Genomic DNA, 70,651 nt, shown 5'->3' on the forward strand with positions numbered 1-70,651 from the left:
CATTCGTCTTTTTGTGCAATTGTGATTTGACTCCTAACCAAACATGGCCAGTAAATTAGTTTAGAAAATTAGTTCTACGCACTTATTATTACAATTGCAGTACTATTAGAGACGTGTTTATAAATTAATTATGATTTAGAATAGAATTTGGCATATGCAATATAGAATTTGAGTGTCATCACGTAGTTATGAATACTTATACGTTGTAGTTGAATTTCATACTTAGTTTTTACGGATTATTGAATAAGTTAGTGAAGTAAAGAGTATAACTCGATAAGTATTATGTGATATACAGATATGTCGAGCAAGATGCAGTTTCAAGTATTTTATGGTGAATACAATGTTATGTATGTGCCAAATGGAGTAGATCTTTCTGCCTTTAAGCGCACATCTAGCGGCATAGATAAACCTCTGGAAATGAGTTTTGGTTCTATTTGTAAGTGGCTACAGCGTGGGTTCCATGTTGATCCGTTGATACATGTGATCACTGTCCAGTCTCTTGTTAATTGGGAGGTAGAAAGTGAATTATGGGAATTGATGATGATACACAGCACTGATGACTGGCAGAAGTACATGCAAGCAGCTCTAGAGCGTGGGTGGCCTCTGGCCATTCTTGTTCAAATCCGGGAGAAGACAGAAAATGAAATCCAACATTGTGCAGATCAAGGAACTCCGAGTATTCGAAGAGAGACCAATTATGTTGAGCAAGATGAGTCAGAAGAGTCAGAGAACCAAAACATGGGACCACAGGGCCTTGCTGATGAGGGAGAGAGGATACATAGCATTGTGGACGAGATGGAGGCAGAAGATCAAACCGCAATAGAGATGGAAGAATATGAGGGCTCATCTGATGACGAGCAGTACTCATTGCCAAAAGAGTGGAAGGAGCATGGTTTTGGCAGTCATGTCGCAGAAGATGTACGAAATCAGGAGTGGGAGTACAGAGGGAATGAGGTAGTGCAAGGTGCAACATATCCAAACATTGAAGCCGTAAAAGATGCTGTGAGACTATGGGCAATATCATTGAAACGAGAATTCAGAGTCGTAAAGTCTGGCAGTAAAGAATATGAGATGAAGTGTGTGAATGATGGATGTCCATGGCGAGTACATGCATTCAAGGAAAAATGGAAGTCCAACTGGAAATGTTCCATTGTCACAGAGCACACTTGTTTGCTGTCAGAAGTTCTTCCCTCGCATCGCAATATATCATGCGACTTTGTTGCAAAGCAAATGTATGGGTTTATTATGGACAACCTTAATTATGAGCCAAAAATGATTGTTCGACACATTGAGCAGACTTACCAGTACACCATCAGTTATTTGAAGGCATGGAGGGCTAAACAAAGGGTGTTGGAGATGTGGTTCAGCACATACGAGGCTTCATATGATAACCTACCTCGTATGTTATCCTAGATTGCTGCTAGAAATCCTGGAAGCTTTTATGACACATACCTCATACCAGCCGTGACTAGGGGACAAAGAATTATGCAACGAGCCTTCTTTTGCATAGGTGCTTGTGTTAGAGCATTTCAGTTTTGTCTTCCGGTGATCTGCATTGATGGCACATTTTTGACTGGAAGGTATAAAGGTCAGATACTCACCGCAATCGGTGTAGATTGCAACAACCAAATAGTTCCGCTCGCATTTGCATTTGTTGAGAATGAGAACATAGACAGTTGGTATTGGTTCCTTGAACGAGTGAAGATTCATGTTGTTGCTGCACGCCCAGATGTGTGCCTTATTAGTGATAGGCATGCAGGTATCCTGTAATCAATACTAAAATTTGCATTTGTTGAGAATGAGAACATAGACAGTATGTAATGAAATATTATTGTTTATCACTTATGTATTCGTCGGTATTCCTTTGTTTCGACAATTTTGTTTATTTTCAGGTTACGTGAGGCCGGTCTACTGACTCTGAGCCGTCTTGTCGAGGTTGGGCCTATTCAGTTCGACCGATCCCTTCTGACGGCGCTCGTTGACAGATGGAGGCCGGAGACACACACGTTCCACCTCCCGTGTGGGGAGATGACTCCTACGCTGCAGGACGTGGCCTACATCCTCGGCCTCCCTATCGTCGGGGAGGCTGTAGGTCCGCGTGTGGTGGCGGCCTCGTGGAAGGATGAGCTGGAGGCCCGTTTTGCCCTGGTTGACCGCGTGGAGGAAGCAGGTCCGATTAACCCGCACCCGCGAGCAGCAGGTCCTTCGAAGACCTGGTTCCTACAGTTTACAGTACGTATTCATTCCATATATAAATTTAATTGTTACAATTCAAATGTTCCATTGACAGTTGAAACCATTAATCTTAATTGTTTATGCAGCCTGCCTTGTTGGCTGCGGATGCAGACGAGTACAGTGTGACCAGATCGCTGGAGGCGTACTTACTTTGGTTGTTTGGTTACATCATGTTTAACAACACTCATGGCAACTCGGTCGATAGGATTCTCCTTCCGTATGCACGGGAGATTGCGGATGGGGACGAGGACGTACCGCCCTACAGCTGGGGTGAGGCGGTACTTGCAGCCACTTACCGTGGACTCTGCGACGGCTGCATGAAGACACATGGGAACGCTATCTTGGCAGGGTGCCCACTACTGCTACAGCTTTGGTCGTACGAGAGGCTAGCCGTTGGTCGGCCCCTGGTCAGCCACGAGCCTTACCACGGGGGCATGTACGGCGAAGAGGAGGACGAGAGGCCCACTATGGGAACTATCTGGATCTGGCGTCAGGTGCGTTCTTATACATCTAATTTTGTTATTCATTGTTACATGATGCATTAGCGCACTTTTAATGTTACTTATTCCGAATGCAGAGGTCCTGGGTGCATGCGCAGGTTAGACGCGCATATCCTGAGTTTGTTTCAGAGCTCGACATGCTGACGCCCGAGGACGTTGTCTGGGAGCCTTACAGCCCAGAGGCTGTGGCTACCCGTGCACCAGCAGGCCTGTCTTCGCACTGCTCCGCGAATGCGAGCCTGTGGCTTACTTCCGCCGTCCTGGTTTATGACATCGCGGTTGAGGCATATTGCCCCTGGAGAGTCAGGAGACAGTTTGGGCAGCGCCAGGAGTTTCCGGTGCCCACCGCGTTGGAGCGTGTCAGTCGCCAGGACCACAGGTAATTATGAATGAACTTGGCTCATACATTCGTGTCGAATCTAACGATTCTTCGTGGTCCACTTTGTAGGTTGTCAAGGAGTGGCTTGCCGTGCTCTGATGATTAGATCACCAAGATCCAGCCGTGGGTGGACCAATGGGAACAGGCAGACGAGCACTTGGTCCATCCAACAGGACCACACACAGACAGCTCCTTTAGGGCTTACCTCACCTGGTACTTACCCCGGACTCGGGCTCGTCTGGTTTTTGTTGACACTCACCCGCAGCCACACCAGGCGAGGCCTCAGGATGGCTATGGCCGGCACCACGTGGAGGCACTAGCTGGCGCGGTGAGTCTCTTGATCATATTTGCATATATATATATATATATATATATATATATATATATATATATATATATATATATAAAAGATAATTCATGTGTTTGTAACTGTACCTTTACTGAATTGATGCAGCTTCGCCTTTGCAACATGATGGAGACGGACTGCTCGACTTACTTGACGAGGGTACGTGCCGGATCCCCAATGACCCAGTTTGAGCAGACAGAGGCATGGTCGAGGCAGCGTGATCAGTTGCTTCAGGTAGTGCACAACTTCGGAAGCCGTGTGCAGTACGAAGACAGCCACGGGTCGTCTCAGGCCTCGTCGTCGTTCCCGTGTCCGTCGACCATGCACGGGCCGACGTCGCAGTTCTTCCCAAGTGCAGGTTACGTACATATCTCTTTAAAATTACATCTAGTGTTCCTACATATTTACTAATATCACATACAGGATACGATCCAGCTACTGCGTTCGGCCATACTGGAATGTTTAGAGGGACAGCACCAGTTGGCGGACCGTATCCAGGGATGGTACCGGGGCCACAGATACCGGCCTACACAGGTTAGTTTATGTTTCGTATTTCGGTTTCTACATGTCATGACAAAATATACGAGCGTACGCTAACATCCATATTTTTTTTGCGTAGGATTCTACCCCCATGCGGGCACCGGACCTTCTTCTTCCTCCTTTCGACCAGATAACGAGACCTTCACCTTAGACGACTTCGACAGCTTGAGTCCAGAAGAGCCTGCCGCGCAAGGTGACCCCGATGTCTTGGGGTATTCACAGCTAGGAGGAGCATCACTTGGGATCTCTCAGCAGCAGACACCGCAGCCCCTTGCGCGTCCTGAGCGACAGGTGAGGTCTCCGGATGTTCTCACCTACTCCGAGGGCCATGTCCGTGCCCAGCAGAGGACTAAGAGGGTCCGATGCCCTAGGGGTGGTTAGATGTATCTGATGTTTGTATCTCTAATGTTTATTTGTAATGAGATAGCTGTGGACCGCTTATTTGTATTCGATGTTTATGATTGTGGTAGTTTACTTGTCATTTGTTCCTATAGATACTATTGATGTGAACTTATTATGTTTGTGGGTTTCATAATGCTCGTGAAATAAGGGAAGTTCTTGCGATTTTTTCCCGTGATTTAATGAAGGAAAAGTTAGGTGCGGTAGGAGTTAGCGGCCGAGATCCTGCCGGCGATGATGACGACTACACGCTCGAATAGCTCAAAATAGGAACCATAGTCTATCTAGCTGCGAGTACGAGATCGCAGGTTGCCACTGCTCAGCACGGCGATCACGGGTTTCCCAAATGTGGCATTCTTTGCCCAGACATACGTGACCCAATAGCAATGCCCTTCCACCATTTCAAAAAGTACGCAATTCGGCAGAACTTCGCCGTTTTTCTTCTTCTCACCCCTCTGTTTTTTCCTGAATTTTTATGCTCAAATGATAAAGGGAATGGCGGAAAATGGCAGGCTCAAATGACATAGAGGCCCCTGTCGCCCCCCAACGGGCGACAGGACCCTGTCGCCCGAGGGGTGGGCGACAGGGCCTTTTTTTTTCCAGGGACCTCATTGCGAATTTGAAAAAAAAAATTACACTTAAGTCCTGTCGCCCTATGGGGGCGACCGGGGATATTTTTGAAATATTTCAAAACAGACATATATTTTTGAAATTTTTATTTTTAAAAAATATAAAAAAGAAAAAACCGCCGTAAAGAGTGAGCACCGGCCCGCGTAGACGCCGGAGATCGCGCGTGGGCCTGACCGCCTGAGGCAGATCCAGCATCTCCCTCGAAGCATATGCGATCCTCCTCCGTAGGGGGTTGAGGCAGATCGTCGTGTCCGGGCAGCGCGCTCAAATGTTTTAACCTGTTTGCAGTTTTGCACCAGCTTTGATCCGTATAAATTCTACCAAATGTGTTTTTCATAGTCTAGAGTGTACGCATGACATTTTGAAACGCAAGTGACGGTGACACTGTTGAATTTTTTGAACGAACAGAGAAACGAGATTCATTTGTTAAATTGTTGATACAGTGATTCCTTCGAAACTCTGCTTGATTTTTTAAAAAAGACTTGAACTGCGATGGGGAAGATCACCTCCACGGCATTGTATGTATTAAGAAGGTTTTCTCACATACAAGAAAACTCCTAAACCCCATATGAAAGACTACCCCTCAACTATGCTTTGGACACGGGACAAATGAGGTGACTTTTTTTTTTGCGCAGGTCGGGAGTCGAACTACCGAGCTGGCAGTTTCCATCCGGACTTCCACCAACTGGGCTAAAGCCCACTTGCTTTTGCTTGAACAAGATATGGCATGTGGAGTGTTTGAAACTCATTTGTTTTGACTGAACAAGATATGGCCTGTGGAGCAGTGGCAGAGCCAAAATTGAGTCTAGGAGGGGCTCTCCTCCTCTTCTTCCTCCTCCAACTTCTCCTTCCCTCATTCTTCTTCCTCAAATTTGTAGAAGAGGCTTAGAGGGGGCTTCATGGGTTTTCTAGCGATAGGAGGGGCTCGAGCCCCTCCAGACCCACCGCTGGATCCGCCCCTGCTGTGGAGTGTCTTTATCAGTTCCACGTTCAATATCCCGCAATTGATATGTAGAACACACTTTTTTTTACTACATTTCCAATCAAAGCCCGCAATTGATATGTAGAACACACTTTTTTTTACTACATTTCCAATCAAAGCTTGAAAGAGGAAAGGTCCCGTTGTGGTTAGGAGAGTGAGTATTGGCAACTTCTTTGATTGGAAATTCATTTCTATTAGCATTAACCGCAACAAGAGTGACATGGATATCCTGTGAATTTTGTACAGGTATTGAGAAATGTAGGTTAATCAACCTGAAAACTAGACAGCTCCAAAATTCCCAATTAAAAGAAGAGATCACAACTAGACTTTTTGGTCTGTTTGGTTCAAGCATGCTTATTATAAGCCCCTCCAAATAAGTCTTTTGGCCTCCAAACACCAGGGCTTATTGGAGGGGCTAACCCCATAAGTCCATAAGCACCTCCAGGGTATGCTTATTGTGCTTATTTGTTGATGGGGTGCACCAGATACTCACACTCACCTTTTTTTTTCTGATGTGCTTATTTGTTTATTGTTCAAACAGACCCGAGGCTTATTATAAGCCCATCATGACAAGATGCTTATTAGCTTAAATTAAGCTCCCCCTTTCCAAACAGTCCGTAAAATATTGGAGAAAATTCACAGTAACAACAATAAATAATAGGGTCTATTATTGGAGTCATCGGATCGACCCTCGTCATTTTGACATGCTAAATTTGATACACACCAAATCGTGCCTGCAGCTATTTTGATACACAACCAAACGGTGGCCGAAGATAAGACAACGATGCACCGCTGAAATGTGATGTGACCAAAATGAGAAGCCTCGGCATTTGCTAACAGCACGTGTCATGCTACGGTACTCGTATCCGCTGTGGAAACGTAAAGGATCGAACACAAGGCAAGGTTTGTTATTCTGCGAAAATAAGAAGAGAACATTGATTCTGTAGTAACTTTTATAGGAATACAATTGATGAATCAACCGACTATAGCAGGTCCATGGGGGGTACAAGGAAATTTCCTCAAAGCAGAGAGCACAAGCGCCCGAGGATCTTACATCTACAGACGTCCTCCAACATTGAAAACACGAAACACAGATTACTAGCAGCACCGTCCAACTTTTATGCCTGACCGAATAGAAAATCGTGGCGTCTCCTGCAAAAACAAACTATAATAAAGAATGGTCAACCAGTTCCTCTTCCTTCCTCGAATCCAACTCCTGCAGGCTGCAGCTCTCTCCGGGGACTTAAGCGACGGCGGGCATGTCCTTGAGCCAGGCGTCGAGCGGCTTGCCGATGGAGTAGACGATGAAGCCGATCTCCCTCAGCTTCTCGGGGTCGATGATGTTGCGCCCGTCGAACACGAAGGCCGGCTTCTGCATGTTGTCGAAGATCTTCTGGTAGTCCAGGGTCTTGAACTCGTCCCACTCGGTCAGGATGCACAGACCGTGGGCGCCCTTGGTGGCCTCGTACGCGTCCCAGACGCAGCTCACCTGCTTCACGGCCGTGGGGCTCGTCGGCTGCAGGTGCATCGGGTGGTCCCAGTCGAACTTGTTCATGGCCAGGTCCCGCTGGATCTGGTCCTCCGTCACCTGGGGGTCGTAGATGCTGATCTGGGCCTTGTCACCCAGCAGGCCCTTGCAGACATCGATGGCGGGGGTCTCCCTGGTGTCACCGGTGTCCTTCTTGAAGGCAAAGCCGAGGACTGCGATCTTCTTGCCTGCGACGGTGTTGAACATGGACGACACCACGCGGTTCACGAACCGGCTCTTCTGGTAGTCGTTGATCTTGATCACCTGCTTCCAGTAGTTCGCCACCTCGGGCAGGCCATTGCACTCGCAGATGTACACCAAGTTCAGGATGTCCTTCTGGAAGCAGGATCCACCGAACCCAACACTGGCATTCAAGAACTTGGGGCCGATCCTGGTGTCCTTGCCCACGGCATACGCCACCTCGGACACATTGGCACCAGTGGCCTCGCAGAGCGCGGAGATGGCATTCACAGAGGAGATCCTCTGCGCCAAGAATGCATTGGCAGCAAGCTTGGAGAGCTCAGCAGACCACAGGTTGGTGGTGAGGATCCTGTCCTCAGGAACCCAGTGAGCGTACACATCCTTGAGGGCCTGGACAGCCTTCCTGCCCTCAGGGGTCTCCCGGCCACCAATGAGCACTCTGTCAGGCTTGAACAGGTCCTCAATAGCAGTGCCCTCTGCAAGGAACTCCGGGTTGGAGAGGATCTGGTAGTTGATGCCCTTGCTGTTGTGGGTCAAGATCTTCTCAATAGCCTCAGCAGTCTTGACAGGGACAGTGGACTTCTCAACAACGATCTTGTCAGACTTGGAGACATCAGCGATCATGCGAGCAGCACTCTCCCAGTAGGTGAGGTCGGCAGCCTTGCCAGCTCCAAGACCACGGGTCTTGGTGGGGGTGTTCACCGAGACAAAGATGATGTCAGCCTCAGCGACGTGCTTCTCAACATCAGTGCTGAAGAAGAGGTTCTTGCCCCTGCACTGCTTCACAACATCATCGAGACCAGGCTCGTAGATGGGGAGGGTGTCACTGTTCCAGGCCTCAATGCGGGGCTTGGAGATGTCAACGACGACGACCTCAATGTCTGGGCACTTGAGGGCAATGACGGCCATGGTCGGGCCACCGACATAGCCAGCACCGATGCAGCAGATCTTCACCATCTTGACAGCTAGATCTGTAACCTGTAATTGCAAAAGGTGCTTCTTTAGTGGACTGTAAAACAGAACCCATAAAGATCCTGACATGGATTAGATATGACAAGCAAGTGTTTCAAGTAAACTGAAGCGATCAGGATTCACAAACAAAAGCACCAGATCCTGAACATTAAAGCAAGACTGAAATAACGGAGACATGCAGAACCAGGTTTTACTGAACAAATAGAAGTTACCAATTTGGCAACATCTCAAAAAGTTTACCTACCACATGGATGCATCTAAAAAGGTTTATTTTGTTTGGATGGAAGGTTTAGGACGTATCGAGATCTCATTCCTGTTAAGCAATTATAGCATATATCTGCCTCTCTGCTGAACAAAACTGACCCATCTACCACTCTTCCAAACCAATTACATCTGTAGTTAATGCTTTCAAAATTCTTTCCTTATTAGTCCTTATTGCTGAAAACCAATGTACTGACTTTGGCTTGCGACAAAGCCCCTTTAAATGCAAAATTCAGGTGGGGGATGCTCTCCCCCCCCCCATCCCACCCCCCCCCCCCCCCCCCCGGTGACCGTCAAAAAAAATTCTTTCCTTATTAGTCCAACCTAACAAATCGAGTATCCTTTACTCACTAATTATGCCATCAAAGCACCAAACCAACTATGATCCCGTTCCAGGTTCCAACTACGACTCTACCGTTTACTGAAAAAAAACAGCGCCCAAAGATAATGACGAGCAGGAACCAGATCCATGACCACCAAACCATTATGAATTTACTTCGAAATGATATGAACACCACCACCATGTTCTACGGCGGTGAGCCAGAAAGATCTGAAACTCTGATCCAGAACGGGAACAAAGGATACAAATTCCAGGGGACGCAAATCCTATTTTCAGTTACTACATCGCATAGTTGTGATCCGAATCAGATCCAAACCACGAAACTCTCAGATCTGAGGACACCATCTTCCTCAGAGAACGAACTCGGGGAGCAACTGCTCACAGAACCAACTACTCGCGGAACGGAATCACGACCGCCGCCTGGCCTGATCAGGCGCCGGAACTCACAGCAGAAAATCAAAGAAAGCAATCGCGCGGGATCGGAGTTCGAGTCTCACCAGATCTCGAGGAACTGCAGGGAGATCTCGCTCGGGGAGGGCGGGCACCCGCACCACCGACGAAGAGAGACGGCGATCTCGCTCTCTCTTCCTGCGGGGGGCAGAGGGGAGACGCTCGCTGCCTACGAGTTGTGTACTTGTGTGTGTGTGTGCAGAGGAGAGGCGAGGCCACAACTCCTTAAATACCCCGCCTCGCAAACCCACCGAATCAGATCTACCCCTCCCCCTTCAAAAAATAACCGTGCCGTGTCGAGTGGGGGAAAAATTAACCGCGTCAAGGATGGTCAGAAACCAGAGTACTCTGCACCCCCACTCGGAGTACATGAGAATGGGGGTGGCGAGGTGGACGCCGAGTGCTCAAGCTCATGCATGCCACCAAACTTGCAATAATCAAAAAGGACCTCACATGAGTCCATGACACTCCACCTAACCACTTTCCTTCTATGCCCTCAACTCCTCATAAAAAAGAGAAATTCTCCAGCACCAAGAGCATAAACAAAAGCTTTTTTCTTCAGTTGCTGATTGATGAGCAGTTTTGGTGTAACTGAGCAGTCTGATTACTCTCTGATCAGACCTGGCTCTATCTCACGTTCAGACGGTTCAGCGCACAGAGACTGTCAGGCGAGATGGGCGCGTACATGTAGCCCATGAACCGTAAGCAAGTCAAGGAAGAACATGGCCTGCAGAATAACCTAAGAGCTGCTGCAATTTAATCCCACGGTCAACTACAAACAGCAACCGAATAATTGAGCTCTGAACCATAAAATATGCTACGCGTACCAACCAAGGATGCAAAAGCTACAGCCTACACTATTGGTGACGGAGACCTAGAAATGCAGGCCGGATCAACCGAACCGAGGCAGTAGAAAACTTCAAAGCCTGGACACAGTCAAATCCAGGAAGCTGATGCTGATGCTTCTCCCAATGATACTCTCCACCGGGTCACCAGCCAAAACGTGCGTTTTGTTTGCTGATTAAGAAACACAGGCTGGATCCAGTGAAGGGAAACTCCAAGGTTGATGGTATAAAAGTTAAAGATGAGTAAGGAAAAAATAAAGAGGCTGTGTTTATGCAGAGATGGAGTGTAAGCAGGAAAAGAAGGAACTTTCTTAGTCAGTAGTCACTGTCGTTCGATTAATGCTAGTAGTAGACTGAAAAGGACTCCATCTTTTTCTTTTCTACTTAAGCCACCATTTAGGAAAAGGTTCTAGTGAGAAAGTTCCTTAATTTCCACAGTTCCAAGTCATGGATTGGCACATGCTCAAGCCTACCAGGTCAACAAATACCCTTGTTTGTCGCCCAAATGATAAATTCTTTCAAGTACAAGTCGGTGCATATATTGTTAAATACTAATGCACAACACAGGAACCAAAAACCTGTTTAGTCAAACTGATTGAAATCTATTGAACGAAAAAAAAACTAAGATTTTCTTAAAGACTAATAATTTTATAAAATGTGCATAACACACATCGCTTTCGGCTTTGGACGTCATAAATAAAAACACAAGACAACAAGCAAAACAAATCACCATTTTAAAACCCCCACCGTCCCTACCAACATGCAACATCACCATCGATCACACCAACAGAAGGAAACGCGAGGAGCCTCCCACTGAGACATTTCAACGAACACAGGATCTGCATCTCGGCTCCGGCTCCTCGCCAACGACCGTTCGCACAGGATTCCGCCGACAATGGAGTGAAACAGAGGAAAAGGAACTACCACCACGGCGTCGCCCCCACCCGAATCGGTTGCAACCGCCGCGGAGGCAACCGCGACCAACCCAAGGAAAGCTGGTGACTCTGCCTTTGAGTGCCTCTCACGCGAGACCAAGAAACGCAATCAGGCCATGGCAGCCACCTGCAGGCGCGCACGACGGAGCGACGACGAGGCGTACGGATCGGAGCAGTCAGAGAGGAGGAGGAAGTGGGATCTCTGCTGCATTTACCTTCGGTTGCTTGACGTGATGGGGGGAGCGACGTCAACTTCGCCGCCGGCTTGGCGTTTTTCTTTCTCCTCCAGATTTGATCTGGCTTCAGTTGGGAGTACTAACCGGCTAAACGGAGAGAGGGAAGGAGTAGCTACCACGTATCCCTTGCCTTTTTTAGAGCGTGATTTTGTTTGTTATTGCAGTTACAAAGCATAATTGGCAAAAATATCCACCCGTTTTGTTTTAATAAACCCGCACATTTATAAATGATCTATTTTATAATCTTGGAATCTACTATGTGAAATTAAAGGTTTCGAAATAATCATGTACAAATATTTACATTGATTTCATTTATCTGCGTGCATATTCATGCAGAAACGTATGTGGCCACCACACCTCTCCAATGAAAGACACTTTACTAGTATTCTTGTATTTTTATGCAATACTTTTTAAGAAAAAAACAATAGTGCCCGCGTTATTATCAAACAAGAAGTAAAAAACATCCCTCTCCTATGCATGCAAGTACCTCTTTGTGGGTGCTTAGTTAGATGACTGCACATATGATCTCTTAATTTGTCGATGCGGTACTTGCACCCACTAAGCACCGGACTATTAGGAGCATCATCGAGCAACAGTGCTATAGGGCATGGACTTTCTGCATCCTTTGCGGCGAAGGAAAGGGTTTATCTTTTGCTAAGTACGGAACCGCCCCTGTACATATGCACTTGTATTAAAGTTGGCCTTTAGGAGTGCATGATGATCAACTACACATAGGACTGAAGAAGGTCTGTGCTAGCTACCAACTGCATGCATCATCAAAGCGTTTCATATGCGTGGGGATCCAACGGTAACCTTTTAGCACGCCGCAGCGTAAAATCTCAGGTTCGTTCGGTCCTGCAACCACCCTGCTGGCCCTGCGCGCTGCACCTCCTACCGAACGCCAACGAATCGCCGGAATAAACCGTACGGTCACCCCGCGCTGATCATATGCTTTGACTGGCAGTGGCCCAAAATGAACTCATGTGCGCCACCGTCGGGAATGTCCATGCCTTCCCTTCCGGCAGATGGATGATGGATCCAGTGATGGAGTGGCAAAGATCGCCGGCTGCTGTCGTCGAGAACAGCTGAGCCGGATGCGGGGTCAGGCGCTTAGACGACCTTGTCCGGATCAGACCACAAAGACTTGACAGTAACCAGTTAGTCGAGCATGACAACGCCATTGCAGGCTTCCAGCGTCGCGTCGGTAAGCAATTTTCTGCAAGGAAAAGTGTGCACGCGAGAATCAGCCACACCAAACTCTGACCCATGATTTCTCCGGTTCCGGTAGTCTTCTAGGAACTGAATGTTTGGCACTGGACAGTCCCACGAGCACGGCTCCGACGGCAGGCTGCCTAAAAATGGACCCGACCACGACGACGACCACGACGCGGCGGGCGCGTGATCGGAGCCGAGACGCGCGGCCGGAGCCGCCGCTTCGTCAAAAGAAGAAGCGGGGGATCCGCGTCGCCGTCGTGCGAAGTCAGCGGGTCCGTCCGCCTGCAGATCGATCTCGTCGGCCTGATGATGGCCTCCGGCGTCCCGGCCCTTGCGACGGCCGTTTTCGGCACACGTCGATTCGATCGTCTGGACGGCCTCAGATCTGTTTGGACACTGGTGGATTTGGATGGCACGACACGGCGCGACGGCATCAACCGACCGACAGGTTGCTCCCGCCGTGTCCTCCTGGTTCTCCTTTTTTTCCCCTTCTCGTCCCCAATGATGGCGACCATGGCGTGTGCCCGCTTTGGGCACGTTACAATGTTCGACGCGAACATGCCCGGCGCCCTGCTCCTGCCTGCGCGCGCGGGGCTCGCCGCTCACCTACCCCCGACAGGGAAGGGAAGCGTCACCACCCTCGCTGCGAAAAAGGGCAGGTCCTTTCATGAATTTTCTTTTCTTTCTCTCCGTGACCCCGTCGCGTTGCAACCGCGAAGGAGCTGTCGAAACTGCTGGAGCACCCGTTTGTTCGTGCTGGTGCGCCGACGATGCTGGCACCGCGAATTGTTTGGTGGCAAGGGCTAGAGGACAAGTTAGGCGAGCAAGGCGTACGCGTACATGCGCGGGACGACTAGAGTGAGAGGAATACGAACACTAGTACTACGATGTGGACGCGTTCTTGTGCGTGTGAGAAGCAAGAAGAAAGTGAGACCTGGGAAGCAGCCTCGGTGGTCAGGAGGGGCCGACACTGCACAGGCACGGGCGCACGGTCGGGGTGTGGCTATTTTATGGTCAACCGCACGAAGAAACTCCGTGTGGTCGATTTTCTGACCGTTTGTTTTTTTATTTTAGTAAGCTTTTTATCGTTTTCTGATTTTAAGAAATTTTTTCAAAAAAACAATTTTGAGAAAAAAAAAGACAGAAAATTTTGACGAGAAAAATTTTAGAGAGAAAAATTTGAGAAAAAAATTTAAGATGGAAAATCAAAGAAAAAAATTGGAGAGCACAAAAATTTTTTTTAAAAAAAATAGGAAACAGGGAACCTTCAAGAGAAAAATTTTTTGCAGTGGAAAAATTTTGCGACAAAAAAAAATCAAAACCTGGGGAGCTCCGCTTCCCCGCCGCCGCTGGCCCGCCCCGCCACCTCCCCGACGCCGGAGCCGCTGCGCCGCGCCTCCCCGCCGCATCTAGGGAGGCGGATCCGGCAGCGGCGGCGCCGGAGGAGCCCGCGGCGGCGCCGGAGCGCGGATCCAGCGGCGCGCGGGAGGCGGATCCGGCGGCACGCGCGTCGGTGGAGCGCGGATCCGGCGGCGCGCGGCGGCGGGGAGCTCCGATCCGGCGGCGGCGCTGCGCGGGATGGCCCTTTCCTCCCAGATCCGGCGGGGGCGGAGCTGGCGCGGCGCTGGGGGCAGAGGGGGGCGCGGCAGCGCCGGCGGGGATGGCGCGGCGCAGGAGGAGGAAAGGGGAGAGGGAGGAGAGGAAAGAAAAGGGATAAGAGGGGAAAACGAAAAAAAGACGGGAGAGCCTGTGAGAAGGGGAATCGACCGTGAGTTTTGAAACTCACGGGCAACCGCAGAAGCAACATCGGGGCACGGGCGCTGGATTGGAAGCCGCCTCGCAGGTGAGTAGAGTCGCAGCTCCCCGCCTAAAAACTTCCAACCACGTACGCCCGAACTCAGCCTCTTTGACGGGAGCGCGGTCGTGATGGCGACGCGTAGCGAGGAGCAACGACGCCGGGGTGATGCGCTGGAGCTCATGGGCCTTGTTTGGCATTTTTCAAAACTAGCGTGCATGTTTTTCGAAAAAAATCTCGCATGTATGAAGTACTAAATGAAGTTTATTTGTAAACTTTTTTAGGGATGAGTGTAATTTTTCGCGACGAATCTAATGACGGTAATTAATCGATGATTAGCTACATTGATGCTACAGTAAACATCTTCTAATCGCCTGGTCAAAGGCCTTATTAGATTCTTCAGGATCACTAGCACGAGGATTCTGGAGTTAGTTTTGTAAACTGACTTTGTTTGACATCGTAATTAGTAGTTAAAATGTCACTATTTATTGGGAACGTATCTAGTGCAAAGCACAGCCTTCGTGAAAACTCGTGCAAATCACGGCAAAAAAGTTACCTAAATTAACCAAAAAAATTACACATGTAAATGATATGATGATACACAATCTTGTAAAATATATTGTCTAAACTCTACTTCGTTTGTGAGATATAAAAATAACAAATTTCTAACAAATCATCTGAACAGATGATTTGTTAGAAATTTGTTATTTTTATATTTCACAAACGAAGTCGAGTTTGGGCAAGATATTTTACAAAATTGTATATCAACATATCATCTACATGTGTGATTTTTTTGGTAAATTTAGACGATTTTTTTTTACCGTAGTTTGCACAGATTTTCACAAAATTGTGGTTTGAATCAGATATATTCCTTATTTATTAACACGCTAAAATACTAACGTGAACCCAATAAAGCCATGATGCCGGGGCCTGGGCGTCTGGCCACCGCGGTGGGACGGGGACGGGAACCTCATTCCCCACGCTGGGATTTTGACTTTCCAACGTGCGCCCCGCCGGCTCGGGCAGGCAGGCTGGCTGGCGGCGTCACGCGTCTCCCCAGTTGTTTCTTTACGCGTACCGATGGATGGGGATCCGCCGTCTGCCGCGGGGCGCCACCGACTGGCTGGCCGGCCGGCCGGCCGACCGACCGACGGTGGCGCGCGCGCATCTCCACCTGCCACCCGCTCGCGGCGGCCGGCGGGAGGCGTGGCTCCGCTGCGGCCGCCACCACATGGCGCTGGCCGCTGGAGTTGGGCGCGCACCGGCCGGCACCGCGCGGGCGGGTAGAGAGGGGTCCAGAACTGCCGCGCTGTTCGGTGGGTGGATCCAGCGATTCCCCATTCCCAACGTGGCCCTAACTTCCTTCCTATTATACCCTGGGCCGAACTAGTCCCGCCTGGAGGCCCATGTCCGAACTGTTCTTTTTTGCATGTGCGTGAGTTCTTTCTGGCGGTCGGGCCTGCGCGGGTCCCACAAGCCCAGCCCACTACAAACATCCTGCGTCGTCCATCGTCAACCTCCCCCCAACCGGGTTCAAAAAAAAAAAAACCTCCCCCAACCGTGCGTGGGAGGAGAGAGACAGAGAGTTGGCACACCGCGGCAGTTGAGGCATGGCTTGGAGCAGGCCGCGGCAGTCGAAGGGGCCTCTCCGCGCCTCTGCTCCAGCCGTAGGCCGGCGTTCGGTAGCTTAACCCCACACGGCCACGCCGCCGCTGACGGAGGACGGTGGGGAACAAGGATCCCGTGACTCGCGAGTCGCGACCTCAGTCGGATGGCGATGCCGTGGCGGCGGCGCCCCCGTGCCCGTCATTGGGGCTCGGCATTCCATCGAACACCTCCCGTGTACAGGAGGTGAGCGCCTCTGTCAGGTACGCCGTGGCATGCGTCGCTGCATTTTTAGTATCCTGCGTTCCTACTTTCATTAGCAATCTCGAGATTCGTTCGATTTGGGGGGCGTTGATTGGCATGGTGGAAAGCGAGAGACGTAAAAAATTGTTGTGTCTGAAATTGATTTCCCTTTTCAGTGTCAGTTTCAGTACCAGTGCCTGCCTCCTTCTCCATGTCTGAACATAGCGTGGCTATCTCAGTAGCTCCAATGTGACTGTTCCTTTGTGTTGTAATTACTCTTCCAAGACAGGGTGTAATACCTTGAATTGGCTATGACACTTCGCAGCTTGCATTCTGTTTTTTTTTATTTACTTTTGACGAATTAACCTCACCTCCATTACCCCATTAACCTTAAAACTACATCAACAGCTCTACCATCTGTAGAGTAATTAATTACGGGGCAGCGCATACACAGGGTGTATGCATTTTATTAGAATAGCTCCCTCTAAATTGGACAAAGAAGAGATCCATTGATTTAATACACGCATATAGATACCGACACACGAAATGATTACAGAAACGCACAACCCAACTCTGATAACTGCATGCGGAAACTGAGCTGAATTATCCATAAAGGATATCCCTGCTTTTATAGAAAGCATATAACAGAGTTTTTGGTACAACGTACTCACTGCTGGGGCGAAAACTGAGCTGAATTATGAAATATCATCCTTCTTGTAGCAATTTCACGAGTTCGAGCAAGTTCTCATGAGAGGATCCTCCCTCTCTGATGCTTGCGCATGCCTTGTTCTTCCACATTACTGCCCTCGCCTTGACATCCTCATCTCCCAGCAGCTGCGCAACCTTGTCCACGATCTCCTCCTTTGTGATGACTCCTTGTTCATTGGCACAGAGTTTCAGACCTGTCTTCCACACGTTGCACACGTAGCTCTGGTTGCAGAACTGGTCAGCAAAGTAGGGGCAGCACAAGAACGGGACACCTTGGAGCACACCTTCCATCGTTGAATTCCACCCACAGTGTGTCATGAAACAAGCAACTGAAGGGTGTGAGAGTACTCTTTGCTGGGGAGCCCAAGTAACAATCAGTCCTTTGCCACCGACACTCTGCTTGAATTGGTTGAGCCACTCCTCCTTGATTTCTTTGGTGAAGTTTGGCCTGACCACCCATAGGAATGGCCTGCCAGATAACACAAGTCCATTGGCCAGTTCTTGGAATCTTATCGCGTCAAAGACAGTAGAGCTCCCGAATGCCACATATATGACAGAGCCTGGGGCTTGCTTTTCAAGCCAGGTGAGGCAGGTCTGGTCTTCAGACCAGAAATTACCAGTCAGCTTTGACATCGGAGCTACCAATGGACCAATGGGAAATGCATTGGGGAGGAGAGCCAACGCTTCAGGTTCCACCTCTCTGAATGTGTTGCAGATGATGGTCTCAGCAAGTGCCATCAATTGGTTAGTATTAATGACATTTCGTATGTTCACTCTGCGCCTCTCTGCGGTGCTTCCCAGGCTGACCCAGGGGATCTCAGTTGAGTCAATGGGTGGCATCAGTTGGACCATCTTGTGCATTTTCACGTTCCCTGCACCAAATTCGATATTCTTGGTCACTAAGTCATAGGATGCAAGGAGGAACATGACAGTATGGAATTTGCTATGCTCAAGGGGATTTGATCCTTACCACTTTCATCAATAACACCATCCTCAATGATTTCAGGAAGTTTCATCCTTAATGCAAACACAGATGCTGAGTAAGTTGAGAACAAAGCAATACGTACTCCCACTGTGCTGGTCAGTTTTAGCGCCCAGCTCATAGACACATCTGCTATCACCCATTTTATCTTCTTGATTTTGATAATCTCCTCGAGGGGGCTGAACATTGCATCTGGTAAGCCACCAACCAACTTGCCAATGTCTGTGTGATCATCAGCAGGGTCCATACCATCTGGAATTGAGAGCATGTGAATTCCTTCAAGGATCACCCCTTTGTCTTGCATGGACTTGAGGATACAATCATGGTTGAACTCGGTGTTTATGAAGTCAATCTGGAACCCATAGTCGACTAGCCTATGGGACAGCTCCATTAGTGGAATGACATGACCTTGTGCAGGGAAGGGTAGCACCATGACATGAGGTTGAGGAGCAGCAGCCATAATGGCCGTTCCTGTCATGGCCACAAACAGTTTGTGGATAGATGTTACCAGATTGGTTCATCAGGTGTGCATATAAAGGGCGCCATATCATGGTTGTTGCCTCAGACTATACATCAGCAAATTTGTAGCCTGTTGAAGATAGGTCTCACTTTTCCATAGAGAAGGTTATCTTCAAAATCATTCAGTCCAGACTTGACCACTTTGTTTTCTCTGCCTTGCCGGGCAAGCAAATTAGCCACATGTACTAGGGGACGGAGATGTTCCAAATATGCTTGGTACTTTAGATGTATTTGCTTATATGCACGTGACTGAGATGTCTGCTGGTGAACTTAAACTACCTCCTGTTGTCTGGCCTATCCATTACGCGTAAAGAGGTTCACTGGAAATTCTAATAGGTTCAAAGATATTGGAACTATAATAGGAAAATACAATATTTAATTCTTTCCGACACAACCAGGCAGAAGAACTGCCGATTGTATTAAAAAGAAGATGAAGCCTAGACTGGGCGAACACCACTACAACAGGACCCTAAAGGGCTGAGCAACGTCCACAAACAACCGCATAACTAACAACTCCAGGCAACAACTATATTTAGTTCATCTGAAAATAATAGAATTTTAGAACATCTATTTTGTTGGCTCCTGTCCGTTACTTCGAGCCAACATATGCCTGAAAGATTGAAATCCTCTATGTCCAAAAGATAATGCTTATAATGGATATCAAATCAATTTCGCATATCATCTTCTGTTTGTAAATTTTATCAACATTCTGATGTTTAGCGTTCATCTACCTGTGGAGAAAGCTTATGTTAATTTGTATACTCTGCCGAAAAGTCACAGAGCCAGATTGTCTTGGAAATAACTTAAAATGCAATGGCCTGGTTTCATGGGGCATCTGCCTTATTTTCGCTAACCCTGTAATCCCTACATCTGCTCAGTTGTGCAATTCCTTACCCAACTAGTTATTTGAGATATATAGTGACATGCTGACACTGCATTATGAGTAATTTTTAGCTGGGAACACCCTACTGAGTGCTAATATCTTAGACTCTGATACTGTAGTGAACTCTGTACTTGCTTATAGTTGTTGGGCTCTGCTAGCTCAGTTTTCTATGGCATGGCCGAAACTGCAGCATTCAGTATTTTCTTAATGCGGCAATTGCTTCTTCTTTGGAACTTCCCTAGCTACTTCGCAGATCTAGATATTGTTAAAAAATAATAATATTGTAAAAAAACAATTTCTTAAGATGCTGCCAGGTATCACCTTCAGTACATGGCCCATAGCAGCGACCAAAACACCATGAGGACAAATTGCATTTGGCATTTGCTGTCTAGTGACACTGACATAGATTCTAATCTAGTTGTCTTGTAGTATTTCATTACACTCTATGGCTTTCTATCCAACTTCGAGTGCGACTTGCAATAATGTTTATCCAGCCAACTGACCTCTGAACGAGAAAAGAAAGATCTGACGAACTAAAGATTATTGCTCTCTCAGGCACTCAGCAGGTTCACAAACTCGAGCAGATCCTGATTTGAGGGCCCTCCATCTGCGATGCTCATGCACGCCTTGCTCTTCAAGGACAACGCCCTCGCCTTGATCCCCTCATCTCCAAGCAGCCGGGCGACCTTGTCCCTGATCTCCTCCTTGGTGACGATCCCCTGTTCGTCTGTGCAGATCCTCAAGCCGGTACCCCACATGTCGCAGATGTAACTCTGGTTCAAGAACTGGTCAGCGAAGTATGGCCAGCACAGGAACGGGACACCATGACACACCCCTTCCATCGTCGAGTTCCATCCACAGTGCGAGATGAAGCATGCCACCGAGGGGTGCGAGAGCACGCGCTGCTGGGGAGCCCAGCCGACAACCAGCCCCTTGCCTCCAACACGGCATCTGAACTCGTCCAGCCAGCCTTCATCGACACCATTGGTGAAGTTCGGCCGGATCACCCACAGGAACTGCCGTCCGGTGAGCACCAGCCCGTCGGCAAGCTCCTGGAGCCTTGTAGTGTCGAAGACTGTAAAGCTCCCGAATGCCACATAGACAACTGAGCTGGGGGCCTGCGCGTCTAGCCAGGCAAGGGAGGTCAGGTCTTGAGGCCAGAAATGGCCGGCGGACGTCGGCTTGGATGCCACAAGGGGACCGATGGCCAGTGGCTCCTTGGGGAGGAGGGCCAGCGCTTCGGACTCGATCTCTTGAAACGTGTTGCAGAGGATGGTGTCAGCGAGCGTGTACGGGGTGTACTTGATCGCGCCCTGTATTACTGCTCTTCGTGCCTCAGGGCTATTACCAACACCAGTCCATGGGAGCTCGGCTGCTGTGATGGCCGGCATCTTGGGGCTCAGCTGGATCCTCTCATTCCTCTTCACATTCCCTGCATACGGAAGCAGCATGTCAAGAATGAATTGATGCGGAGAAGTCCAAGAACTTGGAAATCTTGTCTACTCTTACCATTTTCGTCAATGATGCCATCCTCTATCAGCTTGGGAACGTGCGCCCTCAGCGCGAAGATGGCAGCGGAATAGGTCAAGAACAAGGCGACGCGCACGCTCACCGTGGCGACCAGATCCAGCACCCAGCTCATGGAGACGTCGGCCACCACCCATCGAGTGTTCCTAGCTCTGATCAGCTCCTCGAGGCGGCCAAGCATCGCCGCCGGCAAGCCCTGGCCCAGCTTAACGACGTCGGTGCGGTCGCAGTCAGCGCCCATGCCGTCCGGGATGGAGACCAAATGGATCCCGGCATGGACAGCAGCTCCGGTCTCTCCTCCCGCTGTCTCCAAGGCCGCGAGGACGCGGGCTTGGTTGTACTCTGTGTTCACGAAGTCGACCTCGAAGCCATGGTCGACGAGGCGGCGGGACAGCTCCATGAGCGGCATGACATGGCCCTGCGCAGGGAAGGGCAGCACCATGACACGAGGACGGGGAGGAGCAGCCGCAGCGGCCATGGAGGCAGTCGCGGCCACCGTGTCTGCGCTGGTCGTGCTATCTACGGCTGCACGGAGACGGAGTCCTTGAGCTGCACCTTCAGAGCTTAGAGCCTGATGTGGGACGCTGGCGGCTCCTGCGGATATTTTTTTGAAGTTTACGGCAGGAAGCTCCTGTGGATTATATAGAAAGAGAGATGGAATTCATTGGCAAGCGGCGGCCATCAGCTCGCGCTTGCTTTGTCGAGCGACCACATCCTTGCAGTTCCGTCGCAGCTTAGATAAGCAAGAATTCGTTGGTACTCATCTGGTTGCCCATCGGTTTTTCTCGTCCTCCCAACCATTCATATTATTGCTGCATTTCCAGCCATAAAGAGTTGCCTTGCGTCATTTTTTGTGGAGGCGACCAATGTAGGCCTTGTTGTCTACGTCTTCCTCATATATGATTAAGGAGGAACACGTAGCGTGTCGTCGTGGCAACTTACTAATTTAATTTCTGCCAGGGCTAAACCGATTATAGGAAAATGCCATTTACAGTCCTCAGTCCTAACAAAACTGCTCAGGTACTGATTCATTTCCCCATTTATTTCCTTGCGTTCTTGATGGTACTACTTGATAGAGTGAAGTTCCTTGCAATAGTATCTGTACAGCAACAGCACTACTCCATGGAAGTGGCCAAATGCTTTTATATGATCATTACATTTGCCATATCCTGATACAGTTTCTGTAATTTCATTTCTTTGGTAATGAAATTCGGGTAACACCCCAGTAGAAAAATATGCTGATATAATTCTCAAGTTAGCACAATCCTTTGTAGGGTTTGCTTAACTGTTACAAATAGCTGGCATTCAGCATCTCTATGCCAATCCAGCAATTGGTTTCTGTCTGGAACTTCTCTGGGTGCCTTGTAGATTGAGGGATGGTATGTCACTTTCACAACATGACCCATTGCTCCAACTCCACATGTTGCTTTACCATACTCAATATGGAAGTGGCCAGATGCTTTTATATCAACTTTGCATTTGGTCTGTGCTGATACAATTCTAAAGCCAGCACAATCCTTTTGTACTAGTGTTTGCTTGTTTGAGTACGCATTCAGTATTCCTATCATCCTATGCCAATCTAGCAATGTCTGGAACTTCTCTCTCGATGGTATGTGTCACTTTCAGGCCATGATCCTTGCTCATTTGTTGCATTGCACTTGCTCTCTAGTGATACAATAATAGCAATTCCAATTGCGGAACAACCCTTTGTTTTGTTGCCTGAAACAATGCGATGAGAATAAGACAATGGTCCACCTACATGTTTGAATGCTTTAATATTGTTACGGCTCTGCAACAAATGTATATCTAACCAACAGACCTCTGAACGTCCAAAAAATTTACTGACATGCTAAAAACTAATCTTCTCTTAGCAGGTTCACAAGTTTGAGCAGATCCTGATGCGAGGACCCTCCATCCGCGACGCTGGCGCATGCCGCGGTCTGCAAGGACGGCGCCCTCGCCTTGATCCCCTCGTCGCCGTGCAGCCGCGCCACCTTGCGAAGTTCGGCCGGACCACCCACAGGAACGGCCGCCCGGTGAGTTCCAGCCCGTCGGCGAGCTCCTGGAGCCGTTCCGCGTCGAACACCGTGAGGCTCCCGAACGCCACGTAGATGACTGAGCCGGGAGCCTGCGCGTCAAGCCAGGGGAGGCAGGTCTCGTCTTCGGCCCAGAAATGGCCGCCCGCCGATGTGGAGGGCGCCTCCAGCGGGCCGACGGCCAGCGGCGGTATGGGCAGGAGGGCCAGGGCCTCGGACTCGATCTCCAGGAACGTGTTGCACACGATGGTTTCCGCGAGACTGATGAATTTCGGGTTGTTCTCGAGCACGCTCTGAATCGCGGCTTTGCGCGACTCAGGGCTCTTGCCAAGTCTGGTCCAGGGAACCTCGGTGGCATCGATGGACGGCATCTTGGACCTCAGCTGGATCCTCTCATTCCTTTTCACATTCCCTGCAGATGTAAGCCATGGATGTCCTTGATGATCTTAACAACTTCATTTTTCTAAACTGCTAAAGACGATGCCTGGCACTTAGAATCGAATGTTGTTTTTCGAGGGGTTCGTTTTTTGGTCTGCTTTCATTACCTGTTTCGTCGATGATTCCATCCTGTATCATCTTTGGGAATATGCATCCGCAGGGCGAAGATGGCGGCCGAGTAAGTCGAGAACAAGGCGACGCGCACGCCCACCGCGGGGACCAGCTCCAGCACGAAGCTTATGGTCACGTCGGCCATCACCCTCCTTATCTTCTCGGACCTGATCGTCTCCTCCAGGCCGCCGAGCATCGCCGCCGGCAAGCCCTGGAGAAGCTTGCCGATGTCCGTGCGGTCTCCGTCGGGGCCCATGCCGTCGGGGAAGGAGACGAGGTGGATCCCGCCGGCACGGCTCGTCGCTTCTGCGGCCGCTCCTCCTGCCATGGCCGCGAGGATGCGGGCGTGGTTGAAGTCTGTGTTCACGAAGACGACCTCGAAGCCGTGCTCGACGAGCCGGTGCGACAGCTCCATGAGCGGCATGACATGGCCCTGCGCGGGGAAGGGCAGCACCATGACACGAGGCCGAGGAGAAGGCGCCTCCATGGAGGCAGATGCGGTAGCTTGGCCCGGGTGCTTTACGGCGAATTTGAATGCGAACTCGATCGAGGACGCGGATGCGTCATTCCTTGCATCAGCGAGAGTGTGCTAGTGCTAGTGTGCTACTGGATTGGAGTCGGATTTGCCCAGTCATTCGTATGTTGTGTGGCGGCAGCCTAGACAACAAGTCATGATAGATTGGTTGTATTGTATACAGGGTAGGTTTGGTTGGCTATCAACGTGGGCAAGCCAATAAATTTTAGCATTTATTTTGTTGATCCCAATATTAATGTCATATTTGGGCTGTAGTGTAACGGCTAAATTGTGCCAACTTGGCAACTAGTAGCTTCTAAAAAAATGATGCTGGCCACATAAAAGCAAATTCCACCAGCAAAATAAAGTAACATTTCAATGCGATTCATATTTAAAAAGAACATTTTAAGTTCTATTGGCATGATGATGATGAAGACATGTCTGATGGTGAGGCGTGGTGCTGATGGGACTTGCTGTTGTTGCTTTTGCTCTTGCTTCTTGTGGCTCTTTTTTTTAGATAATGGAAATAGTACCGGCTTTGACCCCAGGGAGGCTACAACTAAAACAAAGTTTGCAGCTCGAAGGACTGCGATCACTCACACATGACTATACAAGAAGTTTGCAGCTAGCCAATAGTTTGCTGAAAGCATTTATTAAGAGCAAATCCTATTACTAAACTTCCAACTATGGTTGGCAAAGATCTGTATGACCAGAACTTTCATGGTTCGACATGCCTCCTGTAGCTCCTCCTTGTCTTCATCACACCTTTGTAGCAGAGCCCATAGCCTGAGCTAGTGTGTGCCCCAGTAAAGTACCTGCATATAAGTTTTAGATGGTAATCTGTCAAACACTATGTCATTTCTACTAAGTCAGATAGCCCAACATAAAGCAGATGTTCCTTTTAGCAGTTTTCTTTTTAACTTGGTTCCCACAGTTGTAAGCCAATTACCAAATAAATGAGTAATACTTTGAGGTGGACTTAAATCAAAGGTACAGTGTATAACTCGCTAAAGGAATTTGGTCACATGACAGTCAAAAAAGAGGTGTTGAATAGTTTCATCATTAGAGAAAAACAACACAATTTGTTACCATTCCAGATCCTTCTTATTAAATTATCTTTAGTAAGGATAACACCTTTTTTTAGGTACCCCATAAAAATTTTAATCTTCAGGGGCATCTTTAATTCCACAGATGTTTGTCAAACTGTACATTACCATTGCTAATAAGTACATTATACATTGAGCTAACGGTGAACGTACCAGCTTGAGTCAGATTCCAATGGAAGGCATCAGCATTATTATTTAACTGAACATGACTAATGCGAGCAACTAAATCATGCCATAAATACAGATTGTGACCTGTCAATGTTCGTCTAAAGGACATGTTAAGAGGTACTCGTTCAAAGACTGATGCTACCGTTGCATTTTTTTTCGCACAATATTAAAAAGAGAAGGGTATTGCTGTCTAAGTGTATGACTGTCTATCCATTTATCTTCCCAAAAACATATTTGATTGCCATCATTTAACTGAAATGATCCAAAATTTAGGAAGAAATCTTTTACTTTCATGGGATCAGCCCAAAATTGAGAGTCCCCTGGTTTCTTTTGAACTTGAGCAATAGTCTCGCTCATTAAGTACTTTTTTCCTTAATAAACTTTGCCAAATACCCTCCTGTGGCTCTCTTTCTAGTTATACTGTGACTGGATGTTAAATTTTTGTTGCGACGACATGTCCTAGGAAGCCTAGGATCTGGCTAAGCGATAGTAGGGAGGCTTAAGGGTTGAAGGTCAATTCTCATTCCCTCTCAAAATTTTACCGGTTCCTCTTTTCTAACCCTCCTCTCCCCGCCCTTCTTTCTTCGGTCGTTGTCTGAACTTATGGTATTTCCATTTTGTAATCGAAATAGGGATTGTCCTCATCTAAAAAAAAAAGTTTTATTAGCATGGAAAATACCAACATCGTTAGGATTTGGGTCGATTTTCAGGTGAAGGTTGCAGAACTGTTTAAAACGATTCCTTCCATCTTCTTTTGTCCACTCTCCTAGTCTCCTGCAGTCCTGCCACTGCCAAGGCTGCCACCGTAAAATTCGAAATTTTATTATTAGCAGGGAACCAGTCGTACAACCCGGCCAAATTTAATAAGCCCAACAGCTAACAAGGACCCAGTCCAACAACAGCCCACAACTCCACTAAGTTCATGACCTCATGGGCTGTGGTCTGTGGTCTGTGGACTCCTGGACCCACTCCACCACAGTCCGGCGGTTGGGCTACGAGCACACAGGCGTGGCGAGCGCCGATTCCTGTACCAGGTCCAAAAAAACCTTCTGAGATCTGGCAGACCGGCACGATGACCGGCCCCTCCGACGGCCCGCCGGGCGCCGTGGCAAGGCTGTTCTCCTCCAATCTTGGTCGGAGCCACGAATCCCGCCGTCCCTCGGTCGGCGGCGCCTTCAGCTCCGGCATCCCAACGACACACCCCTATTGTTCTCTCAGCAGATTCACAAACCTGAGCAGATTCTGATGCGAGGACCCTCCACCCGCGACGCTGGCACGCGCCGCGCTCTTCAACGACAATGCCCTCGCCCTCATCCCCTCGTCGCCGAGCAGCCGCTCCAGCTTGTCCCTGACCTCCTCCTTGGTGACGACCCCCCGCTCGTCGGCGCGGAGCCTCACGCCCGTGCGCCACACGTCGCAGACGTAGCTCCGGTTGCAGAACTGGTCGCCGAAGTGGGGCCAGCACAGGAACCGGACGCCGTGCCTCGCCCCTTCCATGACCGAGTTCCACCCGCAGTGCGTCACGAAGCAGGCCACCGACGGGTGCGCGAGCACGCGCTGCTGGGGAGCCCAGCCGACGACCAGCCCCGTCCCACCGCCGACCCGGCGCCTGAACTCGTCGAGCCAGCCGTCGACGACACCGTCGGCGGCGAAGTTCGGTCGGACCACCCAAAGGAACGGCCGCCCGGCCAGCGCCAGCCCGTCGGCGAGCTCCTGGAGCCGTGTCGCGTCGAAGACCGCCAGGCTCCCGAACGCCACGTACACGACGGAGCCGGGTGCCTGCGCGTCGAGCCAGGCGAGGCAGGTCGGGTCGTCGGGCCAGAAATGGCCGGCTGCCGACGCGGCCTTGGGCGCCTCCAGCGGGCCGACGGCCAGCACCGTCTTCTTCGGGATGAGGGCCAACGCCTCGGACTCGATTTCCTGGAAGGTGTTGCAGACTATGCTGTCAGCGATCGCGAGCGCCGCGCCGGTCTTGATCACGGCCTGGAAGGTGGCTCTCCGTGCTGTCGGCGTCTTGCCGACGCCGCTCCAGGGGAGCTCGTCGGCGTCAACGGCCGGCATCTTGGGGCTCAGCTGGATCCTCTCGTTCCTTTTTACGTTCCCTGAGCAATCACCAAGCATGTCCCTTGATGTTAGCGCTACAAATTGAATTTCTGGATGACTTGAAAATCGCAGTGTTCGTGTCTCACCATCTTCGTCGAGGATGCCGTCCTCGATCATCTTAGGAGCGTGCGTCATCAGCGCGAACACGGCAGCCGAGAACGCCGGAAACAAGGCGACGCGCACCCCCGCCGCGGCGGCGAGCTCCAGCGCCCAGACCATGGGCACGTCGACCACCATCCACCTGATCTCCTTGGACCTGATCGGCTCCTCGAGGTGGTCGAGCATCGCTGCCGCCAGGCTCTCGGCGAGCTTGCCGATGTTGGAGCGGTCAGCGTCGGGGGCCATGCCATCCGGGAAGGAGACCATGTGGATCCCGGCTGCGGCAGGGGGCCGCGCTCCGGCCTGGTCTCCTCCACCTTCCATGGCCCTGATAATCCGGGCATGGTTCAAGTCCGTGTTCACGAAGTAGACCTCGACGCCGTGATCGGCGAGCCGGTGGGACAGCTCCAAGAGGGGCATGACATGGCCCTGCGCTGGGAACGGCAGCATCAGGACACGGGGACGGGGAGGCGCCGCCGCCATGGATGCTGTTGCTTGCTTGGCGAGTTGGCGTTGGAGTGGTCACATCTAGCACCGCGATCGCCGGAACCAAACCTTGATCACCGGCTCATTCTTTTAGTGAAGGCTCGTTCTCGTTGATTCATATTTAAATTTAACAAATTTAAAAGACCGATCATCGATGCAACTGCGTCGTTTTTATAGAGTAACGGTGGCACTCAACTTGACCATAGGATTCCTAATAATTCATTTATTTTCTATATAAGAAACAGACGTTGACCCGGTTAGTGGCGGCGCATCCAGAGGTCAGAATAATTTGGGGCACACTGTAACGAACATGGCATCATTTATGCCATTTCGAGTGATTTTGGTGATCGAATAACAACACAACACTTGGACTAACATGATTGTTAAGATGACCATTCTCAGGTTTTTAGGTTCATGTGATGACAAAGAGAAAGAGAAGATAGGCATAGCAAGGCCTGAAGGGCCGCCCCTACGGGGGTTCCGGGCAGCGCCCTGAAAGCTCTTCGGTCGGAAGCACCGGAAGAACCGACGCATGAAGCATCGGTGCATCCGATGGTTGTCGGAAGAACCGATGCCATGGCAGAAGGGAATCAAAGCCAAGTCACCTTATGGGCACCGGATGAACCGACGGGTCAAAAGGGGGCATCGGTGCATTAGGCGTCCTATGTTCCAGAGACGATGTCAAGAGCCCAGGAGAAGATTCTTCAGCACCAGTTGAACCGGTGAAGCATCGGTGCATACCATCAGTGTAATGACGTCAGCTGTCAGGAGAAGATCCTTAAGCACCGGATGAACCGGTGATGCATCGGAACAAAGTATCGGTTCAACCAGTGGTCACTGTGTCAGCTGTCAGGAGTTCAACGGCTACTTCAGTTTATGAGTGACCAGAAGAACTGACGCTACCCCGCCAGAGGCATCGGTTCTTCCGGTGATACGCAGATTTTCTGCTGACCGTTGGAGCAACGGCTACAAGACTTGGTGGCCTATATATATTGCTGGAGTTGCTGGACATCCCACACACACCCAAGAACATCTCCAAGCTATACAAAGGCATCAAGATCATATCCTTAGCCCTTAGCACACTTTGAGAGTGTTGTGTAAAGGATTAGCTCTTAGTGAGTGAGATTGCAAGGCTTCGAGCCTTTGTGCTGTGGTTCATTAACGAACCAAAACAAGAGCTTGGTGCGCCGGCACCTTGGAGCTTGAAGCTCGCCGGCAACGTCATCGATCCTCTGACTTGGTGTGGAGCGGCGACGACATCTTTATGCGGGGGACGTGGAGACCCCCATCCTTTGTGGAGAAGCTCCTTAGTGGAACCCGGGGCCAAGGTGACCGTGATTGTGTTCACGGAAGAGACTTGGTGGCCGAGTAGCAATACTCTTAGTGAGTGCTACAACAACGTGGATGTAGGTGTGCCTTTGTGGCTAACCGAACCACGGGATAAACACCCGCGTCAAGAGTTTGCTATCTCCTATCCCGCTCTTTAAACTTCCGCATTTCATACTAGCAATTTGTGTGACTTTACTTTTATAGAATAGTTTCTTGATAGGAAAGGCTATAGGTTGCTAAACTCTTTTGGGATAGGGGTTTCACACTAGAACAACCTAGTTGCACATCTAGATAGCATGTTTTAGTTTAAGTTTTGTGCAAACTAGTTAGAGCCTTAGGTCAAGGTTTTTATTAGTGCCTAATTCACCCCCTCCCCCTCTTAGGCTAGAGCACCCGATCACTTACACACACCCTTTCTTTATGGGGAAAATTTCTTGGAACGCCCTAGATAAAATAGCTGTTCCTTCTATGGCCCTGAAAAATAAAAGTTCATTATACGACCTCCATTCTATTTTCTATATCTTGTATGACCCTACCGTTAATTCCGTTAGCAACTTCCGTTATCATCAGACGTCCACCGTTGCTCTGTGCCTTCCGTTATCACCCACCAACTCCTCCGGTCAGCAGAGTTTAAAAAAAAATTCTCCGGTCAGCTTCAACACGCACACCCTCTGCCGCCCCGCCGGCCGCGCCGCTCGCCACACCGGCCGCTCCTGCTCTCCCCGGGTTGGGCCTTCCAAGAGCTCGTAGCCCCCTATGGACGACCCAGGCGCCGCCGACCCCGCCGTGCGCCACCACCTCTCGCCGCAGCCGGTCACCAGACCACAGCCGCCGGTGCCGCACGCGCTCCCCGGACCCGCTCGACCTGGCCTCCGCCGCGGCCGCCGGGTACCGCCGCCTCTCACCCTCGCTTCGCCCGCCGGCGCACCCGCAGGCAGTGCGTATCCCGTCGCCCTACGGCGCCCAGATCCCCGCGCCGAGGTCGCCGCATCACGTGCGCTCCCTCTCCCAGCCACAGCTCTTCTTCTCACTCGACTCGCTCCCCGTCAATCCGGCGTCCGGCCGGCGTCGGGCTGGCGAAGAAGTGCGGCCGGCTGTGGTCGGCGTAGTTGATGAAGATGGCACGCACCACGTGCAGCAGGAGGTGCGGGAGGAGCAGCTATCGCTTGTCGACAAGGCCGCGCCATGCCTGGCGGACGCAACGCGACACCACGAGGCTGCACGCCGGGAGCAGGCCCAGACGGCAACGAGCACGTCATCTGGGAGAGCAACGTCGATGGCTTCAACCTGCCCATGGACATCGAGGTCGCGGCCGGTGCCGGCGGGCAGTCCAGCGGACATCGTGCCCAGCGGACATCAACCGGGTGCCCGGCGTTCGGCACGGACGAGTACTGCTGCCGTGGGCGGTTCGCGTCGTCGGCGACATGCTGGCTGAGCGGGTACTGGGGGCTGTTCAAGGCGCAGCGCCCGCAGGCCTACAGCTACGCCTACGACGGGAGCAGCACCTTCACCTGCAACGACGGCGTGGACTACCAGGTCACCTTCCGCCCGAGCTCCGGGATGAGTTATGAGCCACACCGTGAGCAACTTAACGGTGGACAACGTCTAGTGCTAACGGAGTTAACGGTAGGGTCATACAAGGTATAGAAAATAGAATGGGGTCATATAAGGAACTTTTATTTTTTCAGGGCCATAGAAGGAACAGCTATTTTGTCTAGGGCCTTCAAAGAATTTTCTCTTCTTTATGAGCCTAGTGGTGGATTATTTCAAACTTGGACTATAGATTATTTTTTTGTGCATTAAGTTTGCATATCTTAATCTGAATTATAGAAAAAGGATTCGCCTTCAGCCTTTGCGATAGGGCACAACCAAATTTTTATATTATTCTCAATTCACAAACTGGTCACGAAAAATAAGGTGAAATGTACGCAAATGAAAATATATTTTAACTGAAAAGTAGTTTCATGATACTATACTTTCTGCTATATGTATAATAAATATTGCAATTAAAATTAGTGTCTAATGTTATATTTTGAAGCCGCCATCGATATCCAAAACATCACTTTTAAATTTGCAATCGAACAGTTTGAAAAGTTGGCGGGAGTGAAAAAGAACCGGTTTTCTGAATTGGACACAACACGTCGTCCAAAGATTTTAATATGTAGCTGCCATTGGGTGTTTCTGGAATTCAATCCGCTTTGGTACAAAAGCTGTCAATGATCGATTCGCTCTCTTGCTTCATCATCAACTCGCCGATCCTTTCACGAGGTCCGCAAATCGTCTGAGGTTCCGGCGCGACGACCCGTCCTCGCCGACGGCTCGCCGGGCGAGCTCCCTCAGCGCGAGCGCCCTCGCCTTAGTCCCCGCGTCGCCGAGCAGCTCCTCCACCTTGCCCCGCACCACGTCCCTCCCCACGAGCCCCGTCGTCCCGCCATCGCCTGCGGCCGGCCGCGGCACCTTGAGCCCCGTCCTCCACACGTCGCAGATGTAGCTCTGGTTCAGGAACTGGTCGGTGAAGTAGGGCCAGCACAGGAGCGGAACGCCGTTGGCCACGGCCTCCATCGTCGAGTTCCAGCCGCAGTGCGTCAGGAAGCAGGCCGCCGCGGGGTGCGCCAGCACGCGCCGCTGCGGGCACCAGCTCACCATGCGCCCGCGCGGCGCCGCGCGGCGGCGGAGCCGCTCGAGGAGCTCCTCGCACGCCGACCCCGGCCTGACCACCCACAGGAACGGCCGGGAGGTGAGCAGGAGGCCCTCGGCAAGCTCCACGAGCTGCGCGGCGTCGTAGGCGGCGAAGCTGCCGAACGCCACGTACACGACGGAGCTGGCCGGCTGCGCGTCCAGCCACGCCGCGCAGGAGGCGTCCTCGGCCCAGAAACTGCCGACCGGCTTGTCGGAGGAGAGCAGCGCGCCCACGGAGAGGACGCCGGGGAACAGCGCGAAGGCTCCGGGCTCGAGCTCCTGGATGGAGTTGCAGACGATGGCCTCGGCGAGGTGCGTGGCCGCGTTGTTCCGGAGGATCAGCTGGAAGATGATCGGCTGGCCCTTGGGGTCGCCGGTGGCGCGGTTCCAGGAGAACTCAGACGTGTCGACAGGTGGCATCGCCGGAGCCAGCTGGAACGTGCCGCGCCACCTCGGCCAGCCCCTCTCGTCGAGCACGCCGTCGCGTATCATCTCCGGAATCTTGATCCTCGTCGCGAACATCGCCGCCGCTGACGGGCAGAACCCGGCGGCCCGGAGGCCGAGCCTCTTCGCCACGGGAAAGGCCCACGCCATGTTGACATCGGCGATCAGCCAGCTGATCCTGTCGCTCCCCGGTGCGTCGGCATGGATCCTGCCAACGAGCTTCTCCAGCTCGCCGGGCATGACCTTCGAGAACGAGTCCGTAAGACGGGCGAGGTCCTTCCGGTCCTCGCCGCTGCCCAGGCCGTCCGGTATGGACACCATGTCGACCCCGCCGAGCTCGCTGCCCCTGGTCGCCAAGGCATCGAGGATGAGGCCGTGGTTCAGCTCGGTGTTGACGAAGGTGACCTTGACGCCGTGCTCGACGAGGCAGTGGGAGAGCTCCATCATAGGGATGACATGCCCCTGCGCGGGGTAAGGCAGCATCAGGACGCGAGGTGCCGCCGCCATGAGATAAGGTAGGAGAGGAACTTGCGGCGTGTTGGCCTGGTGGCTGTGGCAGTGGTTTGATGAGCTGGCCAGATCAGTAAGGACAAGAAGGAAGGGAACAAAATTGCAAGATTCGTCATGGACAAGAACAGACCAATGCAGTTCGTCGGCTCATAGATAAAGATGGGAAGGGAGATCGGCATACAGATCTTGGGCTTTTTATTACACGCTGGACAACATGGATACGGTTCGACTTGTTTAATTTTTTTGGGAAAAAAACATGAACATTTATTATTCATTTACAAAGATGTTTATAGGTAAGAGTTTATACAACTTGTTTAGTGGTCAACAATGATTCGATTCTCTGAAGAACAAAGAAGGTGAGAAACGCGCAACCCATGAGGTATCCTGACGGCCAACCATTCCCCATGTGGCCATGTCCTACTTCAGTAAATGTCAATTTGCCCAACCAAGAAAAAGGAAAAAAGCGTGCTCTCCTTTTGCTTGCTGAGGAGTGTGTCGTCATTCCTTGAGGAGCTCCACGAACTTGATCACGTTGTGATGCGAGGACCCGTGTCAGGAACGCAAAACGAGAGAAACGGATTCCCAACGAAAAACACGAAATGATTCAGGGAAGAACACGAACACCAGAATATGGCAGTAGATGGCAGCTTCGATTCCGAATTCTCAGAGGTCTGGTACAGAGGATATGCGCCGCCGGGAGGCAGGCAACTACTACTACAGCTACCAACTACGCTAATGTTTACGATTCAGTTACATCCTGATTATTACAACCCACAGCCAGTGCTTAAAAAGGACGGCACTGCTGTCTTGAAGAAACGGCGAACTAACACTGTTTGGCGTATGAAACACAGCCGTTACAAAGTAAAGGTAGAGCTGGGACGTCGGATCTTGATCGCTCGGTGCAGACGAAGTCGCCCAACCGTTAGAATGAATGCCGAGTTCCACTTGAGCAGGGAAAACGAAGTAACACACCATGCGATTCAGACATTCAGAGATAGCCGCACGAGGTGAGGCCGAGGATCGGATCACCTTCCCCTCCCCTCTCTTTTCCCCCTGTTCCGGGCCGCCGTCGAGCCCCTGGCCGCCGGGATTGACCGGCGCAGAGGCCCCCCTCCCCCTCCTCTGTTTCATGCTGACGGGAGGAGGAGGAGGATGGCAACTTTGCCAAAAAAACCCCTTCCCCTTCCTTCTATTTCCTAAGGAGTTCTTTCCCCTTTTAACTATTTTGCAAAAGAACCCCCTTTTATTATATTTCAAAATAAACCCTTCCACCACATAAAACTAATTATAAATAAACCCCTACACCTTTTCAGTATGTCCCGGATATTTCTAGAAATTATGATCAAGCCCTTCCACTCTCAGAAATAATTACAAATAGGCCCCTGGACTCTTATTTAACCCCTGGACCTTTATATAACCTATCATTTCATGCGCCAAACGACCTCGGATCGACCTAAAACTTTATCACACCTCTCATAACATAGTTTTGTCCATGCCATTTGGAAACCACCCAAAAATATTACTCCGAACTCCATATCTTAACTATTTCCGATTTGAGCTCAACGATAAAACTTTTATTTATGTTTCTTGATTGTGTGCATATTTGTATGTGTCGTAGATCACGGTGTGAACGAGGGAGAACCCGTTGACGAGCAGTACTATGAGCAGGCGAACGAGGACCAGTTCCGCGACCCCGAACCCGAAGGACAGTGCTTCGATCAGGACCTCCCCGAAGGCTTCGAAGACGACAAGTTCAATCACTTCCTTTGATGCATGCTTTTGTCCTAGTTTTTATAAACACAACCTATTGGCCTGTTTTAGAAAATTGCATATATTTTGCTTGCTGAAAACACGGTTGGATAGCCACTCCTTGATTTGTTATGACCATTCCTTGACCACCTAGATTAATGTCTGAATGTGTTGTTTGGACGTTAATCACTGCTAGAACGCTACGCTTAGGACCTTAAATTCAATATAATTTGTTTTATAAAGAAAAGGTGTGTGTGTGTGTGGGAAGGGATAAAAGTGGAATTTTCGAAAGACAAGATTAGACGGGATAGATGGCATTTCTGTGTGATTTGCCGATTGGTGTGCTCGTGCCTGTGTGGCAGGGCAAGGAAGGGAGATATCCATCTTGTCACAATTAAGGACCGAGTTGATGTGTCGTCTCACCTAACTCCACTATCGTGCAAACCACTCGACCGTTGAATAGGCAACGGCTTAGCATAAACCCCACTAGCTAGTCTGATAGCCATCAGGAGAGCTGAGAGCAACGGGTGATCAAGAAGAAGGGATTAGCTCTGTGTGACTTATGCCACGGTTAGAACCTCTGTGATAGGTCGATAACCCCTTGGTGCATCCCGTGATGGTTAGTCAGGTCTAGCTACGGTGGGTAAGGGCTTTGTTGGGATCTGCACCGACACTAAGGTGATCGAGTTGTGGTACCCCACTTGTGGGTAAAGTTGCACACCTCTGCAGAGTTAAAACCTATTCGAATAGCCGTGCCCACGGTACTGGGCGAGTTACGGTGTGGTCACATAACTAGTGTTTACTTTGGGAAAGGTTGGCGTGAGTTGTTTTGGAAATGTGTCTGGCAGTTGTGTCGTGTGCTACAGCGGATGAGGAGTCCGGTAGCAGCTTAAAATTTGGGTCATGTGTGGGCCAACACTATGTGTTATTCGGTACAAAGAAAACTTGCTTTGAAAATCTTTTCTTTCAAATGAACCCCTACATAAACTATTGTTTTCCCGCAAATTAAACCCTAGCCTTATCCTTGATTTACTCTGTGCATTATATTCTGTTTATAGCCCCTCCGTGGGTGTGGTTGGACTTGCTGAGTACGTTTGTACTCACCCCATTCTTATTTTTTACAGAGGAAGACCCAGACTTCGTTCCTGACGACGTCGAGTAGAGTACCGTCCTGCACCCAGCCTTGCCTGTGGATTAGGGTCACCCGCAGGAGATACCGCATGGTGCAAGACTCTGATGACCCCCTTTTTATAATTAATATCGTTGTATGGGAGTGGGTTGTAACCCTCGCGATAGTGGCGCTTCTCTGCTCACTACCGCGTAGAGTTGTACGGTGATGAACCATCTGATGTAATAAATGTGTCATCAGCCTTCTGGGACTGATGTTTGTATCACATTTAGGTCTTCTCTCATGAGGGGACGCTTCAAGTTCCCACTTGTTTCAGATTATGGAATTGTCCAATGACCTCATATTCAGATACAGTATTGAACCTATCAGTGACCATACGACAGAAATGATGCCAGGGCAAGCTGTTGGCATTACATCCAGTTCCTCGCCACCAGTATTCTACTTTCCCAGTGACATACAAAACAACTATTTTGACTCTGTCCTCAGTTGGAACACCCACTAATTCAAAGTACTTCTCTGCTTTTCTAATCCAGCCATCAGTGTCATTACCAGAAAATTCAGGGAAGTTGAGCTTGGGTCCTCTCGCTACAGCTCTATGTTGGTTTTGGAGTTGTATATTATAAGGAGGATTTGTATACTGCTGGGGCTTCTCCATCTGTTGCCCACTTTGCTGGGTAGTGTTTGGTGGTTGTTGCTGCTGTGGCTGTTTGGGAAGTGTGATAGGAGGGTGGGGTGGGTTGGTTGGTTTAGGCTGTTTGTATTGTGGTGGGATGTTGTGAGGGACTAAGTGCTGAGCATTCTCAGGTATATTCCAAGGATGGTCCTGCCAATCCTGGTCATAATCAAACCCTTCCTCTCCATACTCATCACCGAAAACATATTGACCTTGTGTTGACCAGTTGTGTTGAGAGGGATGGTGATACATGACATAATAACTGGCTTCATCAGGGGGCATATGCAGATATGGATTAGCATGCCTAAACTGAGGATGTGCTGGGGGTTGGTGGTTGTGCCAATTACTGGACTGAGCATGATGAAATGGAATTGGTGGAGGTTGGGCTGGTTGACCCTTACCCTTCATACTGGAGCCTTTGTCTTCAGGAAGAGGAATACCCCATTGGGGAGTAGTGGAGAAACGCTGCAGAATCTTGTCGAGGGAGTCCTTGATGGACTGATTCACTTGATCCTGGGTCTTCATGAATTCATCCAAGGTTCTTCTGATGCCATCGACTTCAGTTGCCGTTGCAAACTGACTGGGATCGAGGAAATTCACCATCCTTCACTGCTTGTGGATTCTGTTTGAGTGAACTCGCCCCAAATAGATCCACAAACAAGTCTACCGCCACCAGAGATATGGCTTCGATCTCTATCGAGAACAAGTCTCGAAAACTGAACCGAAAGGTATCTCGCGCCGACGCCACCGTAGATCCAATCCAGAGCAGGTTACGGAATTTTACGCAAGAACAACGCCTTGCAACCCTTCCTGACTCTGAATTCACTGCTAATGTTGGCGAAGTTGGGGGTTTTCTTCACAGATCCGGGTGGGAGGGTGGGATTTTAGACGGGAGAGCCGAAACCACCTCACACCGCGCCGATCGGACGAGATCTGGAAGACTGGCTGTGGAAGTATCTGATCCGGCCAAGGATGCCGAGCTCTGGATACCCTTGTAAGGAACGCAAAAGGAGAGAAACGGATTCCCGACGAAGAACACGAAATGATTCAAGGAAGAACACGAACACCAGAATATGGCGGTAGATGACATCTTCGATTCCGAATTCTCAGAGGTGTGGTACAGAGGATAAGTGCGGTCGGGAGGCAGGCAACTACTACTACAGCTACCAACTACGCTAGGGTTTACGATTCAGTTACATCCAGATTATTACAACCCACAGCCAGTGCTTAAAAAGGATGGCACTGCTGTCTTGAAGAAACGGCGAACTAACACTGTTTGGCGTATGAAAACAGCCGTTACAAAGTAAAGGTAGAGCTGGGACGTCGGATCTTGATCGCTCGGTGCAGACGAAGTCGCCCAACCGTTAGAATGAATGCCGAGTTCCACTTGAGCAGGGAAAACGAAGTAACACACCATGCGATTCAGACATTCAGAGATAGCCAGGCCTGACAACCCGCCCTCGGCGATGCTCCTGCGCGCCGCGTCCCTGAGCGCGCGCACCCTCTCCCTGATCCCGTCGTCGCCGAGCACCCGCTCCACCTTGCCGCTCAGCTCCTCCATGGTCACGGCGCCGTCCGGACCCGGCGCCACCGCCAGGCCGGTCCTCCACACATTGCAGATGTAGCTCTCGTTCTGGAACTGGTCCGTGAAGTAGGGCCAGCACACGAACGGCACACCGTTCCGCATGCCCTCCAGCGTCGAGTTCCACCCGGAGTGCGACACGAAGCACGCCACCGCGCCGTGCACCAGAACCTGCCATGCCGGCATCGATCGGAACAAACCCGGCCGTAACATCACATCCTTTTCACGATAGCGCTATATGATGCCGCGTAAGGCAAGTGTGGCGTGCAGCTTACGGCATACCTGCTGCTGGGGGCACCAGCTCACGATCATGCCGTCGCTGCCGACGCGGCGCTGGAACTCGTCGAGCCACGCCTCGCTCAGGCCGCCGGCGGCGAAGTCGGGCCGCACCACCTAGAGGAACGGCCGGCCGGTGAGCTCCAGCCCCAGCGCGAGCTCCTCGAACTGGCGCGGGATGAAGACGGCGAAGCTGCCGAACGCCACGTACACGACGGAGCGCCCGGGCTGCGCGTCCAGCCACTCGAGGCACCTGGCGTCCTCGGGCAGGAACTGCCCGACCGGCTTCTTCAGCTGCTCGTCGGCGACCAGGGGGCCGATGGGCAGGATGTCCGGGTACAGCTCGAACGCGCCGGGCTCGGCGTCTCGGAACGAGTTGCCCACGATGACCTCGGCGAGGTCTTTCACCTCGCTGATCCCGGTCACCACCTGCGGAAGATGGCCGGCTGGCCCTCCGGCGTGCCGGCGTTGTTCCACGCCAGGCGCGACGTGTGGAGCGGCGGCATCCCGGGCGCCAACTGGAGCGTCTCCTGCCGCTTCGGCCAGCCTGCACTTTGCCCATGCCAACAATGACGAATCAAAACGCAAATCATCAAGCAATTGACTGCCAGAAATTGTTCCGCTCTTGTCCGACACCTTTCTCGTCGATGACGCCGTCCTATACCAGCTGCGGAATTCTGAACATCGAGGCGAGGAAGGCCGCGGACGCAATCCAGAAGCAGGCGACCCTGATGCCGAGTTTCCTGGCGACCTCGAACGCCCACCCCATGGCCGGGTCGGCGACGAGCCAGCTGATCCTCGTGTCCCCGGACGCCTCGCTCCTCCTGACGAGCTCCTCCAGGTAGCCCGGCATGTGCCGCGAGAGCGCGTCGATGAGCTTGCCGAGGTCCTTGCGGTCGTCGCCGTCCGGCAGCCCGTCCGGGACGCCCACCAGGTGGATGCCGTCGAGCACGAGCGCGTGGTTGGCCTCGGTGTTGACGAAGGTGACCTCGACGCCGTGCTCGACGAGCCGGTGGGAGAGCTGCATCAGAGGGATGACGTGGCCCTGGGCGGGGAAGGGCAGGGCCAGGACGTGGGGAGCCGCCATGACGGGGAGGTCGTCGGAGGCCAAACAAAGGCGCGGCTTTGTGGTTACTTGTATGCACTCGTCTCTCTCTATCTCGACAGCGCCTGCGAAATGGATGGATGAATATATCCAACAGGATCGCCGACCGCTCCACCAGAGCCAGAGAATTCAGCACTGCACATCACTCGCGTTCGCGTCCCAACAAAAACTAGTGGCGCCAACCATCTTATCATGCTATTCATGGTTGCATGTGAGGGTGTTGTATGCTGCCAACATTTTCAAGGAAATCTCGTTTATTTCAATTTTGTTCAAGTGAAGTTCAACTAATTGACACATATCTTGATTTTACTAGAAAATCAGATTTTTTAAAAAAATAATATTACTTTGATAAAATTGCAAAAGATAAATGTTGAAAAATTTGCAGATTTAGTAGCCTGTCGGCCAATCAATAGCCGCCCGAGAGCCGAGGCTCTTTATCGGGCCGTGAGGCTTGTCGCCATGGGTGCGCGCTCCAACCGCAAGACCGCAACCGTGCCGTCTCCGCGAACCGGCACGCGTACGTCTCAGCAGCGCCCGTAGCTCGCACGACCCAGTTGCGCTAGCACAACGGCTGCTCGCCCATCGGTGTGAAAATTGCTCACGATTGGCATGGTGGGGTCCGCCGCCTGCAGCAGTGCGCGGCCTGTCAAGCAGGTTGGTGATGACGCTGGCCTCAAATGCGTCCAGCGCCGCCACCGCCACCGCCACCGCCATGAAGCTGAAACCTTTCTCGAGCCCATTGCTCGCGCTCTGGTTGCCCCCGCGCCAGTCGGCCGGTCAGTAGCTGATATGCCATATGGGTGCCGACAGCCCGTGGCTCCGGCCACGGCGGATGCCACGTGCTCTGTCGGCCCTTCATTAGCTGATTACTGTCGTCTCAATAATATTACTTAAAAAGGAAGAAAATGCACGAATAATCATTATACTTGTTAGTGTGTTTCAGTTTGGCCATCGTATTTTAAAAAGTGCAAATCCCGACCACTAGAGTCGTTTGACTCTACCAATACGATCATTACCTCTGTAGCCATACATATCTTGATCATGCGGCCCAACATGAAGTTCTTTTTTGCAAATTGTTCCCTCATATTTAAGTTATTTGAGGCACGTAGGCCGAACTAGAAAGCATCTAATTGCCAACCTTGCAATCTAAATCAAGTACTAGTTTGATCTGTGCTGCTGCTGTCACCGCCGCAATGCTCCAATTCAACGGGGTGCTAAGCTCTATTCGAGAGCACTTCAATAATTTGTGTATACACAAGCTTGATTTGTGCAGGTACGAGCTTATTATTTCTTAAAGCTTGGAAGTTTATTGTTTCTAGAAATCTTGATTTGCAATTGCTTCACTCTGCATCCCTTGGCAGTCAAAATTAGCAGGTTTAACCTCTCTATTAAACAATTAGAGATCCAATGTGACTAAAAGCATTAATACATAGCATTTTTACATCAATCAAAGTTCGGTTCGAATAACAATATTATTTTGAAAAAATCGTAACGACAAACAGATTAGTTTTTCTTTGCTTTCTTGGCAGTTTGGGTTTCCTTCCTTGCATGAGCATGAGCTGCCCTTTTTAGCAACTGCGTTTTCTTTTTTTTTGCAATCGTTAATGCTTTTCTCTCTTGAGTTGCAATCCTTTTTGCCTCCAAAATTGTTGCTCTCTTCTATGCAGCCTCAACCTTCCTAGTTTGTGCAAGAGCAGCTTTCTTCTGTGCAGTCTTTTCCTTCCTTGCCCTGCATCTGTTGCCTTATTATTCTTGATTGTAGCCATTATGAAATAACTCAAATGAAAGGGAGCAATTTGCAAAATAGAAATCCACGTTGGGTGCCACGTCATCCAAACACGTATGGCCATAAAGATCCCCACGTCATCCAAATACATATGGCTACAAAGGTAACGACCGGATTGATAGAGTCAAACAACTTTAGTGGCTGCAATTTGCATTTTTCAAAGTATGATGACCAAACTGAAACACGGTAACATGTATAGTGGCTATTGATGCACTTTACTCTTAAAAAAATATCGATGTTGCCAATGAGAGTCACGGGACCTATTCATTATTGGTCCACCCAATCCGATCCACCAAACAGGGAAGGGTGACAACAGAGGACAAGGGACCTGAAGCCCCACGTTTGGAGCCTACCACATAGGTGCACAATTTTTTTTACCACCCAAGATTATCCAAAATTACAATTTGATGCACCGTTCTCTGTCTCGAGTTTCTTTCATTTGAACCAATGACTGGGCTCTCATCTTTGTTTAAAAAAACATTATGAAAATATATAAAATTTAACTCTTTTAGCTTGTTAAATGAGAGTTAACAAGGATGCAAAGTTACACTTCTCTTTCTCGACGCATCGCACGGAACTTGTTTACGCGAGAGTTCAGTGAAAAACTCATACCGCATCACTTAAATTTTATTTGGCGCCATGCTGTTGTGTAGTCACTTTTGCTGTATGGGAGCCAGGCAAGAAATCACTCGAGCGCGCCTTGGTCCTTGGAAGCAGAGCAAAAGTGCAAAATGCAGGTCACTTGCGCAGGAGATCCACCAACCTATTGAAATTCGCACGCGAGGATCCGCCCTCGCCGAGGGACTTGCAAGCAGCATCCCTGAGCACCCGTGCCCTCTCCGCCACCCCCTCGTCGCCGATGACCTTCTCCACCTTGCCGCTCACCTCCTCCTTTGTCACGATACCATCTTCACCTGGCGACACCGCCATGCCGGTCCCCCAGATGTCGCAGACGTAGCTCCGGTTCGCGAACTGGTCGACGAAGTAGGGCCAGCACAGGAACCGCACGCCGTTCCTCACCCCCTCCATCGTCGAGTTTCACCCGCAGTGCGACACGAAGCACGCCACCTCACGGTGCGCCAGGACCTTCTGCTGCGGGCACCAGCTGACCACCGTGCCCGTGCCGGCGCGCGGCCCTTGAACTCGTCGAACCACGCCCTGCTCCGGTCGCCGGTGGTGAAGTCCGGGCGCACAACCCAGAGGAACGGGCGGCCCGTGAGCTCCAGCCCCTCGGCGAGCTCCCTGAACTGGCGCGGGTCGAAGATGGTGAAGCTGCCGAACGCGACGTACACGACGGAGCCGTCGGGCTGCGCGTCGAGCCACCGCAGGCACACCGTGTCCTCCGGCAGGAGCTGCCCCACGGGCTTCCGCAGCTCCGCGTCGGCGGACAGCGGGCCGACGGGCAGGATGGCGGGGAACAGCTCGAACGCCGCGGCCTCGGCGTCGCGGAACGAGTTGCACACGACGACCTCGGCGTGGCGGCGCGCCGCCTGGGTGTTCCGGGACACCAGCTGGTAGCTCACTTCCTGACCTTGGACGGGGCCGTCGATGCTCCACGGCATCTGCGACGGGCAGAGCGGCGGCATCCCCGGGGTGAGCTCGAACGATCCGTGCCGCTTCGGGAAGCCTGCGTTTGTTACACACATTCGAATAGATGTTCAGCTCTAGTTTTTGCAACCGCTTTATTGTAGGAAATAAACCCAGCTCGTGTGTACGCGCGGCTGGGCGTGTGCGTGTGTTGTGTGCGGCATCGCGGGAGTGCGTGGCGTGTCGCGTGTGCGTCGCGGCGTGTGCGTGTGCGTGCGCGTGCGCGCGCAGGAACGGTGTGATCGATCGCCGATCACGTAGGAGCGATCGTCGGTGAGATCGTGGGAGGCGATCCGCGTTAGGTTTACGACATCGCGGTTGAGGCATATTGCCCCTGGAGAGTCAGGAGACAGTTTGGGCAGCGCCAAGAGTTTCCGGTGCCCACCGCATTGGAGCGTGTCAGTCATCAGGACCACAGGTAATTATGAATGAACTTGGCTCATACATTCGTGTCGAATCTAACGATTCTTCGTGGTCCAGTTTTGTAGGTTGTTAAGGAGTGGCTTGCCGTGCTCTGCTGATTGGCTCACCAAGATGCAGCCGTGGGTGGACCAATGGGAACAGGCAGACGAGCACTTGGTCCATCCAACAGGACCACACACAGACAACTCCTTTAGGGCTTACCTCACCTGGTACTTACCCCCGGACTCGGGCTCGTCTGGTTTATGTTGACACTCACCCGCAGGCACACCAGACGATGCCTCAGGATGGCTATGCCCGACACCACGTGGAGGCACTAGCTGGCGCGGTGAGTCTCTTGATCATATATATATATATATTCATAAGATAATTCATGTGTTACTAACTGTTCCTTTACTCAATGGATACAGTTTCGTCTTTGCAACATGATGGAGACGGACTACTCGACTTACCTGACGAGGGTACGTGCCAGATCCCCAATGACCCAGTTTGAGCAGACAGAGGTATGGTCGAGACAGCATCACCAGTTGCGTTCATTACTGCACAACTTGGGAAGCCGTGTGCAGTATGAAGACAGCCACGGGTTGTCCCAGGCCTCGTCGCCGTTCCCGTGTCCGGCGACCGTGCACTTGCCGACGTCTCAGTACTACACAACTGCAGGTAACGTAGATATCTCTTTAAAATTAGATCAAGTGTTGCTACATATTTACTAATATCACAAACAGGATACGATCCAGCTACTGCGTTCGGCCATACTGGAATGTTTAGAGGGGCACCACCAGTTGGCGGACCGTATCCAGGGATGGTACCGGAGCCACAGATACCGGCCTACACAGGTTAGTTTATGTTTCGTATTTTGGTTTCTACATGTCATGACGAAGAACACAAGCGTACGCTAACATCCGCATTTTATGCGTAGGATTCTACCCCGATGCGGGCGCCGGACCTTCTTCCTCCTTTCGACCTGGTACAAAACACACTCTCAATACGCTCACTAATTTACCACGCAACATATGTTGGTTTACGTTTATGTGTTACGCAGGGTTTGTTTCGAGTACGTTCATTCCAGATAACGAGGGCGTCACCTTAGACGAACTCGACAGTTTGACTCCAGACTCACCTAGCGCGCACGGTGACCCCGATGTCTTGGGGTATTCACAGCTAGGAGGAGCACCACTTGGGATCTCTCAGCAGCAGACACCGCAGCCCTCTTTGCGTCCTGAGCGACAGGTGAGGTCTCCGGATCGTCACACCTACTCCGAGGGCCATGTCCGTGCCCAGCAGAGGGCTAAGAGGGTCCGACGCCCTAGGAGTGGTTAGATATATCCGATGTTTGTATCTCTAATGTTTATTTATAATGAGATAGTTGTAGATCGCTTATTTGTACACTTTAACGTTCGCCTCTGATCACTCTCGTATTTTCCATTGCATACGATAGATGGTATGTTTATGCTTCGATGCTCCATTACGACTAAGTACGATTCAAACTCGACATTATGTACATGTCCAGTGAATGCAAGTTTGGTACGAGACATAAATACAAGTATAATACAATATTAATAATACTAAATACGAATACATCTTAAACCGATGAACATCATATGTTATAAATCATGCCATGAAATCATCTAGGTCGTCATCCCAGTTGACAGATGTGGTGCTGCAGGTGGTGTAGTATGGCTCGGCGAACCTCTTGGCTTCCCCTTTCTCTCTTTTCTGGATCTACGTTCATGTACAGGGGGATGAACATCATGTATTGGAGGCCATGGTTTGGGGGGCATGAAGTCATCCATGTCGTCATCCCAGTTAACACAAGTTTGTGCTGCAGGTGGTGCAACATGACTTGACGAACCTCTTGCCTTTCCCTTTGTCTCTTTTCTGGTTCTAGGTTCATGTAAAGGGGGAGGAACATCATGTGTTAGAGACCATGGTTTGGGGGGCATGAAGTCATCCATGTCGTCATCCCAGTTAATACAAGTTGGTGCTTGAGGTGCTGCAGCATGACTCGACGAACCTCCGGTCATCTGTTCTTGCGCAGGACAAGTACTATCACCCGAAGACCTTATCCACCTCCTTCGTCTAGTTTGCGGCATAAGTCCACCGAAGATACATACCAAATTACGGAAATTTGGTATCGATTTGTTAATCAACTTCGTGTCATCGGGGTAATCCTAGCATATAATTAAACAACAATGTTACTATTTCATAAATATAGATTCCAAATGACGTACGGGATTAGAACTGAATGAGAGTTACCTTAATGTGCATCTCATACACCTCTGGCCGCATTCATATCTTACAAGAACTTTGTAAGAATCCAATGATATTAGGATGATTCGCTAGTTCACATACTCTCATGTATATCTTCCGACATTCTAGTAGGTGTCCCTTTACATCTTGCGTTGTAATACCTCGAAATAATGTGAAATCTTTAAACTCTACTACTTTAAACAACACCATCTCTATCGTACCATCCGCTAACGGATTCAACTTCTTACTGATAACAAGATGGGTCATGATATCAAGTATTATACTAGATTTTTCTTCGGTCCATGAAAATCCTCCACAATTAGAGGCAGTCATTGCCTTATGCTGCAATATCAATAAGGTACTGTCATAATTCTATTCTAATTCATAATTAATTTAAAAACAAGTCTGTAACAGTACTAAAATTGTAATACTAAACGAGTGTTCTAAAGCACCAAATCTAATTCAGCTAATCCGCTAATTAAATTAAATTAAATTGTTATACAATATCAATTGATTCATACGGAAGTTACCGGTAGATCACAAGTGCGCAATTCGGCAGAGCTTTGCCGTTTTTCTTCTCCCCACCCCTTTCTTTTTTTCTGAATTTTTGGTGCAATTTTTTGCCTCAAATGAGAAGGGAATGGAGGCATGGAGGCCAGGGCTTATACAGGGTGGGAGACCCCCTGTCGCCCGTGGGGGGGCCTGTCGCCCGTTGGGGGGGGGGGGGGGGGCGACATGCCCCTGTCGCTCGTTGGGGGGGGCGCTAGGACCCCCTCCCTCCACACACCCCCGCCTAGGGACCTCTTTGCAAATTTTAAAAAAATTACATTAAGGTCCTGTCGCCCGTTGCTTGGGCGACAGGACTCCTGTCGCCCCTGGGGCGGGCGACCGGAGCAATTTTTCGTAATTTTTCAAAATGGACATATATTTTTGAAATTTTTTATTTTTTATAATATAAAAAAGAAAAAGACGCCCAAGAAGCACGAGGGCGTCGTTGATTTTTGGAGGCTAATCCAAATGGGCTTAGGTTTCCTTTGGATCGAGCCGTGCAGGTGCAAGAAGCTTGGACCGGGGCCGGGCCAATGTTAAACTTGAAAGGAACAATAACAGGCTGCAGAAATATCGAGTGGAAGAAATTTATAGCTGCAACCCTGCATTTTTAAACTTTTCCTTTTGTGAAAGGAAGGTACATGTTCTTTTTTTTTATCTGATGTTCAATCTATTTATGCAAGTGTACACAATCGACTAGCTGAGATACCCCCATGAGTTCCCATATGATGCCGTGCATCGTTTTCATTCACTTATTAGCAGGTTCACAAATTTGTTGAAGTTCTCGCACGACGATCCACTCCCTGTGATGCACCGGCGAGAAGCATCCATGAGGACCCGAGCCCTCCCCCTGATGTCGCCGTCGCCAAGGACCTGCTCCACCTTGCTCCGCAGCTCCTCGTTGGTCACGATGCCGTCCGTGTTGGGCGACACCGCCAGGCCGGTCCGCCACACGTCGGTGATGTAGCTCCGGTCCATGAACTGGTCGGCGAAGTAGGGCCAGCACAGGAACGGCACCCCGTTCCTCACGCCCTCCATGGTCGAGTTCCACCCGCAGTGCGACACGAAGCACGCCACCGCGCGGTGCACCAGGACCTGCATCACAATGAGAACGGAGCACCGTCGTCTATCGATCAATCTTTAATTGTCTCCCAATACGCAAGCAGTTGCGAGTGGTGGTAGTACAGGGCCTGGTTCAATTAAAGGTGACCTGCTGCTGGGAGCACCAGCTGACGATCATGCCTCTGCCGGCGACGCGCTGGTGGAACTCGGCGAGCCACTCCTTGCTGAGGCCGGGGGTGAAGTCCGGCCGCACCACCCACAGGAACGGCCGGCCGGCGAGCTCCAGCCCCTCGGCGAGCTCCTGGAACTGGCGCGGGTCGAAGATGGCCATGCTGCCGAAGGCCACGTACACGACGGACCGGTCGGGCCGCGCGTCGAGCCACTTGACGCCCCGGTCGTCCTCCGGCAGGAAGTGGCCCACGGGCTTCTTGAGCTCCCGGTCGGCGACCAGCGGGCCGATGGGTAGGATCTCAGGGTACAGCTTGAACGCGCCGACCTCGGCCTCCTCGAACGAGTTGCAGACGACCACCTCGGCGAGGCTGTTGAGCGTGGGGAACCGTGCGATCAGCTCGAGCATGGCCGGTTGCCCTACCGGCGTGCCCGTCGCGTCCATCCACGGCATCCGCGATGTCTGGAGCGCCGGCATCCCGGGGGCGAGCTGGAACGTCTCGTCCCGCTCTGCCCAACCTGCCGCATGCGAACGTGTCGTTCCCGTGGTTATTAAGAATGTACGAGACGAGTCGCCAGATTTCGTGTCCGTTCTGCACTTACCGTCGTCGTTGATGAGTCCTTCCTCTATCAGCTTGGAGACGTTCAGCATGATTGCTAAGCACGCCGCCGACGCCGTCCAGAACGAGGCAACCCTGATGCCGAGCTTCTTGGCGACCTCGAAGCTGGAACCCATGGCGACGTCGCCCACGAGCCAGTTCACCTTGGGCCTCCCGGTCTCCTCCATCTGGGTGACGAGCCGTTCCAGGTGCCCCGGCATGTGCCGGGAGCAGGCCTCTACGAGCTTGCCGAGGTCCTTGCGGTCGTCGTCGTCGGCCAGCCCGTCAGGGATGGACGCGAGGTGGATGCCGCCCAGGACTGCGGCGCTGCCCGCCGGCTGCAGCGCGCCGAGCACCCGCGAGTGATCCACTTCAGTGTTGACGAAGGTGACCTCGAAGCCGTGGTCGACCAGGCGGTGGGAGAGCTCCATGAACGGGGTGACGTGGCCCTGCGCCGGGAATGGCAGCACGAGGATGTGACCCTTGGCCATGGCGTACTCTCCCGCGCGGTTGCAGAGGAGCAGTGTGGCGCGTCTGGCGAGGCCGCGCGGAGTAGTTGCTTGTACTGGATGTCACTTCCACAATGGCTTGCACGGTTGCACCTTCCTCGAGGAGTAGCTTTATGGTAAATTACTAGTAGCTGCGCGTGAAGATGTTCCTATAGTGTTCGTGCAATCGTGCTAAACTGGAATACACATCAATACTTCTTTAATTTCGTTGTGATGCAGGCAGGGCAAATGTTTTCTTTTCATGACTAAGATGGTATGCAAACAAACAAAAATGATGAATATGGGACTAGATTGACCAACATTGTTTATCTTTTTTTCCTCATTTGCTTATATTCTTATGCAATTACTCGTATACATAATTTCATATCTTTACCTGTAGGGATAGACTTTAGTTACCAAGTACTCCCTCCGTTTCAAAATGTAGGTCGTTTTGACTTTTCTAAATTCATATATTTTGCTATGTATTTAGACATATGTTATATCTAGATGCATAGCAAACACTATGAATCTAGAAAAGCCAAAACGACCTACATTTTGAAACGAATGGAGTACAATATACTTCCTATCCTCAGACCGTAGTACCTTAGCTTGAGGTATGTGTTTGGCATAGAAATCTATATGCTCATCACTTCCGCTATACGCGTATACATAGTCTACATGGTAACCTTTTTTATAGTAGTACATGTGGGTAAACTTTTTAGCGGCTGAAGCGGGTAATTCAACACAAATTTAGCAGGTTAGTATATATTTATTTTATGTGACATGGTTGGGTAGTGTAGAAGACGATTGTGTTATTTATAATATCAATGGTGGTTAAGGTAGATATATATTTTGAGGGGTACTTTAGATTTTTTTTCCATAATAGCATGTGTGAGTAATTTTTCTTAAAACTAATGATTACTGCTATTATATTAGTATTGATGATAATGATGGTGGTTATTATTAGATACTACCAAATTGAATGTCGAATGTTTCCAAATCTTTTTGTGAAATCTTTGAGAGCTTATCTATTTCAATTATGTGAATAAAATTTTTTTGTTTCTATTATAAAAATGTTTATTTATGACCACGATTTTGCATCATATAAGTGATATATTAAAAGAATAATTATCAATCAAAGACTTATCCTAGCAATTGAAGTAGCAAAATGAACAACACAAAGACAGGCTACTCCCAGCGGCTAAGCTTGTATCATGCACTTTATTTCACAAAGGTTTTTTAATCGATTTGGCAGAAAATTATAGTAATCACGCATGACATTTAACGTCTGGAAACCACACAATAGCACTAATGTCGACTTATTTCATGTGACATATATAACACAAAACCATACAACAATTTATTTTCTTGGTAGCTTATTAAGAAGTAACACCAAACTACTAGGCCTTGAGAGAACCGAACGAAGTGATTCAGTCTAAGATGAAGTCATTATTGATCCCGGCTGGTATTTGAATTCATATGGCAATATGGTATGGTAGCTTTGAAAGAAAGTTATAATGCATTGGGATAGTACCGTATGTGTTACATGTTAAGTAGGATGTGACACTCAAATGCAAAGGCTATTTTTTAACCCACTAGCCATGCACGTGAATCACTCGATAAGGACATGAAGGGGATCTGAGTGGGAGCCTACAATCAGGATGTCACCAACCAAGTGAACCAACTCGTGGTCTTAGTATCTTACCATCATAATTAATAAGTCCTCATTGGTTTTTAATTTTGGGTTGGGAAGGCTTTCTTGTATGTTAGGTTTAAGATTTCTGACTCGACTGGTCCATAGAAGTCTAAGCTGCCACGCCGCATTGTCTGATGATGTGCATCATACATCTCTCCTCTAGCTTCTACCTAGCTTTTCGGGATTCATCTCATGCATGGAAAACAAAACAAAACGATCGGATCGTACCGCCGGCTTGGTACTGCTGAGAAGAGAAAACCTACGAAATTATTTTTATCAAATACGTGGGAGAGCTCCGCATTTTTGTATTAAGAAGAACTAGCAAGGTAGTTCGCAACTAGCGTGGTAGATAGTCTTTTGCCAATTTTTCTGTTTTCCGGATAGTGTCATTCTCATTCTTTTTTCTAAATGGGCTCAAACTGGGCATCATCTATGCTTTTAGTCATATTTTGTGAAATGCTTTTTGGAACATGAATTTAGTAGAAAATAGAATATCTTATGTATAAGCATATACCTTTATATTTTTCACACCATTTGCTTAGATTACATTGAAATATTCTAGTACGAATATTCTTTTAATTTTTGACTATCAATGTATACCGGTAGAAGTAAATAATCTTCTTTTTCTTTATTCTCAATCGTCAAAGCTCCATGCATACATGCATGCCTATGACTCCAACATCTTTTTCAGCTGGCAAGGTACTATCTTCCGCTTTATGCTCACCGTCCTTTATGGTCGTCATCACCCTCTCGGAATCCAACACGTTTTAACTTTTTCTCCTTTACATTGATCATAGTTATTCACTGTAAGATACTATACTATTAAATTATGCTTCTCAATGACCATTCCAATAATGATCTTTCATGGTTGTTGACACAACTCTCTAAATCGTAGAATGATGGTCAGATTGGTTAAATTTCAGATTCTCCCAAAAATTTTGAGTGATCAAAATCAAATCAGCTATTTTGCGAAAAGAAAACCTACGAAATTGTGTTTGTGACGAGCCGTGAGGCCAAAGCTAAACACGAACATTACACAATGACAACGGTTTAATTTGCAAAAAGAGCTGAAGGATAAGAAATCGGCAGGTGGTCAGCCAACCAGCCAACAGTGTTCTCTCACTCCAAATCAGCATCAACCACCGGTCACTAGCCAGCCAGCAGTATTTTTCTCTAATGATATATCAGTACCAACCACCAGCCAGCACAACACGTTGAATATAAACCAACGAAAATGTGTGTCGGTGGAATAGGAAGCATGCTAAAAACGACGAAAGCAAAACAGCCGGCTCAGACTGCTACTGATGCAGGTGCGTCAGGACCCGTGCATAGGGGCCGTAGTCCGTGGTGGAGTCTCACCATCAACCGATGTACATGTAGAAATGCTGGACAACTGTCGGTGAATCAAACGGAAATAGCATTCTGAATTTTCTGATGGATCTGAAAACAATTCGATGAACATGCGCATAAGCAAAGGATGGGATTCCGTTCGAGCGGCAGAGAGCGCGTCGCGCGCGCGGCAACTCTCATTCACGCAGCAGGTCCACGAATTTTTGGAAGTTCTCGGACGAGGCTCCCCCTTCGCCAATGCTCCGGCGGGCCGCGTCCTTGAACAGCCGCGCCCGCTCCCTGATCTCGCTATCACAGATGACCTGCTCCACCTTGCTCCTCAGCTCCTCTTTCGTCACGACCCCGCCCGCGTCCAGCGACACCGCCAGGCCGGTCCGCCACACGTCGGTGATGTAGTTCCGGTCTAGAAACTGGTCAGCGAAGTAGGGCCAGCACAGGAACGGAACGCCATTCCGCACCCCCTCCATCGTCGAGTTCCACCCGCAGTGCGACACGAAGCACGCCACGGCGCGATGCGCCAGGACCTTCTGCTGGGGGCACCAGCTGACCACCATGCCCGTGCCGGCGATGCGGGCCTGGAACTCGTCGAATCACTCCCTGCTCAGGTCGCCGGTGGTGAAGTCCGGGCGCACCACCCAGAGGAACGGCCGGCCGGTGAGCTCCAGCCCTAGTGCGAGCTCTCGGAACTGGCGTGGGTCGAAGACGGTGGTGCTGCCGAACGCCACGTACACTACGGACCCGTCGGGCTGGGCGTCGAGCCACCGGAGGCACCCGCTGTCCTCCGGCAGGAACTACCCGACGGGCCTGTCGGAGATGAGAGGCCCGATGGGCAGGATGTTCGGCAGGAGCTTCAACGCCCCGGCCTCGACCTCGAGGGAAGAGTTGCACACCACCATCTCGGCGAGGGCGGGGAGCCTGTCCATCCGGCGGAACAGCTCGAAGACGAAGGGCTGCGCCTCGGGCCCGCCGACATCGATCCACGGCAACTGCGACGTGTGGAGCGGCGGAATCCCGGGGGCAAGCTGGAACGTCTCAGCACGCTCTGGTCAACCTGCTGCAAGTGCGCCATTAGTAATGGTGGGAATGCATTCCGTGTCCGAATTCACATTGAGAGATCCTAATATCCTATCTAAAATCGAGTAAATTGAGAGATCCCGGAAGAACCAACCCTTGCTGTCGAGGAGCCCATCCTCTATCAACTTGGGGATCTTGAAACTAATGGCTAAGTTGGCCGCCGCCGCCGGCCAGACTGCAGCCACGCGGATGCCCAACTTTTTGGCGACGTCGAAGAAGGACCACCACATGTACACGTCGCACACAAGCCACTTCACCTTGGGCCTCCCGGCCGCCTCCATTTTGGCGATGAGCCGCTCTAGGCGCCCCGGCATGTGCAAGTGGGAGTCGACGACCTTGCCGATGTCCTTGCGGTCCTCATCGCCTTCCAGCCCGTCCGAGATGGACGCCAGGTGAATGCCGGCCAGCCCCGCCGTGCCGCCCGCCGCCTGCAGCGCGCCGACGACCCGCGCGTGATGCGCTTCGGTGTTGACGAACGTGACCTCGAAGCCGTGGTCGACCAAGCGGTGGGAGAGCTCCATGAGCGGGGTGACGTGGCCCTGGGCCGGCAGCGGCAGCACGAGGATGTGGCCCTTGGCCATGGCGCTCTCTCTCGCGCGGTTGCAGATCGAGGAGCAGTGTGGCGCCTGGCGAGGCCGCAGGGAGTAGTTGCACTTGCTTGTACGACAATGGCTTGCACGTACCTCCCGGAGTAGCTTTATAGTAAATTAGTAGCGTGAAAAGTGGGAATCAGATCATCTGACTTTGGAACCTTGCTCTGCAGTCAGCCTAATCCACCAGCCAATAGCAATCGTACAGTACCTCCCAGATGGCTCGTGCGCTGCTCTCGTGGCTGACGTTGTCTCGGCTCTCCTGCCCGAGGCTCGGCTCGCTCGCTGTTTTGGGGCCACAGGAGGACGCTTGAGATCCAATTTTTAGCGGGAACATGATCGACTCCTGAGAGCAAGTCCAGCGAACCCTTTAAACAGCCCCCTATCACAAATTTAGAGGGTTAAACTAAAAAATGCACTCCAACAGACCCTCTAGTTCACCCTCTATTTTGGAGAGGCCTCCAAAATCCCTCCTCCACCCTCCATTCCAAGGGGGTCTCTAGAGAGCCCTCTATTATATATTGAAATTGAAGACTATTGCTGGAGTTGAAACAAATTTAGAAGCCCCTAAAAAAATAGAGGCAGTCCCCATTTAATATTTAGAGGGTCTGATTTATTTTTTTGAACGAACCACACAAGATAGTGCGCGTTTCATTGATATAGCAGGAGTACAAGGCTACGGCCCTGGAAGGTCATAGCTAGGATAAAAAAACAAAACTCACCCGGTTGGATTGGGACGTCAACCTGGGAAACTCAACAACTCAACTCACCCGGTTGGATTGGGACCTCAACACGGGGAACTCAACTACTCAAAGCGGAGCAACACGCGACACAAACAGAAAGAGACCAAGCCGTCGCGACCAACCACCTATCTACACATGTAGTTGCCATGAAGACACAGACCCGCGCCGAAAGGGAGAAGAGGGAAGCAGACAACACCATACCGAGCAGCCACCGTCATGTAGAACCTGTCGCTGTAGCACCGCTGCAATGCCGCACACCATCCGATAGAGTGGAACTGTCGAATCCAGACCTCACGCTGCCTCACGGTCGCCACACCCGCCGTTGGACTCCTCCTCGCTCTCGTCGCCACGTCGAAGACACCGCACGCGGGGGCCTCGCCACTTCCGCCTCAGTACTCCGTGTCTCGGATTCGTATATAAAATCGCCATCAGGATTATGCATCGTGTTGTTCTGTTTCCAAGGTCTCCATCAAACAGCCGAGCCGCGCCCAACAAGCGACATCATCTCGTTGCCCCACTCGCAGGAGCGGCCACCATCGCCATGCGAACAAGCCAGGTTGTCGCTTGTGCCGTCTTCCGACGATGGACCGCACCGGAGTAGCCACAGCGTAGCTGGACCGCCCGCCATAATCCGCTGCAAGTCAAGTCATCCCACCTTGTCATTGCCGCAAGCGCCGCCCTTCGACGCTGTCCCACGCCGCACCGATAGCTGCAAAGCAGTGCCAGCCGCCGCAGTCCGCTGCAAGCAAGCAACCCGACAAACATGAGGCAACCCCCGGCTGCCTGCACGACGTTGGTTGCCACCGCATGAGCTCGGCAACCCCCTTCAAGCTCGCCACCTGCATCGAGCCGCCCCGCCAAGCCACAGGCAGCCCTTCCGCCGCCTGGCCAAGAAGTGTCTCCACTAACAACGCCTTCAACAAGGTAGCGATGCCAAAGGCGCTGCCGTCGTTCGCCCAACAAGTGGACATGGTTTTCACCCGGAGAAACCCGCGCAGAAGGGATGGGCTCCAAGATGACACCCCCAACTGGGAGAACGATGCCCTCAGACGCCGTTGTCATCACCACCAGCATGAAGCCGGCAAGACTTTCGCCAGGAGAATCCCATCCTAGCTGCACGTCCATGGCCCGGCAAAGCAAGAAGTCCCCTGCGGCCGCCGGCGCAGCCGTGCCACCACACTCCATGGTCAGCTCGCACCTTCTCGCGCCGCACCATCCACAGCCGCGGTGCCGCTCACCTCCGCCACTCCACCTCGCACCACCCCACGGCCACCGCGCGCGGCCTCTCGCATCGCAATGAAGACAGGTGCCGCCATCGGCTGCGAACCAAACACATCCTTGCGACGAGGACCGCCGCACCTGCCGCCTCCACGACCATGGGCCGGACCCGCAGCGCCCGCTGTCGGTCGAAACACCACGCCGCACCAAACCCGGCGGGTACCTCCCGTCCGTGCCACACCCTCATGTGCGCGCGGCCGCCGCCGGCACCCATCGTTGGCCCCGGCGCGCCGCCCAGAACGAGGGCCCATTGCCTGAGCCGTCGCCGCCGCGCACAGCCCCAGCGAACAGCTGCACCACGGCGACGACTGCAACGCCGACCAGCCGCCACCCATGCCGCCGCGAAGCCGACCGACGCCTCCGCGAGAACGCGCTCGTGCTCGACCTGAACGAAGGCAAGCGCCGCTAGCGGCCGCACATCTTGCGGCGCCCGTGGGGAGGAACGCCGAGTTGGGCAGCCCCACGCCGTGCACGCCCACCAGCGCGTCCGCCTCGTTCACCTCCCGGATGAACTCGCCGACGTCCATGTTGCACGGCAGGTCCGCACGAGCAGAGTCGCCGCCGCTGCGCCTGGCAGCAGATCGACGAGCGCCGGCCGACTACCTCACCTCCCGTCGACGGATCCGGCCGCGAGGACACCGGATCCACGCTCGCCGGTGCCGGATCCGGCCATCCTTGCCGGCGCCGCCGCGAGCCGCCCACACCGGACGTCGAGACGGCCGTGGTCCCTGGACGCCGGCCCGCCCCGGCGCTGGAGACCCACAAGCCGAATTGCCCCGCCGTCACCTTCCTCGCCGACCACCAGACTTCCGAGGGCCTGCTCGGGCAACGGCGAGGTTGCTGGGAGGCGGCGGGGGGCGTTGGGAACGGGGCGGCGTGAAGGTCCCCTCGATCGCCTAGCGGGGGCGACGCGAAGGGCTCGCGGACAATAATGCGTTAATCAACTTGCTTAGTTTTTACTGCGAAAAAGGCTATTGCTGGAGTTGCTCTCAGTTTTTACTGCGAGAAAGCACCTCTGCAAATCAGATCAAACACGTCTTTCCGCATGCGCCTCGCGTTTTGGCGCGAGGACTGGCGTGCGCGGCGCCTTACCTCATGGACGAGCCGTGGGGTGACGGTGATAGGACTGGGTTGATCACTGATCAAGCACATGTGAGGTAATCTGATTTTTCTTCTTCACAACTTGATTGTTTGTCGCAAACTCTGCTATGTGTGCCCTGATTTGATTGTCTTCCACCTCACCTCATCAGATTTTGTTGGAATTCATCATAGAATCCTGGAGCAAAGTAAATTCTGCATATTTGAGATGGAAGAAAATAGGTATATGAAGCCATGGTTGTTAATTTTTCACTAAATTAGATATGACATGTTATCTGAATGCAAAATGTTTTTTGGAGAAAAGATTTATTAGGAGAATAGATTTTTGTACAGTAGGTTTTGGAGAATAGCTATTGTCGTTGAAGTGGAATGTTATGGGAATTGCATCTCTAGACAAACAAACCATTTTGTACATATCTGAACTTGCAACAATCAACATTACTTTTTATTCAATTTCAAGAAAATTTACAACACAATGTCAATCTATACAATCTGCATGAATTTGCTGCTGCTGTGCGAGATCCACTATCACAATGTAAATTTATACAACACAATGTCAATCTCCGAACTTGCAACAAGCTGCTGCTGTGCAAGATTAACCCCACTGATGCGCGGGGATTTTGTTAGCACCGCCCGGTACGCCCCACCCCAGCCAACGTGCCCCGCACGTGACATAGTCCTCACCAAAAGCGGCTACTTAGCATACTAGTTCCGTCCTGAAATATAAGTCATTTTGGGAGTGTTTTACTGTGTTCAGATTCATAGAATGTTCAATGAATTTGGGCATACAGTTTGTCTAGATTCAGAGAATGTTCAATTGTCGTGGTGCTGCAAACCACAGCCGGGTGGTGGAAGGCACCCGCCTAAGCCCAGAGGATGTGTACTCAGGGGTTAGCTAGTTCTAGTTTGATCTCGCTCAAGAACACGATGAACACAGCGGGGTTAGAGTGGTTCGGGCCGCCGGAGCGTAATACCCTACGTCCACTGTGTGTTGTACTGCCTTGCATCGAGAGAGTTCGCAAGGGCTTGTGTGTCTGGAGAGCCTAGAGTCTGTCTGAGAGATCTCTCCGCTAGAAGGAGGACATGCTCTCCCTTTTATATGTCCAAGGGGAGCACGTACACTGAGCGGTGCCCCGACATGTGGACCCGGCGATGTATTATAAACTACACTTTGGCCTTCAATGTCTCAGATTCGGAGATCTTGTCGTCGGCTTCTGTGCGTAGCTTCTGACCAGGGATGGTCTTGAGCTGTCCTGTCAGAATAGAGTCTAGCCTCTGCAGCCGCGCGTCGAGGTCATGATGAAGCGCCGAACTACTGACTCAGTCCACTGTAGCAGCGTGCACTGTTGCTCCAGTCAGTAGCTGGTCATCATGACTCGTCGCCCATGCACACGGCGCTGAGTCTTTAATGCTTGTCTTGGTAACTGACGAGCCGCCTCGGTAACTGGCGATCCACAGTGTGGACTGACAAAAGCTGCCCCGTGCCCAGAGGCAGCAGAGCCTGCCTTGACCACTCGCACTTAATGCGGGTGGGTGAGGGAGCTTCCAGCGGAAGGCTTGCGCCCGCACCCGCGTCTGCGTGACACGTGGCGGCTCCGGACCCCTCCCGATCAGCTAGCTGAGCCGAGAGCTCACGGGGGTCCGGATAGGCATGTGGAGGTCCCGGACCCATCTGCGGGAGTCCGGATGGCACGTGGAGGTCCCGGACCCACCTGCGGGGGTCCGGGTCCACGGCCACAGGTACTGAGCATTTCCACCTCTAGGACACGTGGTGACACCGGACCCGTCCCCGAGCGGAAAGCGGGTCCGGGACCGTTGGTTCGGTGAGATGGAGTCGGACTCCAGGGGTCCGGCTGCTCAGCTCCTTAGGGCGTAGTTACGGATAACTACGCGAGTCTTGTCACAGTAGGAGTGGGTACCCCAGTTGCAGGGTACCGACATCAATGAATCTGATAAAATGCCAAAATAACTTATATTTCAGGACAGAGCGAGTAGCAGCAACAGCCACGACTTCAAAAAAATGGCCGTGTTTAAGCTCACCTGCTCCACTCACATAATTACCTTCTACTCCACGCGTGCTGGGCACTATCCTAAGCTAGCCCACGTTAATTACCACGAAGATCATCAGTGGTAGTACTAATTACCAGTTTACCACACGGGTTAATACTAGAGGCTGGAAAAGTTCTCGCAGTTATGAGACAGTTTAGTTCCCAAAATTTTTTGGCAAAATTTACAACACTAAATAGAAGTATTAAATATAAATTAATTATAAAACTAATTACACGAATGAATTGGAAAATTGCGAGGCGAATTTATTAAGCTTAATTAATCTATCATTAGAGATTGTTTACTGTAGCGCGACATTGTCTAATCATTGCATAATTATATTCATTAGATTCATCTCACGATTTCACCTGGAAGTTATGGGATGAGTTTTGTCAGTTATCCATATTTAATACTTGTAATTATTGATCAAAAGTTTGAAGGTCAGTATAGAAAATTTTGAAAACCGACCTTATTTAGTTCACGAAATTTTTTGGGTTTAGGCATTGTAGCACTTTTGTTGTTATTTGGCAATTAATATCCAATCACAGACTAATTAGGCTTAAAAATCTGTCTCGTCATTTACAGTTGAACCGTGTAATTAGTTATTTTTATCAACTATATTTAACACTCTATGCATGCGTTCGAAGATTCGATGTGATGGGTACTGTAGAAATTTTTTTGGGAACTAAACAGGGTTTAGTTCCCAAAAAATTTTCTACAGTATACATCAAATCAAATCTTCAGACAAATATATGAAGCATTAAATATAATTAAAAAATAACTAACTACACAGTTCAACTAGAAACTAGAAAGCGCGGCGCGGCTTTGCCGCGCCCTTCGTAGAGGAGGCCACCAATCTGAGGCTATATGGACTTCCGATTTAATTTTGATGGGATAAAACACAATATCTCTTGATCAATAAACAACAAAAGCAAATTCATATGCTGTAGTGAAGACACTTCAATGTTACTGGACTATCCAAGCAGCAATTAATTAGACGAGAGAAGGAATATAGAGAAAGCATTTAGAGAAATTTGAAAAAGGAAAGGCCCAATAAAATAAATATAAAGGTAGCATATAATTTGTTTTGCATTAATTACTAAAAAGTGGCTATCAAGCAGTGAGGAAGACATCAATATTGAACTTCTTCGCTTGGTTTAATCAAATATTTAATGACAATATTATTAAATTGGAATTCATATATGGAGTATAGACAATTATTTATCATAATTATGAGGTTAATCGTTAATTCTTGTTTCGGTGGCATGTAGGAGTTTTAGACTTTTAGAGTTACAGGACTGTAGGACTGTCATTATGTGCATATGTGGAGCTTTATGCAACAAAAAAAATCATCATGGCTACATGTGACACATCTACTTATTAAAATGTAAAATAAAAAACAAATATAAGTCTCATTCTCTGTGATTAATTTTTATTTAAGATGAGAAAAATACTTGTTTTCTTTTCAGGGTCAAGGCAATTGTGAATACATGGTTAGTTGTTTTGTCGGGTACCATGATTAGAGGCACCCTAATCAGGAGACTAAAATCGCCCTAAAAACGCAAACACATGCTAGGCAACTGGGCCCACGAAGGCCTACAGCCTCCTTCCAATCTGGAAGAAAGGAAAGGACTCAAAGAAGTCAAACACACGACCCACGTACGCAGTGCGGCCCTTCCGCACCCCCTCGGACCCGCGGGGTGATCTCCGTCTCGTTCGAGGGCTCCCCACCGAAGCCCCCGACCGCGCCCCGCGCCTCTGCCTCGCTCGAGGGTAGCGAGCCTAACCTCGGGGGAGCGGATCATCTCCGCCTCGCTCGAGGGTAGCGAGCCTACCCTCGGAGGGGCGAATCGTCTCCGCCTCGCTCGAGGGTAGCGAGCCTGCCCTCGAGAAAGCAGAACATCTCCGCCTCGCTCGAGGCCACCTCTCGACAAAAAGGACAGACGGCCCTTCCGCTCACCCGCCCGCCGTACGGAGGCATTAATGCCAACCACTCCTCCACAGCGCCCGGGTCAAACGGCGTCAGGCCGCCATTCCCCACAGTGGCTGGGACCGGAGTCTTGTCCGCCAACTCCGGTCACTGCTCCGCCATTCCGGACGCTGTGACGACACTATGGGAACCTGCGATGCAGTGCAAGACGTGCTCGGCACTACTCCAGCTACTATACTTCCAACTCCCCATACCTCCTTGTACTTTCCCTTCCGCGGAGCCCTCAAACGGCATGGGCACGACCCTCGGAAGCGGCTCCGGCCTCGACCAGGACAAGACACTAGCCTGTAGGACCCTCGGAACATTGTCACGCCACGCCTGGAGGACGGTACCCCCCACAGCAACGACAACGCCACCCGCTGGAGCCGCCAGGACGCCGCCGCGATCTCCGCAAGACCAAGGACGATACCCAGGACGACTGCCACGCCCGGCGCCATACCCCACAGTGTACTTCCCACAGTGCTCGACCACTGCACCCCCGCGATTCGGGGAGAAGACGACGACTTCCACGATCCCCTTTGCATGTACATCGTCCCTCTTTGTGTCTACAACAGGAGGAAGCGGGCTTTCCCTTAAGGGGGTCGGCCCATTCGGTAGAACACAACGCTCAGCACTACTCACAGAGCACATACGCTCTTCTGAGCCCCAATATTGGCACTCGCCTCAATCAACTCCCCCTCTAGCAGAGACTTGGGAGCTTCCCTCCCTCTCTCGTCTCGCTTGTACCCCCTACTACAGGCACCCCCGGTGCAAGATAGTATAGTGCGCTCACACACCCCTTTGCTGGATGTACGGCCCCACGGCCGGAACCAGGATAAACCCGTGCGTTACTGTGTTGCCTCTTGCATCAACATCTGGGACGAGGAACACGCAACATCATCACTGGTTGGGTCCGGACCGCCAGGTCAGGACACCGACAGTTGGCGCTCCAGGTAGGGCCGCTGCGTGACATTTCTCTTTTGTTCCCATTTGATCTCCAGGGATGGCGAGCAGATCCAACCCATTCCACATGGGCGCCTCGAATCCGCTCCCAGTGGGATACGTGATTTGGTTCGGGAGTCTTGAGTTCAGAGCAACCGGCAACGGTTACCTCATGGAGCTCCTCTCACCCAGACGCAACCCTGACACTCCGACTTCACCAGCCCAGCGCAAAAGGCGCTCGGGCCAACAGTCGCGACAAGCGCGCATGGAGCGGCGCCGGGCGGCACGCCTCAGCTCCCCCACGTGGGTTGAGGTTGCCATGTCGCAGCTCAGCGTCGCGGCCGACGGGACCACCGCTTTGTCATCACGTGCCTCGGCGTCATCTACGCCGGCACCATCATCGACTGCAGCCCCAGTGCCTCCCAGGGGGGCGCGACTGCGCCGTCGCCCTTTCCCTTCGGGATGCGCAACGCTGCCACCTACGCCTCTTCGTCCAGCACCAACTTCGCCGAGTACGAGGATCTGCGGGGTCATCACCTCCTGTCGATCTGCAACCTCATCGCATCATCTCCTGATGACTCCTACCCCGAGACGGCAAGCTCGATCGCCGACGACATCAGCTTCCTCATGGACAACTTCACGGCCGAGGAGGCCGAGGACTACTCCGGGGTCCGCGACCACGACGCTTTCCGCTTGTTCCAGCTCGCGGCGGCTTACTATCTCACCTGCTCCAAGGACTCCAGCGAGGGGGATTACGATCCCACTCGAGAGTGCTTCATGGCCGAGCTCGCGGACGGGCAAAACGACCACGCTCCGGGCAATGACGGGAACGGCGGGGCAGATGCGCAGGCAAACCAACCAATGGTGTCGGCCGCGACCCCTTCTTCTTCGTCAAGCTCGGCGGCGCGGCAGGCACAGCTGGCGCAGCTCAAGGAGCTTCAAGCCAAGCTTGACGAGCAGCGTCGGCAGACACAGGAGCTGCGCACCGCACTCGAGCAGCAGCGCACCGCGCGTGGCGCACATGCCCAGGCGGCGGCACGCATTGCCCAGGAGCGGAACCTAGCTGCTGACAACGTCGGCAAACCTCCAGAACTGAAAACGGCCGGCGAAAAATTTATCGCTGCGGCCTACCTACTCCAAGCAATGCCCGAGCCATCGACGACTTCGGGTCGCAACCTGCGCCGCGAGGTATAGGCACTCATCGAGCAAGCTGCTGTGCAGCAGGCCGAGAGTTCTGCGTCTCACATGCACTCGATAGTCCCGAAGCAGCCCGGTGGGACTGCACGGCAGGACCACGAGGTTTCGGTGCACACTCCACCAGGAGGGAAGGGAAAGGCAGCCGCAGCGCACGGTGCGAAGGCACCTACGGTGCACGACCGCATCGGAAAGACTCCCGCAAAGGAGCGACTCCACGACACGCGCAGACGTGCCGGCGACGGCGACGCCCGCAACATCATCAATGGCAGGAAGTACACCCCTTGATGGGGTGGACATTTCGACCCCGAACATGACAGGGGCGAGTCACCGGAGCCTCCGGGCACCCGTGTGTTCAGCCGGGAGATTCGTACCGCTCCTTTTCCCCCACGCTTTCGACAGCCCACCACCCTCGTCAAGTATTCGGGCGAGACCGATCCCGCAGTCTGGCTCAACGACTACCGCCTAGCATGCCAGCTGGGTGGTGCAACGGACGACGCGGTCATCATCCGCAACCTTCCCCTTCACCTTGCTGTCGCCACACGAACGTGGCTCGAGCACTTGCCCACGGACCACTGTGGGAAGGCCCATAAATCATCGCCGAGGTGCTCAAGCCCGGCACGTACAAGCTGGCGAATGAAAACGGCGAAGCCCTCACCAATGCTTGGAACATACAACAGCTACGTCGCTTCTATCCTTAAAGTTCCAAGCTATTTGTACATCGTTTATACTCGCATTTACGATTTCCCGAAACAATAAAGTAGTATGCTTTACTTGTTTATTTTTTGGGAACTTTCCGGACCCTCGGGGGGCTCGGAGGCGCACGAACACTGAGGTACGCCTGGTTTTACCCTCGGCAAAGCCAAGCCTCCCTCGGGGGCTACTACGGGGGGAACCCCCGAACGTCCCCAAAAAATCGCCAACGTTTTTTCGAAAAAATTTCCGTATCTAAGTTTCTCGTATACATGGAAAAAACAGATGCGAGGCATGAGCAACTACGGTACGGGGCCGGCCGAGCCGTGGGGCCGCCTACGCCTCTGGGATACGGCACCCCCCTCACCACCTCACGCCTAAGTCGCTTATGAACGCGAAATTCCTCGCAGAAGTTTACCAAAGTCGCATACGAGAACACGGAATTAGAGTAAAGAAAATGAGGGGCTCGAACGCATAAGGCCTCGATGGGCCACACTGTCGATTTATAATTACCAATTTCTTACATCCACAAGTACTATTATGATAAAGTACTAACTTATTACATGGGCTCCAAGGCCCAGACTACCTACATGTTACCATCCCCCTTGCGGGTCTTCTACAGCATCGAATTCGGCAATGGGGGGATGTCGGCTTCCAGCTTCGCGGCCAGGACGGTGGCGAACCCCTCGACGGTGGCGTCGGCATCGTCCATGATGGCCGACGCAGTGTCCGGGCTGGCGTCGTTGGGGACCACGTACCCCGACGACACTCTCTGGAGGTCCATGATGTAGTGCGTCGAGGCCACGGTGAGGGCTCGCAGGACACCAAGGCGGAAGGTGCTCTTGGCGTGCTCGGCGATCCGGCCACCTAATGCTCGCAGGCGGCTGATCACCGAGCTACCATACACGACGCCCTCCCCCTCGAGCTCCTGGCACACGCTCACAGCGGTCCGCTCCAGGTCAGTATATTCAGCCTGCGCCGCCATGAGCGCAGCGTTGACCGCCTCCTTCGCCGCAGTCTCGTACGCCACTCTCTGCCTCAGCTCTGATCAAAGGAACCAAGATAAGTAGCGATAAATTAGAATCCATCAACAGCGAAATCTCGAGCACTCACCCGCGATATTCTTCTGCGCTTCCTCCTGCTGGACTCGGGCGGCCTCCTCGAGCGAGGACAAGGACTCCTCCTTCTCCTCGAGGGCTTTGCCCTTTTCCTCGAGGGTCCCGGATAGCGTGGCGACGGTCGCCTTCTTGCGCTGGAGCTCGGCCTCCTCGCCTTGGAGCTCGACCTACTTCTGCTCGAGCGCCATCCTAACATGCTGCAGCTCGGCAGTCTGTGCCTCGGCCTCCTGAGCCTTCTGCTCCGCCATGGCCCTCTGGACGCCGCGCTCGCCGACGGTCCGCGCCAGCTCTTCCTCTAGCGCCCGCTGACGCGCCCCCAGATCGGTCATCTTGGTGTTGGCGTCGATGTTCTTGAGCACCAAGTCGGCATTGTGCTGCCCAAGCCAGCGCATTTGGGAGTATAACCGGGTCAGCTCGTCGCTCTTTTTGCGCGAAATGTCCCTCAGCCGCTGCAAGTGGAAGAGCGTGAATGAAACGCACAAAATCAAGGCCAAATACAAACGATTCCGGGGAGAGAGCCACCTACCTGACTGATCTGGAAATCCATCGTTCTATGGAGCTCCCAGGCGCGGTTGAGGTGGCCTAGAATCTAAGAGTCGGCCTCGAACTGCGCCTTCCAGATGGCTTCCTCCTCCTGCTCATTGCGGAGAAACTCCAAGGGGGCCCCGGACTGGATGATCGCGCCGTGACGGGGCCCCTCGGATGTCCCCGCGTTGAGTACCTCCTCAGAGGCCGACGTGAACTCGGCAATCTGGTCGGCGGCACTGGCCGCAGCAGCAGGGTTGATGTCCCTCGAGTCCCCGAACTCCTCGCTGCTCTCCGGCAGCTGCACCACCGGCACCACGTTCTCCGGCGCCGTTTGTGCCGTCACCGCTGCAGCAACACCATCGTCCCGGGCCCCCGCAGGCTCCGGGACGCAGGTTTCCTCCACTGTCGGCGCCCTTGGCGCCGACTCCTCCTCCGTGACGCCCTCGACCCCAGCTCTCGGGGGCTCGAGGATGAGGGTCTCCACCTCTATTTGGCTGGCGGGGCACTCCGAGGCATCCCCACCAACTCCTTCTCCTGCGACCGGCCAGGCGGCGCTATCCGCGTCTCTCCGACCGACCTCGACTTCGACGTCCGGCCGGGTGGCGTCATTTGTGCTGCCCCGGTCAACCTCCCCCTCGGCGTCAGCCTAAGCGGCCATTACAGTGCTGCCATGGCCGGCGTTGCCCCTGCTCTCCGGCGCTCGAGCCTGTTGGGCCTTCTAGGCCTCTCGAGCCATCGCTTCCTGGAGCCTCGGGGCCTCCGCCACAATGTCCACGACGGGCAGGGGCTGCGGTGCCATGTGTGGCGTGGCGCGCGCCCCGACCTTGAGGGCCTTGGTCGGCGCAAGCTGGGCTGCATCCCTGGCGATGGCCCTGGAGCCGGTAATCGGGGAAGAAGCGCTGAAGTCAGCAGGATTGGGGGGTCGATTAAACGAACGCGAAGAATAAAATCAAAATCACTTACCTTGACCGGACGCTCATGCTGTGTTTGCCCAAGCCGCTCCTTCGAGCCCGCGGCACACTGACACCACTCGACGACTAACCCGAGGGCGTCGTCCTCAGATCGGCCTGGAGCCTCGAAGCTGTCTGCGCGGGCGTCTCCGCACTCGCCACGGACCCGCCGCCACCCGTCGACACCGCAGGCGCGGGTGTCCTCCTACCCGTCGCCGGTGGAGACGACCTCTGTCCTATCACGGGCGTAGACGATCTCCCGCCCGCTGCCGGCGTGGGCGACCTTCGTCCAGCCGCTGGCGTGGGCGACCTACGCCCCGCCCCTACGAGGTGTGGATCCACCAACGACCCTGACGTGAGCCTCGCCTCACCCAGCGTCACGGGCACATCCTCGTCGCCAACACCTCGATAGACCGGCGGGAAACCCACGCCAGTCGCCGTCTCGTCGTCGTCCGAGAAGTTGATCTCGGCATCCGAGGAGCCCTCCTCCTCCTCGGTGGACTCGGGCGTGGCGGGCCGCGGCTTTCCCTTCGCGTGTGCAATTTTGCACTCCTTATCATACTTTTCCTTCCTCTTCCTCTTCCTGACGGTGGCCGCCTCCGCCGCGTCCTTCTGTTTCTTCACCGCCTCTGCGTGCAGGCAGTTGACTTCGCGTTCCTCCGGGACTGGAGGCCTCGAGGTGTAGCCCCTGCGGCTCACCCCCTGCGAAACGCAACCAAGTTAGAATCAGGGAGTGGGGAGAGGAGTAGTACAAATCAGCAATGAATTGAAACTGGAACTTACCACAGAAAGGTACCCCGTCCCGGGGTGCATCTTGATCTCCCAGAGATCGTTCGGGTTGTCAGGGAACTCCGCCACCGCGTTCTTCGCCCTCCGGGCAGCGACGTCACGGGGAAGCAGCACGAGCGACATCCTCGAGCCCGAGCCCGGGGCCTCGGGGGTGAGGTCAAAAATTGGCAGGCTCCTCTCCGTGAGAGGAATCACCCTCTGCCGGTGAAAGTTCGTGATGACGGCTGCCGCCGTCAACCCCCTCCTCGCCAGATGCCACAACATGTCGGTGAGCACCTCGAGCCTGGCCTGATGCGGTGGGGGCAATACCCCCCAGTCCCACTTCTCCGGCCTCTCCCGGAGCACATTGTTGGTGAACGCCGGGAGCCGGTTGCCGAAGTTGAGCAGGTAAAACCACCCTCGGGTCCACCCGGCGTTGTTCGTCTCATCCTGTTGGGGATGTACAAATTCCTCCGGGTTGGGCACAAGTGAAGCATCAGACCACCAGCGCGGGCGAACCTCTTCGGCTGGCCCCGCACGTTCTCGATGAAGAGCTCGCCGCGAAACAAATGGATCCATAGATCCCAGTGCGCCTCGATCCCCAGATACCCATCGCAGACAGCGACGAAGACCGCCGCCTGCGAGATGGAGTTGGGGCCGAAGTTGTGCAGCTCCACCCCGTAGTACTCGCAAAGTGCCCGCTTGACTCTGCCGACGGGGACGCCGAATCCCCGCTCGTGGAGTCGCACGAGGCTCACGACGTAGCCCTCGGGGGGATTCGGTTCGGTCTCCTCCGACCGCGGGGGAATCCACGCCGGCCGCTCCGAGTTGATGTTCACCGGCAGCAGCCTGTCGGTGACTAGCTGCTACAAGACCGCCGCGGTGGCGGTTGACTTCCCCCACGACAACGGCTCTTGGATATCCGACATCGCTTCGAACCACTTTGGAATGCAGGGAAGCAAGCTCTATGGTGGCTAAGGTGCGCTCTCGCTCTCTCCTTCTTCCTCCTCTTGCTCTCGGCTCTGGGCTCAGGATGCAGGGGAGGCAGAGAAAGCAGGGGAGGCGAAGGCAAAGTGGCCAGGTGAGCCCAAACAATCCCTCTTTCCTCGCTTTTATTCATCAAAACGGGCGGATTTGCCGCCACAGCCCGAATCCACCGCATTGAATGTGGTAGATTTTGCTGTCGCTGACGGCTGGGCCCCACGACCATGGAGTCTCCCACGCACGCGCTTGGCAATAATTACGGCGCAGTAACCGACGGGCGCGGTGCAACTGTAGCACTGTTCCATCCGTCAGCCGCCGCCCACGCGGCTTCGTCTACCCGAGGCAGCCGCCTGAAAAGGCGCGCCCGTACTGCACCGCACGTACCGGGCCACGTTGCCCACGACCAGCGGAACACCCGCGTGCACGACCTACGACTCCACGCCGTCTGCAAACCGTGACCGAATATTCCCTTCGGGGGCTCTTCACCCTCGAAGGAACCTTATTCCGAGGCCTTACTGATCTGGGGTTCGAAGCCTGGCCCGTCGAGGGTTCGACAGGCGCCCCAGATCACCAGAGTTAGGGACTGCATGGATGTGCCGTACAAGCTACCCTCGAACGCGGAGTTCGAGACATACTACGCAGTGTTCAAGGTCAGTCGAGGGTGCCTAGTAGGGGGATCCCATCGATGGAGAGCATCGAGCCCTCGGACCCTATCGAACGGGTCCGAGCCCCGCCTAGCGAACCTTTGCGGGCACTTTATGTGACGTGTCCATGGACCACGAGCCGACCCTTATCGAACGGGGAATGGACGTCCACTTGAACCACCTGATAACAGCTCACTGAAGCAGCCATAGCTCGCGGCCTGAGCATGGGTAGCATGGTGCGCTTCACCCCTCCTCCCTGCGGAAGGGCGACGAGGGTCGTAATAAAAAGTCGAGGGTCCCCTGAATGCCTTCACGCGGGCCAGGGCTTGGGGGCTCCTCGCACACCGCGGCTCAGGCCGCACCCTCGAATGGATCGACAACCGTCGATTATGAAGTTCCACGTGTTTAACCAAAACCCCCACTCTTAACGCGCGCCTGCCAGATGGTTCAGTAGGACTCTGAGTCGCTGTGCCAGCACGAAAAACGCCGAGGCCGGCTGAAAGGAATGTCGATGCCGGCTGAAAAAGACCCTGGACGACCACCCCAGTAAAGCAACCAAGCAGGGCGACGTATATAGCACTTGGACGAGTGCAAACACTCCTCCAAGGCCTCGGGGGCTACACCCGCGGGTGCGCTGGCGCGCCCCCACGGAGGAAACTTCACACATTCGAGGACCAAAATCATCTGTAGGCTTGCTCGAACGCCCTCAGCAGCACGACGTCGACGTGCCCAGCGGCGGCACCATGGTACTCGAGGCGACCATGATCTGCATAGGCAACTCGGAGTGGCCACCTCACTGCTTCTCTAGCGACAAACCCTGACCCTGGATCAGACTCCTCCAACAATGCTCCCCGGAGCGCCGTTGCGCCCCCGCCGGGCAAACCAAGGCCACCGCGGTCAGTACCCGAGTCACGCCCTCGAAGGGTTAAGCCTCTGCAGGGCTGACGCTCACCCTTACACCCTCGGCCATCCTCTCCACGAAGGAGAAGGAGACTTCATTGCTCTTTACAAACAAAGATTGCAAAGGGTTACCGCTCGAAGCCGTCGAAAAGTACAAACACATTGCCACCTACGTGGCAATTTTCCCTGTCTTGGGGAGGAGCGAGCGCCGATGAAGAGCGCCGAGTCCTTGGCCGACATTACGACCAGGCTGCTCGGGATTGCGAGGAGCAGCCCCCAGACCACACGGGTCTGGCGGGATGCCCTCCTCGCAAGCTTTCTTCTTGCGTCAAGCTGGCAGACATCACCTCTGCACCATCTCCCCGAGAGCGACATTGTCGCCAAGAGGGACGATGCGAAGAACGGCCACCAAACCTGGCGCCGACGCCATGGTTAGGCGTCTCAACGCCCCTCCAGGCTGAGGGACATCACAGAGGCACGGCCCCACAGACCCAATGTTCTTCTGCTAATGCCACTGAAGCTGAGGGACGGTGAGCACGCTCTCTTCAGCTTTCCCCCGCCGCTCGCAAGCATACTTCTAGCATCAAAGCCTAAAGAAGCCAGGCCACCCCGTCTGGGGGACGACCGTGAAAGGCAAAGGGAAACATTACTAGACTTAGGCGATGCTAGAAGTAAGAGCAGGGAAGTTGGAGAGGAAAAGGAGTCCCACGACCCCTATTTATAGCTGCGTCGGACGCCAAGCTTTAAGCCTGTCGCAAGGGGAAGGCTTGGACCGCCCGAGATGGTGCGGCACCCCACGAGCGAAAGATGCCCTCGGTTACCATGCCGAGATGTGACTGGACAAGGCAAAGCCGAGTCCCTGGACGCTGAGCAGTGCAGCATCGGCGCTGGCCGACTGCCCTCGAACGGCGCGCCGCAAGGCAACTAGGGAAAGCAGGGCTGAGACCCTAAACGTGGGACAACGCAGCAATAGCACCGGCTACAGAGCAGCAGGCGCCATCATGACCCTGGCCTACTCAGCGCGCTGACGCGACTCGTCACCAAAACAAGACAAGAAGGAGCGCGCGCCTCGGAGTACTTTTTCCGCAGGCACACTGCCCCGACCGATGAGTTGTCGCGTCCGCCAGGCCAGCACCCGGATGCGCCTGGCGGGAGCGCAACGCTGATCGATCACATCAAGGGGTAAAATTGCCGAAATACCCTCTGGCCGAATCCCTTGACTCGACCAAAGGCTCGGGGGCTACTGACAGGTATCATGATTAGGGGCACCCTAATCAGGGGACTAAAATCGCCCTAAAAACACAAACATATGCTGGGCAACCGGGCCCACGAAGGCCTACAACCTCCTTCCAATCTGGAAGAAAGGAAAGGACTCAAAGAAGCC

At 52.2% G+C, this 70,651-nt stretch overlaps 4 protein-coding genes and 4 pseudogenes across 4 annotated transcripts; 1 reads left to right on the top strand and 7 right to left on the bottom strand.

The window, feature by feature from the left end:
- Nucleotides 1-6,915: 6,915 nt before the first annotated feature.
- On the bottom strand, nt 6,916-10,215 carry LOC120690048 (UDP-glucose 6-dehydrogenase 5-like). The gene is made up of 2 exons (XM_039972568.1): nt 9,811-10,215; nt 6,916-8,718 (listed from the first exon to the last, which is right to left on the bottom strand). The coding sequence occupies exon 2, from the start codon at nt 8,695-8,697 to the stop codon at nt 7,255-7,257; it is 1,443 nt and encodes a 480-aa protein (XP_039828502.1). The 5' UTR covers nt 8,698-8,718; nt 9,811-10,215; the 3' UTR covers nt 6,916-7,254.
- A 6,858-nt stretch (nt 10,216-17,073) lies between these two features.
- LOC120690050 (UDP-glycosyltransferase 83A1-like) lies at nt 17,074-22,010 on the bottom strand. The gene is made up of 4 exons (XM_039972570.1): nt 21,239-22,010; nt 20,397-21,161; nt 18,316-18,738; nt 17,074-18,217 (listed from the first exon to the last, which is right to left on the bottom strand). The coding sequence occupies exons 1-4, from the start codon at nt 21,732-21,734 to the stop codon at nt 17,343-17,345; spliced, it is 2,559 nt and encodes an 852-aa protein (XP_039828504.1). The 5' UTR covers nt 21,735-22,010; the 3' UTR covers nt 17,074-17,342.
- A 938-nt stretch (nt 22,011-22,948) lies between these two features.
- Nucleotides 22,949-24,516, bottom strand: LOC120690051 (annotated as a pseudogene).
- A 2,168-nt stretch (nt 24,517-26,684) lies between these two features.
- Nucleotides 26,685-28,385, bottom strand: LOC120690049 (UDP-glycosyltransferase 83A1-like). Its single transcript, XM_039972569.1, has one exon. It carries the CDS (start codon nt 28,312-28,314, stop codon nt 26,833-26,835), a length of 1,482 nt encoding a protein of 493 aa, XP_039828503.1. The 5' UTR covers nt 28,315-28,385; the 3' UTR covers nt 26,685-26,832.
- Nucleotides 28,386-30,831: 2,446 nt separating this feature from the next.
- Nucleotides 30,832-31,342, top strand: LOC120688657 (thaumatin-like protein 1). Its single transcript, XM_039971056.1, has 2 exons — nt 30,832-31,225; nt 31,335-31,342. Exons 1-2 carry the CDS (start codon nt 30,832-30,834, stop codon nt 31,340-31,342), a joined length of 402 nt encoding a protein of 133 aa, XP_039826990.1.
- A 352-nt stretch (nt 31,343-31,694) lies between these two features.
- Nucleotides 31,695-39,949, bottom strand: LOC120688658 (annotated as a pseudogene).
- Nucleotides 39,950-42,052: 2,103 nt separating this feature from the next.
- On the bottom strand, nt 42,053-48,784 carry LOC120688659 (annotated as a pseudogene).
- A 3,034-nt stretch (nt 48,785-51,818) lies between these two features.
- LOC120690053 lies at nt 51,819-53,652 on the bottom strand (annotated as a pseudogene).
- Nucleotides 53,653-70,651: the final 16,999 nt, after the last annotated feature.

The sequence above is a fragment of the Panicum virgatum genome, chromosome 9N, assembly GCF_016808335.1.
Source record: "Panicum virgatum strain AP13 chromosome 9N, P.virgatum_v5, whole genome shotgun sequence".
NCBI lineage: Eukaryota > Viridiplantae > Streptophyta > Magnoliopsida > Poales > Poaceae > Panicum > Panicum virgatum.

Excerpts from the sequence above, each read along its gene's own strand:
- LOC120690049 (XM_039972569.1), bottom strand. The coding sequence starts at position 28,314 with ATGGCGGCGGCGCCTCCCCGTCCCCGTGTCCTGATGCTGCCGTTCCCA.
- LOC120688657 (XM_039971056.1), top strand. The coding sequence starts at position 30,832 with ATGCCTGGCGGACGCAACGCGACACCACGAGGCTGCACGCCGGGAGCA.
- LOC120690050 (XM_039972570.1), bottom strand. The coding sequence starts at position 21,734 with ATGGCCGCTGCGGCTGCTCCTCCCCGTCCTCGTGTCATGGTGCTGCCC. Across the intron at positions 21,162-21,238 it reads TGGCATCATTGACGAAAATG|GGAATGTGAAGAGGAATGAG; the intron begins GTAAGAGTAGAC and ends TTCCGTATGCAG. Across the intron at positions 18,218-18,315 it reads TGGTGTTATTGATGAAAGTG|GGAACGTGAAAATGCACAAG; the intron begins GTAAGGATCAAA and ends AATTTGGTGCAG.
- LOC120690048 (XM_039972568.1), bottom strand. The coding sequence starts at position 8,697 with ATGGTGAAGATCTGCTGCATCGGTGCTGGCTATGTCGGTGGCCCGACC.